This window comes from Sprattus sprattus (assembly GCF_963457725.1).
Source record: "Sprattus sprattus genome assembly, chromosome: 17".
In the NCBI taxonomy this organism is placed as follows: Eukaryota; Metazoa; Chordata; class Actinopteri; order Clupeiformes; family Clupeidae; genus Sprattus; species Sprattus sprattus.
The window spans coordinates 21,431,830-21,503,918 of record NC_137915.1 but is presented as its reverse complement, the minus strand read 5'-3'; the positions used below and the strand labels follow the sequence as shown (position 1 = coordinate 21,503,918).

The 72,089-nt window shown below is 39.8% G+C and overlaps 5 protein-coding genes across 6 annotated transcripts; 3 read left to right on the top strand and 2 right to left on the bottom strand.

Moving 5' to 3' along the window:
* Positions 1-6,852: 6,852 nt before the first annotated feature.
* On the bottom strand, positions 6,853-15,716 carry pou2af2 (POU class 2 homeobox associating factor 2; the record flags this gene model as incomplete). The annotated part of the gene is made up of 5 exons (XM_080855496.1): positions 6,853-7,254; positions 7,773-8,071; positions 8,588-8,624; positions 12,453-12,553; positions 15,707-15,716. The coding sequence occupies 5 exons, from the start codon at positions 15,714-15,716 to the stop codon at positions 6,853-6,855; spliced, it is 849 nt and encodes a 282-aa protein (XP_080711622.1).
* A 2,071-nt stretch (positions 15,717-17,787) lies between these two features.
* On the bottom strand, positions 17,788-27,671 carry snx19b (sorting nexin 19b; the record flags this gene model as incomplete). Of its 2 annotated transcripts, none has more annotated exons than XM_080855390.1 (11): positions 17,788-19,154; positions 19,854-19,941; positions 20,571-20,755; positions 22,309-22,444; positions 23,205-23,367; positions 23,854-23,947; positions 24,143-24,264; positions 24,459-24,578; positions 25,323-25,423; positions 25,542-25,680; positions 25,992-27,671. In XM_080855390.1, the coding sequence occupies 11 exons, from the start codon at positions 27,669-27,671 to the stop codon at positions 19,031-19,033; spliced, it is 2,952 nt and encodes a 983-aa protein (XP_080711516.1). In that variant the 3' UTR covers positions 17,788-19,030. The 2 variants fall into 2 exon arrangements, with proteins under 2 accessions (XP_080711516.1, XP_080711517.1); XM_080855391.1 differs by having other exon boundaries at positions 22,309-22,441; positions 25,992-27,602.
* Positions 27,672-30,302: 2,631 nt separating this feature from the next.
* On the top strand, positions 30,303-33,376 carry il4i1 (interleukin 4 induced 1; the record flags this gene model as incomplete). The annotated part of the gene is made up of 7 exons (XM_080855495.1): positions 30,303-30,396; positions 30,965-31,179; positions 31,289-31,401; positions 31,683-31,884; positions 31,997-32,065; positions 32,391-32,527; positions 32,614-33,376. The coding sequence occupies 7 exons, from the start codon at positions 30,303-30,305 to the stop codon at positions 33,374-33,376; spliced, it is 1,593 nt and encodes a 530-aa protein (XP_080711621.1).
* Positions 33,377-35,761: 2,385 nt separating this feature from the next.
* On the top strand, positions 35,762-41,339 carry sdhdb (succinate dehydrogenase complex, subunit D, integral membrane protein b). Its single transcript, XM_080855398.1, has 4 exons — positions 35,762-35,862; positions 37,858-37,962; positions 38,609-38,759; positions 40,019-41,339. The coding sequence occupies exons 1-4, from the start codon at positions 35,814-35,816 to the stop codon at positions 40,182-40,184; spliced, it is 471 nt and encodes a 156-aa protein (XP_080711524.1). The 5' UTR covers positions 35,762-35,813; the 3' UTR covers positions 40,185-41,339.
* A 1,162-nt stretch (positions 41,340-42,501) lies between these two features.
* Positions 42,502-55,568, top strand: gkup (glucuronokinase with putative uridyl pyrophosphorylase). The gene is made up of 23 exons (XM_080855395.1): positions 42,502-42,653; positions 43,517-43,623; positions 48,094-48,138; positions 48,250-48,403; positions 48,579-48,650; positions 48,731-48,819; positions 48,917-49,073; positions 49,285-49,362; positions 49,457-49,548; positions 49,759-49,864; positions 49,978-50,057; positions 50,378-50,446; positions 50,722-50,782; positions 50,912-50,928; positions 52,434-52,491; positions 52,748-52,840; positions 53,136-53,196; positions 53,298-53,411; positions 53,611-53,668; positions 54,008-54,076; positions 54,233-54,296; positions 54,666-54,737; positions 54,834-55,568. The coding sequence occupies exons 1-23, from the start codon at positions 42,597-42,599 to the stop codon at positions 54,945-54,947; spliced, it is 1,887 nt and encodes a 628-aa protein (XP_080711521.1). The 5' UTR covers positions 42,502-42,596; the 3' UTR covers positions 54,948-55,568.
* Positions 55,569-72,089: the final 16,521 nt, after the last annotated feature.

The window sequence follows — 72,089 nt, the reverse complement described above, 5'->3', positions numbered from 1 at the left end:
CTCTGAGCACAGAACAAAACCATTCAGGGTGTGTGACTTGATTAATATTTAGCTCTAGTTCTCTGTCAGCTCCAGGGAAAGCACATGGCATACATGTGTCCAAATAGTTACTAATGTATTTACTTTTAGGGGCAAGGTTGCAGCTGACTGATTTAGATGTCCCTGTCTTTGGTGAATTTTTCCATTTCTGCAAGCAACAGATCTGTGAGGTGACCTTTTCATGCTCATTTGAGTTCTGATAAGGACTTGTAAACATGACTGGCAGTCTCAAGTTCATTGTTACTGCTATATACAGTGCAATTACATCATGTAGTGTCTCTATGTCAAACCGTGCAGGAAGATCATTTTTTACTATACTATTCTTTTTTCATGATGGTAAAGAAGGTGCAGTGTTCCTAATTCTTTTCATGGCAGGTGCCCCACCAAACTATCTAGCTAAACATAACTAACTAAGTACACTAAATTATACATAACAATAAACATTATTTTGTCTTGCATTATTTTCTCAGCATTGTTTGCTGAGGTGATAACACATATTCCACTGTGTAAAATTCTTGTTCTACTTTATCTGGCAGCAAGAGATCAAGAAAGAACTCCACGGGAATCCAAATACACCACATCTTTAGAAAAATAATTTTATTGTAAAAACACACAGGAAGGTACACATAATGCCACCTGTAAACTTGCCTCACGTAAACTTACAAAATCAGTCACTCGTCAGTCATTCACTTGTTGAGGGGAAGGGGTTAATTAAGACATAAAATACAACGTCAATTTCAGATGAATACATTTAACAGATTGTTCTGTGATTCTGAAAGGATTATAAGTAACAAGCGTCTAGAGAATCCCTCTTGAAATAGCAATTGTCTAACGCCGACGTGTACCAGCAATCTGCGTTGCCGTAAGTATTGAAATCTGCCTGCGATATGGCATCCTGAGATCCTGACAAAGGGGATGTACAGTAACACTGCTGGAGTGAGCAGTATGGGTGGTGATGATCAGGGATGACACTGCAGCCCAAGTCCATCCGTGTCGGGGAGTTGTAACATGAGGAGGATGAGGAGTATGAGTAGGCTGATGAATAACTATTGCAATCGACAGGACTGGGCAGATTGAAGGAATCTGATGGGGAGCTCGGAACCTGAGAGGCACAGAAATCACATAGATAAAAAGTGTCAGCTTCATATGGCAGTTAACCTGCAGGAATGTAACTGATTAAATGCAGGCTAACGCTTAAAGCGATATGACAGCCTTCCTGAATAAAACCTCTCCACACTACGATGTTGTAAAATCAAATACAAAACAGTTTGCATACCACGCAGTTGCCGTAGTAGTCCAAGTTTGAAGGGGAATATCCTTGAGACCAGCTCTGAGGAAAAAAGCCACTGTTGTTGACATGCTCGGCTGCCATCATGTTTATCATTTGATGATTGTCATATCCATTCTCCAGCGGCATGCTGTATATGTTTTCTGTGAAAGATCGCGACGGTAGGTTGCATTCTGGAAGCGGCTTCCCAGAAGAAAAGTCTATGAAAGAGAGGAGAAGAGAGAAATATAGACATGGAAAAGCCTAAGGAGACATTTAAATTAGCAGATACTTCAGATGTGATGTCACGGGTCCATCAGCCAACAGCTAAATCACATTTAAATGCAAGTTTATAAAAGGGAGCTGAACCGCTGTACTTATAGGATACCTGAAAACTATATTAGTTGAGCAATTAGCATTTCCCCCCCCCCCATTTTTTCTATCTTGCAATGCCCTTTAAGCCCTGTAAGCGAGAAGGATGCTGACTTCGCATGTAAGTTTCGTATGCAATAAATTAGTTTATTGAAATAGAATCAGCTATTGTAGGTCGGGCAGTTGTAACGTGATGTGAGACAGAGGAATGATCTTTTATGGACACAGGTAACAATGATAGATCCCATGTATTAGGATAACATAGGCTAATTAATTTGTAGGCTTTTGATGTCCTAGGCCTTTTTTAACAAATAGCTTCCCAATGGTTTTATTACTGTGTTTTATAGCCTATGTAACGTACTCATTTACTTTTAACTATATTATAGACTACTGTTTTGTAGGCCTATATGTTAATTATAGGATTTTCTTCATATATAGCCTAACCAAAAAGGTAGCCTACATTTAAGTGGCTATACGGAACCTCGAACATCTATGGACATCTGTCAAACCCACCGGGCATAGATGTATGTGAAGAGACTTCGTGACTTGACAGGTTTTGGGATTTCTATGAAGAGAGAGAGAGACAAGAGACAGAGAGAGACAGAAAGATGAGACAACCTCTGTCAATTAAAGTGGCCGTAAAAAATCCGAAAATTGTTGGAGATGTTTTTACATATTTGTTCATAACAAGTTGCCAGTGGTGTTGCATACATCAGACTGAAATAATTAAACCTAGTATTTTTATGTAAGAGAGAGACAGGAAGATGATCATTTACTCTTACCGCAACTGTTTTAATAGCTTCTTGGCGAGCTCTCTGCCTTTGTAACAGCTCCTTGACGGTGATCTTAACTCTCACCCCTTGATAGATTTTTGTATCTGGAGGTAAAAGCCAAAAAGTTATTCACAACATATTACGCTGCAGAAATTGTGCATGTTAACCAGTGATAAACAGTCAATATCATCGCACATGACCCTACCAAATCAAACTCACAGGAATTCCCCAAAATATTGTAGCCTATACAAACTTTCCCTAAGAATATTTAATTGTATTTAATTTGACTGGATTTCATTTCATTAAGGCTACATTTCAATGTTGACGGAATTGTTCGTCTTGGAGAAACATAGGCTACGGGTAAATGTTACTGGGTAGACCACTACTTTCTCAAACATCGGCGCGCACTTTAACGGCAATTTGAAATTAAAATGAACTCATTCACATGTAGTAGTTTGGATAAAGGCTGGGTGTAGCGGCTACCCCGAGACCACTTGGCAACGAACGGGTTAGTAGAATGCCTCCTACTCGATTTTGTGGAAGAATAACTGCAAAGCAAAGGTAAAACATTTGAATATTGTAGGGGCCCTGATCTTATGGTGCAAACATATAGTTTTTGAGTCAATCGGTGTGGGTCTAAAATGTTCTAGATGTGGTTAACGCATAACTTACTAAAATTTAAGAAAATAGCCATAATGTTCTTGCTTGGGCGAGGCAATAAGCCCACGAGTGTAGTCGCTTCACTTCCTGGTCCTACTAGGAGTTGACTGGAAAAAAAGAAATCGGGAAATAGTCGGGATAAAATGGACCTTTTGGGATGTTGAAAACAACAGTTAATCGCGATTTAGACATGTATCGTACAGGAGTGAGTATTTTTCATTATGTTGTTTTATGGATGGACCCAATGTTTAAGGTTATATAGCCTATAACTTGAAAGTATGCGCTACTACGTCTGTGAGAAGATTATATGCTGAAAATAGGGTACAAGCATGGTCGGGTGGTTTTCCCAATCCAAAAAAATCTACTTTAAACAAATCTTTAATTTGACCTAGTTCCAATCTGAATAATAGCCTATATCACGTGCCGGGTTGAATTTGATCAGTAATTGATCAATCTTGAATGCATTCTTGTTAACCCGTGTCACTAGAGTAATAAACCCAGGAGTTCACTAACAGTAAATTGCGTAAACGTTTGGCTAAAGCTACTTTGACTGGTTATTTTTTTAACAATTGATAAGTAGGCAATCAAAATAATCATTCAGTGTATTTAAAAATGAGAGTGGGCTCCGTTTTATCGAAGGAATCCATTATTTGAAAACTCGAAACAACGCCACTCAATGGTTAAGGATGTGAAGGCAAACGGAAATCATCTCGGGGGTGGCAAACTGACGCCGGTGTTGATGTGATGCGATTCGCACAAGGTGCCTTGGGAGTAGGCTATTGGGATCGGAAGGCTGTTAGACCCATTCTGATAAATATTCATGTATTAAGATCTTGGATCAGCAAGAGTCTTCATTGTGGAATTTATGAGGTTCATAGTTCAATGCACAAACATGTTGCCAACATTCTTCCAAGTTTTTCATTTTCGCCCATAACGCAACATTAAACGGAATAACATATAAACATTGCATCTTAAATTAACCGCATATGCGTAGTCCCTGAATATTGTTTGACAGTGGGTTGTAGGAAAAGTGATATAATGAACACATGTAGTCATCTCGTGAAAACGAAGAAGGCTATAGTTTTAGAATACTCCACACGGTCTAAACTCAGTCACCTCATCTTTCATAGGTTATTAAACATTTGGACAATAGCCTACTTAAACGTGTAGAAACATAATTCCACATGAGGTAACTGGCCATGAAACTTGTAGTTATTTAGCCATTTATGTCAAGTAAGATTTGCACAAGTACATAATTACTATTATTATTCTCGTTTAATTAAACTCTAATGTTTCATTTCTATTCCCTCTCTTTGTATGTCCACAGGTTGTTCGAGTGAGGAAAAATATAAAGATGAAAATGATGTCCAACTCACCAGACATGATGGCTTACAGAAGTTAAAAACCCTGGTGAAGCTGTACTGGGACTCCACAACGTCTTGTTCTTGGCTGAGTTGTATGGCCAAGATCGAATTATCCATAAAATTCTTACAAAATCTACTCAAAGATCACTTAAAGTACTCTCAGAGCATGCAACAATATAGTATTATAGCTGGGGATATATTAGTTTGAGTTTTTCTCGCCCCATGCCTACTATTTAAAACCCCTAGAACTCCATGATTTGACAATGATTTGATTGCGCGATACTTTCAATTTGAATATTCAAAGGGTTCGCTAAAAGACTAATATTTTCAATATATTTGCACTACAGATGTATAAAACAACATCTTCTGCAATACAATATAGTGTTTTTTAGGTCTTTGACCTAAAATATCAAACTAATTTTAAACTTTTTATCATCCTTTTGAATGAGGTAGTATAACTCCCCCAGTTGGGCTTTTTTTCGGTATTCCATCAATATGCGTCAACCAAACATTAGTACATTATTTATATGGCGTTGCTAACACATTTACCTACTGGAAACCAAATAAATAATGGACATAATGTGCAATTATAATGCAATTTTAAGGACAAGTTCATAAAATAATAGATTGTGGGCGTGGCATAAGGGAGCAGCCATGTTTCTCATCTCAGCATCTGTAGTGGCACTCCTTTGCACTCCACTCTGCACATCTCTGTGCACCATCATTTTTTACATGTGTCATATTAATAATATATATATATATTTCACTTTTACAAGTTTTTTCCTTATTCCAAGCCTGGCAATGTCAATATCCTAAACGGACAAAACTTCATAAGGCCCCAAGGAATTCCTCTTCTTTAGGGAACACATCTTTGGGAGTACTGTAATTTTAAAGCATCTTAATGAAATGGCATTCCCTAATTATAACACGCGTAATATAGGCCACAGAACCCAACAGACTTGGAATGTGAAATTAAATATAGGTGGTTACGAGTCAATAATTCCAAATGCTCCCCTGAACCAGTAACCTCGAGATAAGTGATAACTAGGAGAAGTTTAGACAACTTGGGCCTTGATATGATATAGTGACTCCGCCTGAAGACATGAAATATCTTGCACATTGTTTCCAAAAAAACAAAACAGATATCCACTGTACTCTAACGTTTTACAATATCGACAAGAGGATAAGATATTATGAAATGTTGGTGATCTGTGAAGACAAATCTGTAAACTATGAATCAAACTTAAAATATAATTCATATTATTTTCATTGAACAGCGTTGTCCTCAATCTGAACAGGTGATGTAAGGGGTCACTGAAGCCTTCTTGGACACGTAGGTTGAATATACAAAAGCAGATGTCACCCGATGTGCTAAGTATTAATAGCCACACGCGTACACGCGTGCCGGCATGCCTTGGAAGATACGTGGTCTTTAATCCAATGATAGGCAAAGGGTGCGGTAGATAACATGGTATAGTAAGCAGAAGGACAGCAAGAAAATATAAAACTACACATTCAAAAATGTATGAAATCGTAGTTTACTTGAAAACTGCATGCAATATTCTAGAGCTGTACTGCTAAAGAAACTGCAGGAGTTTAAAACAAAGTAAGGCAAACGTCGATTTCGAAAGAGGTATTGAAGTTGATGGCCTGTCGGTGTAATACAACAGCGTCACCTAGTGTCTACTCATACACAACATCTGTTCCAACAAATGCACTCGTGTCCATCACTGGAGATGTTTATTAAACGCGGTTACCGCACACAAATTCATCAGGCATCACATAATTAAACACCATAAACAACATTACAACACACAATACAAAAGAGGAAGCTACATTATTATTATTGCTGTTTGTTATTATTATTATTTACTGAGTATCAAACTCTTGTTCCACTGAGAATATCTCCATATTTCTTTCCAAAAATGTCTCTTACAGTAGAGATAGTCAGTAAGGGCTCCCAGCAGAGCATGTATTTACATTGTACTGAAGTTATCAGTAGTTCATTCTGTCTTACATTACAACTATATTAAAATGTTTTTCCACAATATTTCAAATAATCCTGTTCATTTGTAGATAGTAAATACTACTTATTCAAGGTAAATGTAAGATGACCTGAAATAGACCTGATGCTAAAGAAACATTTTTACAAAGTATCTAGCCAGGTGAATCATTCTAAGGCCAGCAAAGTTGAATTTGGAAAGTACTCATCCACTTCCTGTCTAAATGATTCTAGAATGTATCCAGTGACTTATTAGTGTTATGTCATGTAATGACTGATGCATTCAAAAACAATATGGAAAGAGTGATCAGTTGATGCCAGATTATTGGTGGTCTCGCTTGTCTAGGTGGCCTCCAGGTCCTGTACCTGAGTGTCTCAGAAGGTTCTGCGGAGCTCATAGGGAGACCAAGTGCTATTTACATCGCTCTTCGCCCACGGGGAGTTGTCACTGAGTGTTGGCGGAGCGTTCTCGGACTCCTCGACCGACAGTGGGGGCATTTTGGTGGCATAGTCACTGGATGCAGTCATATAGGGAGCACAGGGAAAGCTGGAGGGAGGCTGGTAGAGGCCTGGGTAGTGGGCCTCGTCCAAAGGGTATAGGGGATATGGCTGGGGGGGTGGCATGCTGGTACCGCGTGGCGGAGATGGACACTGTGAGGAGTTTCCTGACTCTGTGCCGGTTAGGGTGGTGGGCATGGTGTCTGGTGGCAAACCCTCACCAGACAAAGTGTCCACCTGAGCCACTGCTTCAGATCCAGCCGGCTCCCATGACTCCCTCTGGTGGCAGAATAATGGAAGACAATGTCTGGTAGTTACATTCTATACTATCATAAAGAAAGCATGGTGTCTATGCACTGAGTAAATATGTGGAAAATGAATCTCTTATTGTGAAGACACCTAAAAAGGGATTTCTAATGTTTTGAACATTTTTTTTACTCTTTTTTCCACTGGGCGAGAAAATAATGTCGAGCGAAAGAAGGGACCTTCAAGAGTAAGGAGAAGTAGGAGAGATTTTAAGATAAAATTTTAACACAAGGTTTTTATAGTGGCCTTTATATACTGTGGCTGGTTTATAAAGACAGGATTGAAAATCTTATAATGTAGGTAAAATTAAGAAAGCATTACAGTTTAAAATACTTAATTAGTGTGTTACTGCACACACTAATTGTATTCATTCAGTGCTATTTGACTGAGGATGTAGTCACACCTGCCAAAGCAGAGCAATGACTAGATTCTACCAATTGAGCCCCAGAAACACTTAAGCATGAGAGTAATCAAAGAGAACAGAGGCTCACCATTAGTAGCTGGGAGGGTTCTGTGCCAAATGGTGGCAGTAGAGAGGACAATGCAGAAGGAGTGAACATAGTGCTCCCCCCAGTGGTCAGGGCAGTATTGCGGTAATCTCCAAATGACTCCGGATAGTAACCATCAATGAAAGGGTAGCCGGACATGGCCGTGGTGTCACAGGAGAGAGGTTTGCCCCCTAGTGATGAGGTATAGATGTCTGTGGAGAACTGTTTGCCCGAGGAGGGAAACTCGCTGTCAGAAATGAAAGACCTCCTCATGCTGTAGTAACTGGGGAGCATATGGGAGCCTGCATGCAAAAACAATAACACAGAAAGTTGCATTTTATTATACTCATGCGCATAACCCTACCTAGAACGTTGCTCTTTGTCAACCTTAGGTAACTCTGTATAGATAGGCACATATAGTCCACAAAGCAGGATCACTGATTCAGATAACTCGAAGACTGACTTGGAAATGGCAATTTTCATCTATATCTATCTATTTAATAGTTTGCAGGTTTTGCTTCACACAGAAACACAGGAAAGTCTTGCTTTGTGGAATTCCTAGAATGTTGTACTTGAGTCCATAGCTTTATGAAAATGTTTAACACATCCAAATTGAAGCATGCAAATCTGATCATCATAATAAAATAGAATTATTTAAGCATTGGTTGGTTTGAATGCTTTTGTTCATGTTGAAGCCTTTGTTTTCTCGTCCAGATTTATCACGCTATCTTTCAAATTTAAGATTTAGCAAAATAAACACTGAATGCTCTGATTTGTCACCTGTCATGAAATGCATATATGAAGAGAGTGTTATTTACCTTGCATTGGAACAAATGACTGCTGAGGACCTGCTCCCTAAAACACATAATGGACAGATAAAGAAATTGCGAAGTTAGCCATGACTCGATTTCTTTGTGGTATACAGATGGTAGCCTAGCAAACAAATTACTACCCTCTACACATATCATTAACTAAAAACTATAAATATCATAAATGACAAAAAATTATTTGAGTCTCATTTCAGAAGAGCAGACAGGCACAGACTAATAATGAAAAATTCTAAGCCACCCTTGCAAACAGAGAGAAGCAGGCTTAATAGACAGCTGCAGTTAATGGGCGCTAAGTAGAGCAACAACATGGAAAGCACAGAGGAGACTTAACAAAGCTAGATTTACAGAATTTCAAACTGGGGTCAACAAATGTCACAAAAGGTCTTTAAATGTGAGACTGCATGGCAACAAGTTGACATATTCAGTCCAAAATGGCAGTTGTGTTGGTGTGATGAAAAGAGCCATGAGAGTCTATATCAGATGTCAAACACTACAGCCCTTATCATCACTTGCGTTTCACAGGAACCTTCTATAGATGGAGACAGTTCACGCATGTGTACATAAAGAGATGATTATTAGTCTGGGCCGAGGCGGACTTCATGATGACGGGGAGCGACAAAAAAAGACAACAAGCTCGCCACTGTTTGCATATTACAAACATAAAAGAGCTGATAGCCCGGCTGGATTGGCTCGCAGGCACGCAAATCCTGAGGGCTGGAATTTGAATGTGATTTGCCCAGCGCAGGACTTCCCCATGTGTGTCGTGCATGCCTCACTGCTCCTCTGAAGGCAGCCTAGGGAAATCAGCTCGTTAAAGCTAATGCGCTCACATCACACAACCTCAGTCCCTTAGGGAGGGCTGGACTGCCTGACATGGCATTGCATGGCATGGCATGGCATGGCATGGCATGGCACGAGAGCAAGCTGCCAAGCTGGCCTGCTGACCGATCAGCATGATGAGTAGTATGTGTGCCACAGATGTTTAAACAGGATGGCTGTCATATACTATCGCACATGAAAGGCTTACTTCACCTACATTTATAATGCACTGGGTTTATGTCACAAAACCTGTAAACAGAGGCATCTACGGTTCTATAGTATCTAGCTTACACAGAAGTTTTGAAATGTTCACAGTAGTTGTGGGTTTTTTTTTAATTCAAAGGAAATAATGCAGCTGCAGTGACACATAAAGACCACATGGCTGATGGAAAAGAAATAATAATAACAATAATAATGATTATAGTAGTATTAATAACATGTTTGATTCACAAAGCAGCTTTCACAAACAACATTCTGTCAAGAACTCAACTTAACAAAATAGCCTCTCCACAATGTTGACACAATGGAATTGCAGAGTACTGTTTGTGAATGGCTCACCATTTCAATTCTGCAATTCACCTAAACTATACCTTGTGAAGGAACATCTGTATTTACTTACACCATTATTTGAACTGTATCTCAGAGGTACATTTACATATTTAACGTTGATTCTGTTTTAGATTAGATCCAAAACTATCAACATTTAGCGTAGCTGTATACATTGCCCCTAATCCCTTCTAACTAAGCCAACACTCAGTTATTAGGACAAACAATAATACAAGTGTTTTTCTTTGGCCAATAACAGGAGAAGTATGAATTTGATTTACTCATATTTACTATTGGTGGAACAACCCAAAGTCTATTTTAAAGTCATAAGTAGTAGCCGGCTTACAGAGATTCATTGTATATATGCAGTAATAAACGTGAAATCAAATTATTTGCACTCATGAATCCTACAGTATCCTTAATTACGTTTTATGAATCCTACAATATCATAAATAACGTTTTCTAGGACCACAGATAAGCAGATGACTGCACATCTGACATGCTCTTATGATTTTCATATTTTTGACTGGTATCTCAGCAGGAGGTGATTAATATTCAAACATTTCCTAAGTTAAACTTACACAAATCATTTGCAATGGTGGTTCCCAGTATAGGCCACATATGCAATTACATACAGATAATTCACAAAGGAGATCCCACTGAAGCAAAATGTCAACTTGGAGGCACATAGAAACGTTTGTGGTGTTTGACACATCATTGCATTTAACTCAATTCAGCAAGGTCATTTTGTATCAGATCAAACTTACAACAATATCATAGCCTTTATATCAAAATTGAGTTATCTGTGTGTGTAGTAAAGACCACAAATTATCTAGAAAGAAATTGTATTATGCCTGTGAGGACAAAAGGACCAGCTCTATTTCAGATGACCATGTTAAAATATCACTGGCTGTACCCCACTTGTACACACCCATGTTTGGACTTGACCCAAATTAACGAGACAAGGCCAAAGTTTGCAAAGTTTGTCTGCCTGTGCAGATGGCTTGCTCTTCCTCAGAGCCCCCCAATACCCCCCCCCCCCACCCCTGCTCTTAGAGTGAGGTGAAAGGGCTCTAGTATTGTGTGCTCTGTTCACAGCCTACCTTTTCTCAATAGCCCCCTAGCCCCCCCCCCCAAAAAAAACACATACACAAACACAGTTTTTCAGTCATGTATACACATCTACCAAGTCTTTACAAAGTCTCTGTTTGCATAGGCTGACAACTGCACGTAAAATGTATCTTTTTGTCCCTTTCATCATATATACAATGGCTTATGTAATGCAGCTCACAAATGCTTCTCAAATAAATGTCTCTACAAACAGCATTCACTCCTAATGTGTGTCCATGTGTGATTTATTGCCTGCCTCCCATTCCTTTGCCTGTCTGTGGCTCATCCAGTCACTGAAAGAAATTAAAGGCAAAATCCAACTGCCTTTGGATTCATGACAGTCACTAAGAAAGGTATTATTGTCGGTGACCAAACCACAACTAGCCATTTTCCCTTGCCTGAAAAAAGACTGTAGTCTGATTTATATGTTTGAAATGTTGCAATATTGCTTCATACTTAGTTAGTTTTTCTTAGAAAATTAGCTAAAATGTAAGAAATAACAATTGGGTAAGTATTGGGTAAAATATATTTCAGAGCTACTACATTAGTGTCTGTGACGCAAGTTATGCTAACTGCCAAACTTGCACAATAACTTACAGAGGAACATCACCTCTAGAAGTGACCTTCCAACAATGGTCCAACAACTGACTCTAACCCTTAAATGATAGCAATTACTTTGGGGTAAAGTGCAGGCATCATTAACAGTCATTACTGGGGTTTATGATCAACCATCCTCATAAGCCCCTGGCTAACACTGAATACATGGTCTTGAGAGGGACATTGTCTGGTCCTTGGCTAGGCAAAGCCTTGGTCCTTTGTACAGGCAGATGTCTGTGAGTTTGGCGTGCCCAGGGTTGAACAATGAACAGATCAGTGGTCTGCGAGGCCGCACAATGCGGTGGCACAGGTGTGTGTCAGACATTAACTTTGCATAGCCACACAGCCAGAAGAGAAAAGGTCGGTTTGCCCGGGCGAACTCCGCAGGGTTCACGACCATCAGCCATGGCGGCATTGTCGCCAGCTGCATTGTGAACGTTGGGGAGACTGATGGCTCTCTTTCACCCCCTACTATCTGTGCATGTGTCAGTATTTACAGATGGGATTTAGACCAATTTATGGTTAAGGGCCAGAGAAAATGACTTGCAGGGATTGTTTAAAAAAAAAAAAAAAAGAGTGCATTGGATTGTAATTTGGTCTTCGGGTCATGTTTTTTTGTTGTTGTTGTATTAAAAAGATAAGCCCCAGTGTAAATAAAGAGTGAAGCATGCTCTAATGGACGAATGGACAGGTTGTCTGCCGTTGTACAAGACAAAGGCACGGTGAGAGGGAGAAAGAGAAAGACAGAGAACAAAAAAATAAAGAGTAAATGAAAGCTTACATTGTAGCGTGGTCCACTCGTCTGTCGTGATCGTTTCTCAGCCAGTAGGTCTTTGACTGTGTGCTTCACCCTTACCCCCTGGTAAACTCGCCTGGAGTACTCTGGGAAAGAGTAAAGTCATGTTTTTACAATGGACACATTTAGTTTGCCTCTTATGAAATAAAGTGCCCACTAGCGTAACAATTGAGGGGGCCCAGAGGCTGTCAGGGGTTAGGGGCCCATGTTTTGCTAGTGTTTGCTGGTTAACTACTGCAGGTGGGCCCTCTCACACACTGACCGCTTCAGGTAGTCCTCAAAGTAAACATTTGTCAGTATCACTTACTTATACTCGAGTTACTTGTGATTGAGATAGATATTCTACCTTTTCATATTGAGCTTTGAGTCATAGCCTATTTTCTAAGTGAAATGTTCCAAAACTGCATGTTCTATTAAAACAAAATCTAGCCACCACTTATTTAATTTGGCTGCTTCTCAAAAGGTTTGAAGGAAGAAGGTTTGCTGGGAAATGCTCATTTGTTTGCCCAATGCCCTTGTTCCCTGTCCACTGTGATAGCATTTGTGACGTGAACTTTTCCTCAACAGTTCAACTTTTTAGCTAAAAGCAAGTGCTTTTCAATAAATTGACGATAAGTTAGCAGCATAAATAATGTTTTGCAAGAAAACAAAAAACAGCGTTCAAAAGGGGAAGGAAAAGAGATAACAGGATGAGTTTACTGCTAAACGGCAGTTGATATAGTCTTATTTAAGGAGCAGTATGGGGCAAGAAAGAGGATTGGCTACACTCTCAACACAGGGCAGCAGAGCCAGGGATTTGGACTTGTCGTGTTGCTAATGATTTTGTTGAGGGCAAGGCCTACAGGATAAACTTCAAATGGGTGAGAACAGGTTTATCTTTGTTATGGAGTGGGACTAGGAATCAGGGATGAATCTATAGTAATGTATTAGTTAGTTACCTCTCATATGTTGGAAAATATGCACCTACTGTACTCTCTGTCTGTGATAATCTTTGGCTGTGGTGCCATTGATGATGAATGATGGTGAATTCTATTAATGCAAGTGATTGTCTGCCCAGGTGCCGTCATGCATCCATACATACTGTGAGGGCCTATAATTAGTGCTTTTCTTTTCCTGGTTATTTCTTATTATTATTCTTCTATGGCTATTCTTCTTCTTCTATCGAAAACTTGTAAAGCTACTTTGTGTTGATTTCAGATGTTTGATAGTTGGAGACATAAGGCTGTGGTAGGTGGATCCAGGGTAGGCTGTTAGCTTAGCACTGATCATGGCAGCAGCCATTAGTTTTCATGGTGAGCCATGGTGACATAGCAATTAACTGCTTTGCAATTGCCTGGAGTGGTTGTGTGTGTGTGTGTGTGTGTGTGTGTGTGTGTGTGTGTGTGTGTGTGTGTGTGTGTGTGTGTGTGTGTGTGTGTGTGTGTGTCCATGCATGTGTGCGTTTGGGGTGGGGGGGTTGTAAGAAAAAAACACCAGGACTGATCACAATATTTTTACGCTATCGACTGTACCATTAAAAAGAAACTTTTTAAGAGTCCACATTTTAACTAGGGTCAATTACGACTGAAATCGGTCCAGTATTGAGTTAGAACACTGGTAACCACAAAATGGCTGTACAACTTAATCTCATGGAGCATGCATCTGCGTCAAAGTAAACAGTTTTTTTCCACACTGACAGGCTGAGAATGAAATTATAAGTATCTGACTACGAGGAAAGGATCGCTACAGAGATAGGCCTGTGTCCGTCTGTGTCATGTCATTTTGTAAAGCGGTTTACTTTGACGCAGATGCTTGTGCCATGGGATTACATTGTATAATCGTTTTGCAGTTGCCAGTTATAATGTTCTAACTCAATCCGGAAGTTCATTTGTTAATTGTCCTGAGTAAAAGTGTGGACCAAAAAGGTCTAAAGGTCAAGGTCAAAAAGGGCCCAGATGGGAAAAAATCCTGAAGTTTAACCTTTAAACATGTCCCTTTAACCTTCAGAGGTTTATCTCCTATGTAAATTACATTGTGAAACTCCCAAAGAATTTAGGGCCATATCATAGGACTAATCTAGGGAGATTGAACTCTATGTTTAGGTTTTAAGGGTGTAATGTTGAATAAGCAGCTCATAATTGAGTTGTTTAATATATTGATCTGGTCCTTCATTTCTATGTGTAGCCTTACAGAGGCCTCCGTGACGTATTTTTACACAGGATTTAAATACTTTTTCCGTATGGCAATGTCCCAGGAATGGACTCTCACAGAAAAAATAACAATGGAGCAAATCAAACAAACAACAATCCCACTGACTCCCAGAAGTTGAAATAGAGAGAAATATTTAGTTTTGAAAACTTTTTCCAAATGCCTGTGTAATGGTGCAATAAAAAAGTGCCCTTATCCCCAAATAAAGTGGTAGTATACACCATTGGCCTATTTAGTATGATGAGAGTATATCATACTGGCCCATATAGTATGAATTAAATACTTTGTCAAAAAGTTTCAAAATGGCAAGATGTAGGGCAACCAACCTAAATAATGCAAGGTCCTTCTATTCCTGACAAGATTGTGTTTTTAAATGATTTAATTGACTAGTTTGTTCTCTTCAATTGTTCATCAGAAATGACTAATTTTTCCAATAGTGATAAGCCACAGAACACAGTAGGAAATACAAATGGCATCAGTCATGATAATGTGTAAAATGTCTGTCTATGATATATCCAATCATAATGCCCTATTGCTATGCGATAAATCCATTATGTTTATTTAAGCTGTACATAGATGAAGCACAATGGTTCCATATGTGAGGAAATAATTTGCAACAGTATGTACAGTATTTGCTTTATAAACAGCATTAAGAATAGTGCATGAATGAAAAACATTTGTCGACAATAGCTTTTGCTCGACACTCCGATCAAATACTCCAGATTTGGACTTTCAGAAAACATGAAAACATTCAATCTCAAAGCCCAGCTTCAATCAACTCAATCTTAAAGTCCAAATACAATCAAGTCACACCCAAACATAGCAGTTGCAATGTTGCAATGTATATACATATAACTACAACTATAGTAACATGAACTATACATTACCATGAATATAACTAGAACTATAATAACATGAACGATACATTACCATGAACATATAGCTAGGGCTATAATAACATGAACTATACATTACCATGAACATAATAAGTCATACTAAATAATGTTACTATGTACTGAGCAGTGATGCCAGAATAACATTTTATCTCTCACCGGTTTCCATGGTGCCAAAAGTTTCAGGGTGCCTTGTGAAAATGCTGTCTGTACCCGTAAGTATGGATGAGTAAGACGGAGAATGCACATCATAACATTGTCAGGAAGCATTCCTCTCCACAGGACTTTTACACCTGTGGATGGCACAGCAGTTTTTGAAGTGACCTTTATCATTTGTTTAAATGCAAATGAATGGCAAGACGTTTCTGAAACATTTGCATTATAGTTCTAGATAAGTGGAAGGAGAGCGTGGAGCCCAGCATCACCAGTGGCTATTAGAGGGCAAGGCACCATGGAAAAATAAAGTCGGTTCTAATACTTTTGCAGGAATTATGTGATAGTGAAGAATAAACCTAATACAGGTTTGAGACATACAGGTATGAGACATATCGCCAGATATACACTGTACACATTGGTGCAACAGCGTAGGGAAAAATAGAACACAGAAGTAAAAACTAAATGAATTCAAGTTAAATAAAATAAAACAGGAATTAGTAGACTTTTTTAAATAAATATATATTTTAAAATAAATACAAATACACTGTGCAATTACATTTGGGGGTGCTACATATTGCACATACATAGTCCAAATCAGGTGCGGTGTGTGAGTGTGTGTGTGTGTGTGTGTGTGTGTTCGGGGGCTAGGTTGTTTAGAATGGGAATAGCCCTATGGGGAAAAAAAACTTTTAAATTGAATATGAGGTGCTGTCATTTTAAAGGCATAATTAGCTGCAAGCTTATAGTCATTGCTGAATAAATAGATAAATACTTAAAGATAATTAAATAGATAAAGACTCAATAGGCCACTCAGTACAGTAGTCTGCTGTTTATTTAGTTTAAGGCCACCTCAGTTATCTTCAATTCAGGTCAATATTAGTTCAGATGTCACAGTATTAAAATGAGTTAAGATATCTAAACACAGGCCTGAATGTATGAATAGCAATTCAGCTACAACTCTAACTGTATTTGTGTTTCTGTGACTCGACCCTGTCGAGTCCCCAGGCGATTACAAAATTGTTAACACGAGACATGTAAAGCATTTACTGTCATCCCCTGCGCCACTGCTAATCTAAATAGCAACACAGAGCAGGACACCATGTCATTGTGCATTAGCAACGATGACACAAACAGGAACAACACTTCCAGGAAACGGCATAAGGTTTGACCTTTATGATAAATATTGGTGAATGGCTGACTGCTACCTGGTCAATTCAAAAGATGCAAAGCTGATCATTCACGGCAGTTATTCAACACTGTGTATTAGTCACAATAAGAAGAATGGGGGGGGGGGGGGGGGGGGGATGAATGAATGAAGAAGTGTAAGTAGAGGACTTATTTGAGCGCTGACTATGTCTGATTGTACATTTCTGCTACAGGAAGGAGGGGAAAAGTACATGTATTCAAGGTAAAGTGTGATTATATGTTTCCCTAAAAATGTGTTGAACATTAAGTAGCATTCTTAACTCGTGATGATTCTTCTAAGAACCTGGATAGCGGAGTACTTACAGAAGAGCTTGAGTGGGAGTGTGTCAATTCACATGTCAAGATCTGTGACACAAAAACAAACACATATCACAACTCCAAATCAACTCACTGGATGCAGTCAATGGTTCCCTTACTCCTACCAGTCTGGATCAGAAGTAGAAGACAGCAAAACTGTCAAGGGGCCAGTCATCCTTTTTTGTCATGTTTTTAAAACAACATTGTGTTTTAATTCACTATTTCAACTCAAAACAAACACAAATAAATGGCGGAATCTTCACTGAAGTTCAAAAATCCTCAAAGTATAATAGCTCATCAGAATCTCGCCTTTCAAGCCTATAAACACCAAACTATGCACATCCACACCTTGATAATCACTGCATAATGGCATGACATAAAGGCATAATGGCAGACATCACAACTGGTTTGTAATTAAGCAGCTCTTGCAATTTTATTTGTGAGTAAAAAGACAAATTAACCGGCAACAAAGTCACTGACACACACATACAACTCATACAATTTAAGCACGAACAATTTAAACTTCATTTAAACTGCCATTTTACTACACCATGAAAATGACAAACTAAACTGTGTTAGAGCTGAGAAATTTCTGGAATGCCTAATTAAAGAGAAAAAAAAGTGCAATTGTGGTGACAAGTTTGCCAATAAAATCAAAAGCCAAAAAATAACATTGATATTATTAATATCAACTGTGGACAGACAGAATAGGCTACAGTGATAGTGATTGATATAAGGCATGAACAACACAATACACATAGTACATTGACATCAATGCACTTTCACAGTAGGGAATCCATTCATCACTTCTGCTTTCAAAGACAACCTCTGTAACTTTTGGTCATGTGTACTTTGTACCCAACGGACTGGCATGGCCGCTTCATCAATACATTAAGGCATCTCCTGCGCTGGAGTAACAATTATTTATTTTCATTATTAACATTTACAGTGGCACAAATAAATACACAACAGTTCATAAATACAAAAAAATACGACACAGCAAGAGGGATTATCAGGAAATGTTAAGACATATTTCTTTCCTGTTTTACACTAGTTTGGGCCCATCTCTTTTAAGTTCTGTGTTAATGGCAATCAGTGCTGAGATAGCTAATCAAAAAATAACAGCTTGCTGTGTATTTAAAAGGAAAGTTATAAAAGGCTGTAAAACTGAAGTTTCATTGAAAGGTGCAACATGACACACTGTCTCAATGAAATTAAGCATTAAAGATGTATGTTAAGATGCTTGAGATGTATGTTAAGGTTTATACTCTTAGTGATGTGTAATTGTCAAAGCGCTGTGACCCTTGTTCCGTAAATGTTACAAATAAGGCTCTTGTAAATAAATCCACTGATACAAGAGATAAATAAGTGAAAAGAAGTAGAATAGCCCACCAAAAAACTTTGATTCTAAAATTCTCATCATATAACGTTTGGTCTTAAGTGTCTTAATTCTCAAATGACATTGGCGTGTTTTTGTGTATTTAAGTGTATTCGCTTATAGTTGAGGGATCAGGCAGTCAGAGACATGGATGGGAGAGTCTGAGCGTGCTAGCACAGATGCTAACTTCAGAAATACTCTGAAACGTACAGGCATGGTCGTCACCATGGTACCGCCCTCAATCCATAGCCTCAGGGTTCCAATTATAAGAACATCTAGGGAAAAAGCACATCTGCATTCGACAGACATCAGCACAAAAATGAGACAGAAAGAGACCCCTTGTGAGTGAAATTACACCGAAGGAAGGTGTGTTGTGAGTATGTGTGCACGTGCATGTGCGTGTGCGTGTGTGCGTGTGTGTGTGTGTGAGAAATCCTGAGTGCTCATCATGGCAGAATCTTGTCTGCGTTTTTGGAGAGGCTGTGCAATAGAGATTTCTGGAAAGCCTCGTCGGACGCCTCAGGAATGAGGATCTCCAGCAGCAGGTCCCATATGGAGTAAACCAGGTGCCTAAAAAGGAACAGGTGAGACACAATGCAAATGCACAGGTGAGATAAAGGTAATGAAGACAACCCAGACAAGACAGACACGCCTGCCTATGGAGGAGAGGAAGACGTGGCGTTCCTGAATTTTCCATTCCAGCTCATAACGGAACTAGTGGTTCAAACTGATCCCAAAGATCCCAGCTACATTTGTCTCTTACCGCACAAAGTGGAAAAACACTTCACAACTAGGACATACAATTCCAATGGAACATATGACTAGTTTGTGTGGGTGATTAATGGAAAAGGCAAAGCTACCATAGTTCATGGAAAGAAAGGTCACATTCAACCAAATGTTAGGCCATAATCATGGGTAAATTATGTTAATTTTTGTTAAGCATGTTATAAAATCATTTCAGATACATTGTGGCAACAAAGCAAAGTGATTCAAACATCACTATCCGTGCTATGTTTGCGATTCATCACCGTCTCTTGTGAATTATTTCTAACACCTAGCCCACAAAGTTCATTAGTAGAGCTTTGTAATGGTAGTATACAAAAACATCACATAGGATATGACATTACATAACTAGACATAAAAAGGATGATACATTGTCTCTTGGTTTCTCCTTCAGACCTAGTCTGCCAGTGCACCAGCTCATGATTATCATAAATATACAATAACATACACCTCAGCGGTGACCACTAGGCATACAGACATACACACCTGTTTATATGTGGATCCTGCAGAGAGTCCAGCAACGTCTGCCACGAGAGCCTGTACTTCTCAGAGCCCAGTAGGTCAGACACCAAGTCTGCGAAACCAAAAACACAAGGGTCACTATAACAGAACCGCCACTGACATTTTAATGTTTTGTGATTTTGCTATGGAACATTCATTTTCTCTCTATTCTATTGCAAAACCCTGTGTGGGACGAATGTGTGTGTTGTGTGTGTTGTGCGTGTTGTGCCGTGACCCTTAATCAAGATTACAGATCTGTGTTTAAACACATCTCTACTTTAAACACTACATCAGATTCAGAATCAGGTTTCATTGGTCAAGTAAGTTTGCACAAATAAGGAATTTGTCTTGGTACAGTGGCTCTCAGTGTGCTTACACATATTACACTAGATATACATCACAACACAAAATCAATACAACAGTGCAAAACAATACAACAGCACGCTCTCATCAGGCAATACAACCATTGTGTTTTACCAAAGGCAGACTGGTCACATGGGACAGGTCATCACATGGTTCTACAGGGTGAAGCATGCGTGTAGAAGTCGATGTGTTGTGTGTGTGTGTGTGTGTGTGTGTGTGTGTGCCTGTGTGTGTGTGTGCCTGTGTGTGTGTGTGTGTGTGTGTGTGTGTTTGTGTCTGTGTGTGTGTTTGTGTCTGTGTGTGTGTGTGCGTGGATGTCGATGTGTTGTGTGTGTTCACCTGGGAGCAGCTTCATGAGGCAGTGCAGGGAACGCCGCCGGGTGTCCTCCTTCTCCTGGGGGCTGCGCTGGGGCCGGGGCAGGAGAGGGAGGCGGCCCCCGGGCCACACCGCCTCCTGCAGCACCCTCAGGTACGTCACCCAGTACTGGGTGCAGGTCAGATTACACACCTTCACCTCCAGCCACCTACACACACACACACGCAAAAAACACACACACACACACACACACACACACACACACACGCAAAAAACACACACACACACACACGCACACGCCCATACACACGCACATGCACACGCACACACACGTATAATGGAGTTTCACTCAGAACTAGTGTTTACACTCTGAGCAGGGATCATCGGTTCTACCATGTCTTTGCTGCCACCACGTGCTGCTGATGTCTGTCCTTAGTCCTATTGTCTGGTTCAGAGACTGTGACAATAGCTACTACAATTCAAACAACTGACCCTGAAAGTTCCTCCTCCTTGGGAGGACTTGAGACCTTGTTTTGCTTGCAGTCATGCCTGTGCTTATCCAAGGGTTTCAATGATACACCAGGTGTCAGATAGCTTTCCTCGGAGGGCAGGAAGTAGGGTCCGGTGCCAAGTTTGTGCCAAAATGAACAAATACAGACGGGCACTGTGCACTTTAAGGAAAGGAAAACCCCTCCATAATAAAACTGGGACAACATGACCCCTCTTGCCACTTCCTCCTCTTCTGTCAATGTGCACCTCACTAATCTCAGTCACTAATCTCACTCTCTCCCTCACCCACTCTGAGGGCTTTTTTATTTTGACCTGCTCACATAAAAAGCTACAAAAAATGAACGCTCCATGCTCGGCCAGGTGCAACTAGATCTACACTGCAAAGTGGACTGCAGTAGCATGCTTAGCATGGTACCCCTAAACAGAACTGCACAGGCACATTTATATCTAATTTATCTTAAACTTTTGAAGGTTAACTGCAATCATAATTCAATCATGTTCAGAGGCAATTTATAGATATGATGTGATTTAGATAATATGCCGTCTATCATGCACCCCTTAATCTCAGTTAAAAAACAAACAAACTAAAAAAACATATCCAGGTCTGACAAAAATTGATGGCCTGACTTTGCACTGGAAGTGGTAAGCAAATCATCTCTATCATCTATCTTCATGCTGAATACACCCCCTGCTGACACGGCAACTTACGGGGAGGGAAACAATGAGTGATTAAAAAAGCTGAGACACAAAATAATCAAAGTACTAACACAGGATGAACAAAGTATGAACTTTGTCCCCCAGCAGGAGATATAAAGCTGAATTTTCATGCTAACACATTTGAGCCCCACCTCAGAGGGACTCTTTCACTTTTGTAATGTTTTGTTTGTAATGACGGAGTAGATTTTCGCCCCCCCCCCCCCAATATATCAGCAGGAGGTTGTATGTCTGGCTGTATGTTTGTAATGTATGAATATGTAAATGTGACAGGTAATTGACAGAAACTGACAGGTAATTACAAGCAACTTTGCTTCAAGGCCTATTTGTCATCCCTTACGCAATATGTTTTTTAAAATCCACATTACTTATCTTTATATCTTCACATACATAAAGATACTTGAATAATAATATAATAATCAATGAAATCCTAACAGGTTTCTGGAAATTACTGTTTCGACAATCGCTGGACTTGAAATGTCTGTACATGACTGCTGATGTGTACAGGGATGTGACACACATCGGGTGTGACCGTACCTGTCGATGAGGGTGCCAAAGAGAAGCCTGATGGCTTTCTGGACGTTCTCTGTACACAGCCAGGTCCACTGCTCCCTCAGCAGCATACACAATAGGTTAAGGGCCACGTCAGCTACTGTCGACTCCAACACTGCTGCTGGGACAGTCATACATAAACACAGACACAGACACAGACACACACACACACACACACACACACACACACACAAAACACACATAAAACACACATAAAACACAGACAAACACACACACACACACACAAAACATCCATTCATATATTCACATAGTCCCTGTACTGCATGAAAATTGTACATGTATATATTAGACATACCACCCTTATGGATTAAAAGATGACTGTGTTTGCGTACCTTCACTTCATTTAAGAAATTGAAACACAGAGCATGTGTCACAAAAAGATTCAAAACTTGTTTGAAGAGAGATGATAGAATGCCAAAACAGGGACACATTTGAGGGTGTGACCTCTCAGCAAGATCTGAAATCACAAGTGTTTGACTACACCGCCCTCTAGTGTGAGTACAAAGACATTGCTGCAGTTCATGAAGATCTCCTCATGAAGATCTTTAGTCTTTGTTTCTTCATTACACCAAGTTGTCCGAATAGTTATATCTCTGTTATCACATAACATAATCTGAGAAAATACAAATAGAATGCTGTATTGACACAGTAATACTGGGACTAGAAAAACTAGCTATATTAAGGCAAAGTGGGGCACAGCACTTGCAGTGCTTCATAAAATTTCATAGACAGTTTTGACAGGGGCCAACAGATGGGAAAGGCTAAGCATGGGAGGCTTCACAAGGCCTAAGCTAGCTAGGTACAGTAATAAACAAACAAACAAGACAGAGACAGACAGACAAAACCCCACTTGAACTTACTTGAACTGGGAGTTGTGGGACGTTCACTGTCCTGTCCCTCTATCTTCATTCCAAGGCTTCCCTCCCCCTTAGTAGCGGGCTCCTGTAAACAAGTCTTCCCCACAAGAACCTCCCGTTCCTCAATGAAGGTCTCCAGTCCATCCATAGAAAGGCTGTTGAACACCTGTCAAATGTATGGACAAAAGAGAACAACATCTACCTTTAAGAACCTCCCTTCTTAACTTGCACTTCTACTAGTACTTAACTTGCACTTACAGCAGTAACATTCCTGCACCTTTTTTCTATTTCTTATGTAAAATAGTATTTATTGTAACACCAGGTCTCTATTGCTCGTAGCTTGACTCTTCTCTCCCTTGTATGTCGCTTTGGACAAAAGCGTCTGCTAAATGACTAAATGTAGAAATGTAATGTAACATCATCTCATCTCCCGAATAATGAGCTGTATTCAAAACAGACACAGACACAGACACAGACACAGACACAGACACAGACACAGACACACACCTCTTGGCTTCTTTAAAATAGCTGCAGTAAAAATAAGGCAGTAGGCTACACTTTTCAGATTACATGCAGGGAAAAAATAAATATTTATCACAAAGCAGTTCAAACATTTTGAATAATCTGAATAACCGTGGTGGGGTCTACATACCGTGCTCTCCTCATCGAAGCAGTACAGCACTTTGGGCATGATATCTGTGACTATCAGAGCAGGAGCCGTTTTACTGGAGAACCTCAGTCGAGACCTGGACACAAAGACAGATGAATGCGCCTTTCTCTGTCCTCTTTCCCTTTCTGTCTTTCTTTCTCTTTCCCTTTCTTTATTCCTTTATTCATCCGAACCAGGTTTGTCTTAAGAGCGGTTGGGTATACCATGCGCATATCTGGACAATTTATTAGAAATATACCAATGGTAAGAGCCTCTATAGTGCCATACATACTTAGATTTCTTGTCGGATGGCAGTTTGCCGTCTGTCTCCGCCTCAATGTCGTCCGTGGGACTCTGCGGCTCTGACCGAGGGAACGCCGTCTTCAGAGTCTCCACTATGGCATTCATCACTATCTGTCTCATCACAGCACCACATCACACAGAGAGATACCTTTCTTAACTCGAAAACAAGAGGAAGTCTTTCAAACGTAATGTGCAGATGCATTCTCTTGTGTGTAACCCTGTTTGACAATACAGTTTTCTATTTCTTTAAATCCCAAATCCAAACCGATGTTACCTAGTATACATACTTGTGACAAACCATGTACCTTGTCTATACGTGACACAATGAAGGGCTTCTTCACAAAGGCAATCCTTGCATCCGTGTTAAGTGCGAGAAACTCTTGCATTTCATCACTATTGGCAGTTTCTGGGATGGCACAGAGTTGCTATGAAAGACAAAAACCAGTTAATGTACGCAAGACACAAGTCAAATCAATCACTAGTGAAAATAAGGTCTGCAACACATAGGACATCTTTGGAAGACAGCACGAAGTCAAAAGGAATTTTCTGATCATCCCAGAACAATAACATAGTATTGAGAACTATATACACATACAAGTTCTAGGGACTTACTCATTAAATACTGGTAACAGCAAATTGGAGAAATCAAAAACATTTTTTGTGCAACCTCCCTTGAAAACACTTAAATAGTTAGATATAGTTAAATGTACTGGGCAGGGTGGTTGTTTCATACACCTTGGAGAACTTGCCACAGTTCCTCAGTGGATTTAAACTGAACTTGCCAAAGTTCCTCAGTGGATTTAAACTGAACTTGCCAAAGTTCCTCAGTGGATTTAAACTGAACTTGCCAAAGTTCCTCAGTGGATTTAAACTGAACTTGACACTTCTGAGCTGAAACTGATGGCCTTAAGTTTTTCAATATGCAATGGGGTCTGTTTCTTTTTTACTCTCTTTCTTTTAAGGCGTATAAATGTCTCACTGGAATACTTAACTTTTTTCAAAAAGACTATCATATTTCCTATTGACACCTTATGGAAAAAAGGATAGAAACTAAACGTCTAACTCTTACACAAATATTTAGTAAAACAACTAACGTAAAATAAATATTTTTAAATTATGGAGAATTCAATGATAACAATGGTTAAAAACAGAGAAAAAAGGCACCAAACCTTAATAAAATTTTCAAGCAAACTTTTCCTGGCTTCAACTCGATCATTGTCCATGTTTCCAAACGGTAAATCTGGAAAGATCTTCTTTGGCCCTTTAACATCTATGAAAACAATGAAAAGCTACGTAAGACAGCTGGTCCAATGTATTATTATCACACGGTGTGACCCACATGGCAGCCTCATACAACTCATGAATGCTTCGAACTATGGCAGACTCACTTTTAATGATCTTGCGGAACTCTGGTTTCTCTTCCAAACGGGTTTGCAGGTTTAGAAATTCGCTGTACCTGCGGTTCACCATGTGATAAGCCACAGGCTGCACAATGCATGGGTTGTCTGAGTCCAGCGCAGTTTCATACTGCAACAGTTACAAAAGCAAAAGCAGACATGCATGATTATTACAACCAAATAAGAAAAAAAAATCCCTCAAATGATATTTCTGATCAAATGAGTGATCAGTTTTTTTGGTTAATTAGATCTTTTACTAAAACATCTATTACTATAACATCTATGACAGCTATTACTGTGCAGTCATTAGAAAATGATCTGCTTGGCTAACTCAAGAAATCCACACCAATTGGTTCTCAATGACATGTCGACCAATGTCCATTATCTCTGTTCAATATGAACAAATAAACTAAGATACACATGCTGTGGAGGGATACTCACTTTCACAGTGTAGAGCGTGTAAGGATGGGAGCCAGTGCCTCTGTGCTCCTTGGCTGTTATGGTCCCGGTGATGCGGAGGTTCTGGATGATGATTGGGCCTTCGGGGCTGCTGAGGGGGTCAAAGCTGAAAGAACCCAGCGGCATCATCCCTGTAGTAGGTGAGGAGGCCAGCAGAGGCATGGTCACGGACAGCTCGTTGGGGCACGGCGCCACCACCACCCCTCTTGCCTGCTGCTGATCCAAGCCCTGCGTGCTCTTTTCCGCAGCAGAGTATTCTTCCCCCAGCTCGTGGAGGCTGCAGAAGCTGGACGTTTCTTCAGTCCTCCCCAGATCCGACATGGAGGCCCTGGGCTCCTCTGAGACTAGAACCTTAGGGCAGGACCGATCAGCCATGCCTGAAAACTCAGGTAGGTCGTCCTCCAGGTCTGTGATGCTGTCCACCATAATGGCGTCGTCTTTCGTCTTGTCTGTGAGGTCGTACATTGGACTGATGAGGAGGAGGGACTCCGTGGAGTGATTCTTGAGCCCAGTGAGAGGGGAGTCGAGGTCAGAGTCATTCTCCTGATAGAAGGGGTTGGACTTGCCGGGTCTCAGAAAATCCATTGGCCGCCGTACAACGGGAGAGGGTCCTGCAGTGAACCCATTCACTTGCTTTGAAGGGTCCTCGTCTGTGTCCAGGTGAGAGCCGTTCTCTTCCAAGTCCAGGATTTCTGCAGCAGGCTTCTTAGCGGTGGGGGTTTCCGCTTTACTGGAGCCATCCAGATTGTCGGGGAATTTCAGGAGAGGAGGCACCTCGGTCTCCTGCAAAGGTGTTTTTGTGGGCATTTCAACTGGGAGGATTTTCAGGGGATTGGGGGGCTTTGGGACCGGATCGACAGACTTAGCGAGGATTTCCACAATCATCATGTTGAGCCAGTCCGGGTCTGAGAGTTTTGTAATGAGGGGCAAGAGGACGTTGCAGGTGATGAGCTCCCCCACCACAAATCTTCCTGTCCGCGTCTCAAGATGGGGCGATGGAACAAGTACATGCAAAAGCAAGTCCACAATTGCCCTGGCGTAATTGACTTCAGCGGCAGAACTCTTAAGAGCTGGGTGAGGTGGGTTCTCATTAGAGTAGAGTTTCCAGATATTGTCTTGGGAGTTGCCATCTTGCTGATTTTGTGTATCCACCATATTTTTTTTAGCCCTCATGTAGCTTTGAAGATGACATGCGATCAGGTCCAAGACCCTCTGTGTTAAGGCTTTTGTGTCCACCTTCTTGCTTCGAAGCTTCAGCTCCATTGCCATGGAGATCATTGCTCTCTGCACCTCGTTCTCAAACTCATGCTCTGGGGACACAGTGCAGTACCAAGATGACACAAAGTCTCGGATGATCTTGCAAACAGTGTTTTCGATCTCATGGTCAAGCAGCCGCTCGCTTTCCTCTGAGGAGGAAATCCTCTCGATGGTGACGAACCGCTCCAGATGAACAACTCTGTTTGAACTAAGGATCACCTGAGATCCAAGCCAGGCACCCAGTACAACTAGGAAACTTGTGAATATACACAGAAGCCACACATTCACCAGCAAATGGAACAAGACCATCCAGGCCAAGAAAGCTCCAATGCCCAACAGCCTTCTCTGGCCCAGCATGTCAACAAAGCTCCATAGCTGAGCAGTGGGATCAGCTAGAGAAGACATGTTGAAGACCCTGAAAAAAAAAGTTTTAAAATCACGAATTAAAGTCAGTGTTGGGAATTAGGCATGTAGCTGGTTGTGTAGTATAATTTAGCTTGACAGTTCAAGGGGACAGGTCTTGAGCACCATCTGTGGCATTTTACACAAGCAATTCTACGAGAACAAAGGGAATGCTGGTCAAAACTGGGTACAAATCACCATATATGGTCGACATACTATTTTTACTCATGGTGGTCAGAAGTGGTAGGTAAAGATAATCAACCCAAACACAACGGGTCTCTCAGCTAGGTGTCGGGACGGTCAGCTCAATAGGGTCGAATTAAATAACAAACACTATCTAATAGAGAAAATTCCTTGTTAACCCCAGAGCATGATCTAACTTGCCATTTCAATTAGCAACACGCAAGTGGACTAGCCTAAAGAATATCGTTAAGATGATTATTCGTAACTTCACCTCCAGAGTAGATCAGTTACAAATTAAAGTGTGTAACCACATGTCTAGTTGGTAATATCGCTCAATAGTTAGATTGCTTACCACCTACTGTTAACTAGCGAGCTAGCCACCGCTACATCGTACAGGTCAATACGGCAAGCTACCCCTACTCTTATTCTAAAATGGAAATAGGAAATAAACCGAACTACAGGAAAAACAACATCACGACCCATTTTACTACTGGGTTTGTGTGGACACACTCACAGCTCACCACACTTACCTTATTCGCTGGCTGTCATGAACAATATTAAGAACAAATATCCTGTCTTTAACGTCATTCCGAGCAGCAGCATCTTTAACAGTCGTTTTTGTTTACATATTTTGCCAAACATTTTTGTCTTCTTCTATGGTTTCACATAGATTGGACACAACGTATTACTGCCACCTGCTGTACTGTTGGAGTTTTGAGGATTGGGAAATGTTACAGTGAAAGTTCTTTGCCTGAATTTCAATGGTCCTTTCTATGTAACGTGTACTATATAACAGATAGAGAATTACATGAGGATTGTAGTGAAGTACACACAGCACACACTAGATGCATTGCTGAAGTTTAAAAAATACTCACATTGATGTGATGTACTCTTCATTTTGATGCAGGAATCCAAGGCATTTTGCGTGCTTTGTAACTGTTGTTATGGGGATACATTTTTTTTTCTACTTTGACAGACATCCTTTTTCTTAACAACTTGCGGCCTTCACAGTATTTTCTAAAAAAAAAAAAAAAAAAAAAGGACTGTGAAACCTACTCCATTGTACTTCATTTTGGATTTCAGTGACCTAGAGAGTGTTTGGCCAGCAATAGTGTGATGAGAGATTAAATATTTTTTCATCTGGCTTTTATCTGGCACGGTAATCTTTTTGGCTTAATTGGACATTCTATCCCCATTCCACTACTGGACGTTTTGCGTTAGTTGATGTGTTTAGTACTATGGTGACAATGTTGTCTCATCCTTGAGAGCATCTATCACGACTGAAACTACGATCCTCAATAGGTCACATCTGAATCTTAATGTGATTCCTGAGTTGATCATGTACTACCTGCTTGTCTGATGAGCATCTATTGTCTTTGTCTTTTCTCTGCAGGGAACATCTCGTTCGTGGTACCTCCGTGCTGGAATGATCTACCTAGTGCTGTCCCTTCCAGTGACGTGACAACCATGGTACATTTAAAAAGTGTTTCAAAACTCACCTTTTAAAAACATTATCTGTCTAATTAGTTTTAAATTTAAATTTGTTATATTAAAGGCATACTTTATATTAATATAGTTGAATATAATAATAGCTTTGAAATAAGTATTTTTTTTTATCATTATTATTCATAATGATTAGATTTACATTTAAATTTGTATTTTGAACTGTTACTTTAATGTGTGTAAGGTTTATTTTATAATAGTTTGTATGTCACTTTGGACAAAGCGTCTGCTAAACACCTTAACCATAACCATAATATTTATAATCCAATAGTGTATCTCTTATCCTCTGTGTTCTTCCGTACGTTAAACTGCCTTATCTACCAAGTGTCTAGAAATGGAATCACATTATTAGCCAAACCAATGTTTATTTTGCTTATTATTGTCCTTTGAGTCTCCTTAACCAACCACAAAATTCCTCAGTTGATAATTCCAATGATATCCCTGCTGATCTATTGTTGTGAACCCTGAAATGATCATTTGATTAACAAAGCATTTCAGGTGATTGATTGATAAGAAAATGAGGTATGTTAATGAACAGAGAGAAATGCTCTAATCTAATTTGTTCAGAGTGGTTGAACCTGGAGCCGGCGTGGGAACAGATTTATCACTGGACAGAAGAGCCCACACACACATGGCTGTGTCATTACTCTGTGTGCAATTTCACAGGTCCTGCTTCATCCGTGAAGCCTTTTTGAGCTGCACTCCCTATATAAAGCTAATCGCCTCTCTCAGTGGTTTCAGATGTTTTTACATGGTTGACAAAAGTGCCTGGAAGAGTTGCCTTTGATGCAGGTGAGATACCCTTTCTTTCATCTCACAGAATAATGCACACTTGTGGGAAAATAAATGAAAGCTGGGCGACTTGAAGATTCATAGGATGACGCTATAGTGAGACATACAGACTGTCATTTTGATAGTTAATTTGATTTTAGGCTTTTCTCTTCACCAATGCTCCAGGCTTTCACACACCCTCGGAGTCGCACACCTAAGAGGAAGCGGACACGGAGCAAGATGTCACAGAGCTGGATGTTTTGTCGTTACGGTAAGGAAGGCGCAATACTGAGATCTTATATATATTCTTTAAAACAGAGCTGCAACCTGAGGAATCATCATCAGCTGTTTTAGAGATAACACACCATAATGACTGCAATAAAGAGAACATTCACAGTATACTGTATATTACTTGACCTGATTAAAAATGTCAGCTTTCACAGTTTATTAGTAAAAGTCCTTGTGCATTCTTATTTGCTAAAGTCTTTACAGCAATATATGTTGTATAATAAAGCACAAACCAGTGAAATGAGAAAAAAAAGCTATTCATTAATTTCATAAAACTAAATAAAACACTGCACTCTAATGATCAAGGATTATGACATGATAAATATATTTAGGAATGAGATAAGGATTGAGCCACCAAGCATAGGATGGTTGTAGAAGGAGGTGCTTACTATTTGATGTCAACCATTATGTTTGGAACAAGAAAGTTATTATGTCTCACTTTCCTCAGTAGCTCCTCCCTCTCTAACACCACACAGGGAGACCCATGGCAGTTGTACTATAAATGAAAGAGAGCCATCAAAGAGCTGTGTTCAAATTGTTTCTTCCTATAGCGCCAGTTGCAGTTGTACTCATCATCATCTTCAGCGTGAAGGGTTACATCGAAGACCCGCTCCTGTCCTGCCTGCAGGATCCTGACTACAATGAACTTCTTGAAATTATAAACCAAGGTCTCCCTTTAACCAAAACTCCTTACCATGTGGCTATTGTCGGTGGGGGGATTGCGGGACTTACTGCAGCTAAGCTCTTAGAAGATGCTGGACACAAGGTTTGTTCGTTAGCCCATGTACAACACGCTGCTGTTTATATAGTTCCCTCTGTGTTGTCAGCATTATCTTTGATGAAGATGTCCACTGACTTGTCTTGTGTATAATCAGGTGACCATCATTGAAGCAAATCATCGCTTAGGTGGCAGAGTGGAGACCCATCGGAATGAGAGGGAGGGCTGGTATGCTGAGTTAGGAGCCATGAGGATCCCCAGCTTCCACAAGTGAGCAGACAGTCATGTCATTCCACATAACATGAGCAGGGGGTTGTGGGTGTCTCCCCCCACAAAACAAATTCAATACAACTAGCTTAGTTATACATACACTTATTTACTTCTTAAGTAATTATCCAACGTACTTATATTATGTTATTATAAAACACAATCTTAAGAGTATATCCATAATGTTGATGTATTTAAAAAGTAAAAGTAGTCTTAAATCGTTGATAAGGCCCTTTTCAAACAAAGCATTGAATGCACTGAAGGCATGTTTGTTTTTATTTCAGGATTCTGTTATCTCTGGTTGCTAAATTAGGATTGCAGCTTAATACCTTTATTCAGGATGATGAAAACACGTTTTACTATGTCAATGGGCTACTCCAAAGAACTTCCACTGTGAAGGAAAACCCAGATGTTCTAAGATACCCTCTCAATGACACTGAAAAGGGAAAGTCAGCCGGTCAACTTTTTGATATGGCACTATGGAAGGTAAATGGTACTATCCTCCTATGTAAATACTGCCATCCCGCAACATAAAGTGACCTGAAGGATGCCATACCTTTGAGCAGAGAATTAATGAATATTCCAATTCTGAACACAGATAAGAGACGACTTAAACACCATTGGCTGCAATTCTGTGATGGAAAAATATGATTCCTACTCAGTAAAGGTAAACTCTATCTATTTACCCACTGAGAACAGATATATTACTTCACAGAATAACTTCACATAACTTCTAACATTGCATTCATTTAATGATTTAATTATTTTATTCTATTCCCTACGTTTGTGTTGTCTGATTAGGGTTAGATGTTAAAAAGTATGGAAACAAATCTAACATCTCTGTACCTGTAATGCAGGACTTCTGCCACTGAATGCAATTCATTCGGTGGCCTGTCTCTTATGATATCTGGTCCTTCTTATACAATATGCATAATATTTCTGCATAAACAGATGTAGTTAATGATCCTTTAACGGTCCGTTTCCATTTTCAGGAATATTTGGTGAAAGAGGCTAACCTGAGCCGAGGAGCCCTAAGAATGATAGGAGACATCCTGAATGAGAACAGTATTTTCTATACAGCACTTACAGAGATGCTGTACATTCAGTCGGATATAAATGACAATATTGTGTAAGTTTCAATTTTAATAAGGATGAATGACTTCTGTGAATAACATGATTATGTGGCAATACCTTAACTTATTTGTCTGTTTTCAGGTATTACGAAATCACCGGTGGCTCTGATCTCCTCACAAAAGCAATGACTGATATGCTCAATAGCACAATCCTTTTCAATTCAAAGGTCAAACGTGTAACCCAGTCTGACAACAATGTGACTGTAACATACCAAGATTGGCGCAACCCCTCCTCTCTTACAAATATCACAGTTGACTATGTTTTGCTGACTGCATCAGCAAAAGCCACATTGTTTGTCGAATTTCAGCCTGCCTTGTCGAACCTCAAGATGGAGGCCCTACGCTCTGTACACTACACCAGCTCCACAAAAGTAGTGCTCAGTTTTAGCGAGAGGTTCTGGGAAAAGGATGGCATTAGAGGTGGGAAGTCCATCACTGATCTGCCCTCTCGCTTCATCTACTACCCCAGCCATGGGTTCTCTGGGAAGGGAGGGGCCATCTTGGCGTCCTACACGTGCTCCGACGATTCCGCACTGTTCCAGGCAGTAAGGGATGACGACCTTATGGAAACAGTGCTGAATGACTTGGTGAAGATCCATGGTGAGGGTGTACGCAGTCTGTGCACAGGAGGCGTGGTCAAAAAGTGGGGTCTGGACCCCTTCAGCCTGGGAGCCTTTGCGATTTACACTCCTTACCAGCAGACGGACTATGCCTCAGTTTTGTTCAACAGCGAGAAAAGGATTCATTTTGCAGGGGAGCATACAGCCACTCCACATGCCTGGATTGAAACTGCAATGAAATCTGCCATCAGAGCTGCCAGAAACATTAACAAACCGGCAGTTTAAGATAACGACAAAGAGTATTTAATGTTTGACTCAGCTCTTTTAAGAAAACCCCACCATTAATGCCATGCCAACGCTTTGTCACTAACTATACACTGCATCTGTTCAAAATGTCTGTTTTATTGGGACAATCTGGTTTGTTTGGAACTATGACTATATATATACTGTATATATATATATAATGTATTCAGATGAATGAAAAATGTGTGAAACTAAATATCAAACAAGCAGCTGAAATAAACTGCTTAAGTCTTTCTGAAACTTCAAAGTCTCAAACTGCAAAGTGATTACCTAATTGAAGCTTTATATTATGCTACAGTAGAGAAAGGTGGAAGTAAGATAAGTAAGTGAGTAAGTTGACCCAACACCTGTATCTGGGCAACCATACACATTTTTGTCATGTGACTCTAAATTTAGTTTGCATTCTCCATTTTCTTCTTGCTGAACAATGTGGATGAAGTGGTAAGCATTTATTTCACATTTTTTTGGGCAATTCAGGTATAATCAGACTCACATCAAAAGAAATGTATCACTGTTAAAAACAGTTATATCAGATATGTTGATGAACTGGCAGTGTGTAAAAACCTTTGAGTGAATTAGTCAAAAATGCAGCTCTCGTTGCTAGTCTAAACACTGTGGGTGGCTGTGGGGCAAAATGAGCCAGAGCTTTGGGGCTAAGATGAACCACCAGTTTACATTAAGTTAAGTCAAATATTTGGTGTTTATTTAAAGTTGCATCCTAACAATGAATAACTGACATTATATTTCATATTTTAGATAGCATAACAGCAGTCATGCAACGCAATCGCAAATGAAAAGCAGAGAGGGGCTCCAGAGTCATGTGCTTGTAGCCCTAGTTTTTGTTCACCTCCTTTGTGATGACATATACACGCATCACTCCTGTTTTGCCACAGTATTTCCATACGTGGCACGTTAATGTTATTGACATACGTTTGAGATTATACAGATATTCAAAACATGATGTGACATGTTGGTGTTTATATTGTGTTTATAGCCTAGAAAGTTTACAATGATGCCAAACATACAGTTGAGAGTCAACACTGAAAATGAAAAACTATGAATGTTTATCAAAAGAATACGTTTCTTTCAATTTAAGACTTTCATGCCACTTATCAAATTAGCAGAATGGGGAATTTGATTATTTAAAATTATATTTAGAATTATAATTCACAATAATAATTATTACCTCCGCCAAGGAGGTTATGTTTTCGCCCCTGTATGTTTGTTTGTTTGTTAGCAGGATTACGCAGAAACGCATGGACCGATTTCCCTCAAACTTTGTGGGGAGATTGGGTAATATAATGGCAATAATTTATTAGATTTTCAGATGTCAAGGTCAAAGGTCAAGGTCACAAGGCGGAGGTTTGCATTCTCTGAATGCTCCCATTCTTGTTGTATATAGAATCTGGTTAATACAATAGTCTTTTCCAAGATGGCTGAACTTGCCCTTAACATGGGGCAAATTGAGCCAGAAGACCAAGATGGGGCTCAAGATAGGGTTAAGACCCCATATTTGGTTGCCAATTTGAGATAGGCACACTGCTTATGTTTCAGCTGATGGCACATATCCTGAACTTGTGTTGTTAATTTTATTTCTGTCTCATATTCCCTTAGCTATAGATCGACTAAAGTAAAAAAAAAAAAAAACAGCTCATCTTACCCCACTATTCTCTGTAGCTATAGCCTACATGGTCCTACAGTACATCAGCACTTTGGTCAAAGTGAGTTGTTTTTAAATGTGCTTTATAAATACATTTGACTTTGACTTGACAGTTCATTAAACTCATTAAAATAACCAGATAACCTTGCAACAATATGCTACTTTTCTTTTTTGCTTATATAGGCTGCTCTAGTTGCCAAGTTGCCTATATCTGTCTATTGCAAGGTAACCCTAGCATTGAACTTTCTCTTGCTAGTTCTAAACAGTCACTCTCCTCAAATGCCCTTTCCTTTAACAGATCTTAAAACACTAAGGAGCAACACTACACACTTCTTTTATGTCTTAAGCTATTTACTGAGAGTGTGTGTAGGTTTCTCTGGCTTTGGCTTTCCTAAAAACAATATTAATATCTTCAATTTGTGGTTTCAGTAATAGGTGATATCAAAGCCATATTAAAATCATATACATTTGTGTAAGGCAGCTCAAGAAAGGAAGAACGCATATGCCTTGCTGCTTGGGGTTATCTGGAGAATGTGCTGATGACAAATACATAATGGCTATGAATTTACAGTTAACATATGTGCATGAACTTTGGGGGCATGACAGTAACCTCTACAGTAGGCCACGAACCACGAAGACCTGAGTACAACAAAACGGTCTGTGTAGTGTAGTGTCTCTTACAAATTATACTATCTTCGTGGTGGGTGTGGAAATATTACTTCCGGGTGAGCCTGCTGACCTTGGTTAGTGGGTATCATCATGGCGGCCCTAGTCAGATTTGGATCTGTCTGCCATAGAGGTGTCAATCGTAAGTATCGATTATCTTTTAAATGCCTTATGGGATGTCAAATAAGTATTTATATTGTTGTTTCTATGTTACACAGAAAGTGTTATTCGTATGCTGCACATGCTTTGTGTTTCAAGCGTATAGCACTAGCTAACGTTAGTAACTGAAGTCCTGTTCATACCCGAAGTTGACGTTAGCTAGCTAGCGATAGGATATCAAGGTGTTTTAAGCTGCCACCTAACCACATTATTTAGCCATAAGCTATGTTTCTCTCTGCTTGGTTTGCTCCCAAACATCCCCGGGTTAATGAAGAGGTGGGAGAGGCGTGATATTTGTCTATCTAGCGTTAGCCTGCTGGCTATAACTACAGCTCTGCTAGCAACGTTGTCATCACTTGATTTCACCATTTTCGAAAGCTGTTAGGTGAATAACACGGCGTCAAGTAAAGATAACGTCGCCATTAAAGCCGAACCCGTTCCAAAACCTGTCTGTTTAAACCTGTCGGACTAGCTGCGTTGGTACTACTTGTATGGTAGCTGCTTGTCTAGCTAGCGATAGTGATGCTAGCTAACATTAACCTTGAAGTATCATGTGTTAGCGTGACCAGACCCCCCTAATAGTTCATCTGAAGAAGTGAATGACTGGCTCGGTGGACATCCGTGTAATGTCAACTGACCTACAACCTGACACCTATTTCTGAAGATATTTTTGTGCCCGAAACAAGTCCGACTTAACCGGAGGTGTGCAGCGAATCAGCCAGCCTTCACTTTCCGCATCACAGTTAACTTAACCTGCTAATATAGCCAGATAGCCACTAGTCACTGGTTGGAGCTGTATACTAAACTATTGGCGAATGGCATACTGTTTGCCAGTTCATATCAGATCAGTCTTTTGAAATCTCTTTTTATTAGCTACGTAACATCAGCCGTATTATTACAGTGCATGAAATGCCCTGTATTGTTATTCCTAGGCTTCTTCTTCTTCTTCTTCTTCTTCTTCTTCTTCTTCTTCTTCTTCTTCTTCCCTTTTTCTGCGATTAATTCAGCCCGAACCGTTTAACGTAGAAACTTCATTCAAACTTTGTCGCGTAGGTCTTGTAAAGGACACTTATGCTATGTATTTTTCACTTTTCTAAACTTTATACTTTTTAAGATATTAAATAAAAACGAATCTAAATGTTCCCATTGACTTACATTGGGCCATTATGACATCATAATATGGTCTTTAAACTGGCTTGCACCTGTGCTCCACTGACACCTGCGCCAAATCCAAGGAACCTTTTCTCTGTCCCTCTCAATTTAACTGTAACTAGGAACATTAAGACACCTTCCATTCTCTACTTTTTTCTCTCTCCATCTCTCCATCTTTCTCTCTATCCCTCTCAGTCTACTTTCTCTCACACTCAATCTCTCTTCTTCACTCCATTTTTATCTCCTTTTTTCAATATTTTCACTCTCTTTTTCTCTTTCACTCTTGTTCACTCTTCTTTCCTTCTTCCACTCTTCTTTCATTTTTCTTTCCTTTCTTCACTCCTTTCTTCTTTCCTTCTTTCACTCTTCTTTCCTTTCTTCTTTCCTTCTTCAACTACGATTTCCTTCTTTCACTCTTCTTTCTTTTCTTCTTCCACTCTTCTTTCCTTTCCTCACTCTTCTTTCTTTTCTTCTTTCCTTCTTTCACTCTTCTTTCCTTCTTCCTCTCTTCTCTCCTTTCTTCACTCTTCTTTCCTTCTTCCACTCTTCTTTCCTTACTTCTTTCCTTCTTTCACTCTTCTTTCTTTTCTTCTTCCTTTCCTAACTTTTGCATTTCATGCACTGGTATTTCCTTCAGGAAATGCATTTTCTAGTTATTTCTTTTTTATTTAGGTGCACAGGTTCGATAGATAGCGGAACACCTTTGAATTCTATCTTCATCTTGATAATAACATAAATACTTGAGTCATATCTTTGGTCAGCAAATAGTCCTTTATGGCCAAACCATACGCCCCTGGAAATGTCGTTTACATTTTTTTTTCTACAGCTCTTCGTAGTGTTCTTCACGCAAGACTCCTGGTCGGACAACAGAGGGACGCAGAGCGACCTTATCTTTTGACAGCCAAGATACATACATCAACTCCAAGTTACTGTTAGTATAAAGCAAGTCCTACAGTTGTTTTTTCCTGTGTGGGTAGGGGGCTTTCAGTTAAGGGGATTTTTTTAAGAATAAAAAAAAATATCTAGAGGGTTTGTCTCACTACAGTTTTGATAATGTTATGATTTTATTTAAGGGTAGTCCTTGGTGCTTGGTCAAATTGTTTTTACACAGTAAAGATAAGTCATGATTAATGCCATACCTGCCCTTGAAATGCAATTATCAAGCAAGTCTTCTATCTAGGCTCTGCCTGGGTGTACACACACAGAGAATGGACAGCTTGAGGAATAATTCGAATTTGACAATACATGCAGGGGATTAGAATCGCGGACTGTGCCCTTTTTAAGGAACTGTAGTGGGATCTTTTGTGTACTATACATACAACATAGCTTTAGTATTGTTGGAAACCTACACATCCCATCAGATGCAGTTTGAATGTATGTGTGTATGAGAGAGTGTTCCTTTGGCATTGCCTCTAAACACAGCATGGTTCTTCTCATCATAACCTCAAAAGTATTTTGTGACCAATAAACAATGTGCCGACAAACACTTACATGTGCAGAAAATAACTGATAGACTGTGGCAGAATGTAACTGTAGTTTTTTTTTTTTTTTTTTTACTTTTGTGTTAACCAATCCAGCTGGCTCTGGGTCCAAAGCTGCCTCTCTGCACTGGACAGGAGAACGGCTTGTGAGTATCATACTTCTGGGTCTGGGCCCACTCGCCTACTTCTGCCCTGGCCCCCTGGTCGACTACCCTTTGGCTGCAACACTAGCTCTCCATGGACACTGGTAAAACTTGAATTTACAAGAGACCTGTTTACCCTGTTATTCCTAGGCATTTTCTTCTTCTTCTTACCTTTTTCTGCGATTAATTCAACCCGAACCGTTTAACGTAGAAACTTCATTCAAACTTTGTCGTGTAGGTCTTGTAAAGGACACTTATGCTATGTATTTTTCACTTTTCTAAACTTTATACTTTTTAAGATATTAAATAAAAACGAATCAAAATTTTCCCATTGACTTACATTGGGCCATTATGACACTCCATTTTTATCTCCTTTTTTCAATATTTTCACTCTCTTTTTCTCTTTCACTCTTGTTCACTCTTCTTTCCTTCTTCCACTCTTCTTTCCTTCTTTCACTTTTCTTTCCTTTCTTCGCTCTCCTTTCTTCTTTCCTTCTTTCACTCTTCTTTCCTTTCTTCTTTCCTTCTTCAACTATGATTTCCTTCTTTCACTCTTCTTTCTTTTCTTCTTCCACTCTTCTTTCCTTTCCTCACTCTTCTTTCTTTTCTTCTTTCCTTCTTTCACTCTTCTTTCCTTCTTCCTCTCTTCTCTCCTTTCTTCACTCTTCTTTCCTTCTTCCACTCTTCTTTCCTTTCTTCTTTCCTTCTTTCACTCTTCTTTCTTTTCTTCTTCCTTTCCTAACTTTTGCATTTCATGCACTGGTATTTCCTTCAGGAAATGCATTTTCTAGTTTTGTAATATCTAATTAAAATGTGCTGATAAAATATGAGCAACTGTTCGAGCAATTTCTCATGAATCCTGCCACGTAGCTAATGAGATATACTGAAAATGTAGTCACAAAGTGAACTTGTAAATTGTTCAGCTGAGAATAAAAAAAAATGTTTTTATTATTCTTTCCGTTAATGGAATTCACATTATGTGTCCTGTTACATTAACACATCGCTAAGCTCTATATAGTCTGTCATTAAACCCATAGGAACCTGCTTAATTGAAATTTCCACACTAAGCAGTAGTGACTGTTCTGGTCCCCAAATCCCTGTCATGGGGCCAGCTAATGCCCTCTTAGCAGAGCCTGCGTTAATAAAGACTTATCAAAGCTCTTCTGGGCCATCAGCCTGTTCTTAAGAAACAGCCACATCGAATCCATATGCTGTTTAATGTTTGCTGACTTTAGGTTTTAAAATTAAATAGTTTGCTAAAGTTGTGATTGTGAATTACCTGCAGTGCAAATACATTTACATGGCCACTCCTGTGAGGGATGGTTCAGATACATAGCTTAATGACCTTTTGTTCTCTCCCCAGGGGGCTTGGCCAAGTATTAACGGACTACGTTCACGGAGACGCCAAGATCAAGGTGGCAAACACAAGTTTATTTATACTGTCCACAGTCACATTCGCTGGTCTCTGCTACTTCAACTACAACGATGTGGGCATCTGCAAAGCTGTGGCCCTCTTATGGAATAAATAAATGGACTTGAGACTGCTTAAGGGAACCTTTGGGCACGTGGACTTTTGTCATCTTGATGTTCCATCTGAATGTGTGCTTTTATGGGATATGTAAATTCTATAAATATATATAATTTTTGACAGTGATTTTATTGATTCGCAAGTATTTTTAATTGTACGTCATGGGGATACCTGCTTTTGGCTTCACCCCACTCAAGTTCCACAGGTTCAACTGAAGTGTTCTGTTTGAAAATTCGGTCCAATCTTTTATTGCTAATGCGGCAAAAGAGGTTTGATTTTTTTTTTTTTCACCCAATCCAAGGTGCATTTTCTGTGTATTGCTTTATTTGCCAAGGAAAGGAAGAATTATATTTTTATGAATCCTTTAAATAAGTAAGATGTACAATTCAGCTTGATGTCCACAAGAATCTAAAACATATATATTTCCCCACTGTATTTCTTTTAAGAAATGTTTACCAGACAAACAGCATGTGGACCTAATGGAAATTGTACCACCACTGGTCCATGATCACTTTCTGATACGTATATATTCTGTCAGTCTAGGTCTTGTATGTTTGAGTTATTTATTATAGTAAAGATTATTATCTATGTTCTTATCCAGTCTCAAAACAAGACAGATACTAATGTCAGCATTCTGTTGGCAGGTATAGCAATATTGTCACCACAAGACTACAACTCGTGTCATGGTTTAATTGTTAATAAGGGAATAATTTAGTAAAGTTTGGCCCTCCTGTATGCATTTGAATATTGTCCTAACAAATGTCCTTTTTTTTTGTCTGCTGGTCTCTGAATATGAACAACTAAACTGTTTGTATGATAATAGGATGTCATAAGAGAAAAAGCCCCCACACCTACAACTCAGGTTTGTGAGTTAGTGGCAGTGTTTGCAGAAATCAGTTCAAAATATGTTGTAATATTTGTAATGGGTACTAGGTCTTCATATTGCTAACCCATATGTAACTGTTAAATTCAAGGAGATTTGAGTCCATTTGTGTTGATTGTACCCAAGCAGTTGAATTCAGTAATCACATACACCGTAACTGTACGCACAAACTAGCTTTCTGATAAAGTTAAGGCACACTGAGCAGCTTAATAATTGTATTGGTCTTACATATTGTTTGCCTTCTCAATAAATAGCCATGACTTTCATGCCAAATTCTCCAATGGTCCATATGTATTGCTAAATCTCAATGCCTATAAGAAGCCTATCGAGCAATGCTTCATTGTTTTAGGTATTGTAATACGATGTCTGTGTACCAACTTACATGACAATAAATGCAGTTGATCTGGGAAAACGTATTCAAAGAATAATAACATTTATAAAACTGGAATCGGCATCGGGCAAGTTTCTGACCTTACAGAGATCACGTATTTATTGTGTGTCTAACCCCAGGAATCAGACTTTTAACATTGTACACAACCAGCACATTTTCTTCCCTTTATTTTAATGTGCTGATTTCTAAAGTTCCCAAAACTAAGATCAAAGAGGGTCCCAACCCAGATGACGCCACTACCATGGTACTACCACCTGACACAATACAATTGAATTCAAAAAGGGAAGAAAACTAAATGTGTGAAATAACTTTGTATCCTGGTTTGGTCTGATTTGTGTGTGCTTGTGTCATATAACATGAGTTGTATGTATCCTTTAAATATACTGTTACTTTGGCATCCAAAGGCATTTTATGTGCTTCTTGCATGTCAAGTCCATCATGCTCACACCTTTCCATGCAGAGTTATGTAACATTTAGACACTTTGACTAATGTAACAACTTTCTCCATCCTTGTCTATGCTCAATTTCCTGTTAGGTAACTCCCATGGGATACTCAGTGACTGCATCGTATCCTCTGCCTTGTAATGCTGTCTTGCTTGTAGCAGCTTAAGTTTGAATGCTTATCTTGGCAGTCTCTAACCTTTTCACTTCTTTAACCCCTTTCTGATAAGTAAGGCCTTACCTGCATTTTGCAAGTACAACTATGATTGTATCCCTGGGCCTTACAGACTTACTGGCAATAAGGTAGTTAGCATTCAGTAATGGAAGTGGTACACTGTTGAAACCAGAGGCTTGTGTTTATAGGAGATTTTAAGACTACAACACGCCTTCAGTTTCCCCACAGAGGTTAGTGACACAATAGGTTATGACAATATTCTTTATTCCTCCATCCCCATTGAGAGTGACTATGGAACTACAGATTGTATTGCAGTTTTCCCACTCACCTTTATCAAGGCTACACAACAATGGTCTTTTGTTTTGATACAGAGCCGGAAGGACTTTTATTATGGCACATTTAAATATGAAATTACCCCGAAGTGGAACAAACGATAGATGGTGACGTGGTTAGAGGTTATGTTGGATGCTGCTACAATGTAACCTAATCAAGTGCTTATTGAGAGTTCTACTAATACGCCAAGATGATCTGCGTTTTAATAGTTGCTGGGCATGACACCGTTTTGCAGGCACAGTTGAAGGTATGTTTAAGTCAGTATGCTAACTACTTTAAGGAAATGCTTTAAACTCAGTTAACTACAGAAACACATTGTGGGGGACAAGTGAATACTGTATATAGTTAAAAAAAATTAAAAGTTTCAGTCAACATGTCAAGATATTTCTATTAAATCTAATATTGCTAAAGTTAGCAACTAACGTTAGTACAGGAAATGTTTTACCACGTCGTGAAGGCTTCTCAATTGAGTTGATTCCTGTAATGTGCTTGTGTGTGTGTGTGTGTGTGTGTGTGTGTGTGTGTGTGTGTGTGTGTGTGTGTGTGTGTGTGTGTGTGTGTGTGTGTGTGTGTGTGTGTGTGTGTGTGTGTGTGTGTGTGTGTGTGTGTGTGTGTGTGTGTGTGTGTGTGTGTGTGTGTGTGTGTGTGTGTGTGTGTGTGTGTGTGTGTGTGTGTGTGTGTGTGTGTGTGTGTGTGTGCATGCATGCACTTACCCACACACAAGCACGCCAGCTAGTCTTGCAATGACTGTGAATTGCATAATTACAAATGACCAGATCCAGGAAGTTTAGGCTTAATTCCAGAGCTCGGTCGGTCACGAGGGGAAATTGCAATAGTTGTTGAAGTGGGATTAAGATAGCCTTATCCTGTGTGATGGAACTGAGGTTGTGAGAAATTAGCCTGGGCAACAGTGAAACACAGTGCTGGCCTTCACCGTGGTACCCACACAAGAGCAGGGCAGGCTAGCTTCACATTCAGTCTTTGCTGATATAATTGTGACATTTATTCCTGACCACCAACCCTTTTAAATCAATTAAATGCAGATTAAAACACTGATTGATTGATGATTGTTGTATATGTTCCAGTCATAGAGTGTCACTGTTTTGTCAGAATGATGATACAGGTTTGTATGGTCACCTAACTGGAGTTCCCAAGGCTTTGCTCCCTGGAGTAGGAGGAAAGAAAATCCTGGACTTTTGGTGGGAAACTGTAAACACGTGAGTTATATTGGAATTTTCTAAGTAAATATGGTTACAATTCTTGTTGTGCTGACTTTTGTTGCACATTTTGGAGCACAGGGGGTGGAAACAACATGACACACAGGACATATGACAATTCTTACAGTGATAGTCCTGTATTTGTTTCATACAGAGACATAATAAGTCTCTCATAAGTGCCATTAGTAAACCCCAGATAGTGTGTTTAGTAGATCAGTACACAAACATGATGTAAGCCCGTCATTGTGTTCCTGTCCATGTTGTTTTGTAATGAAGGACAAGGCTATAGACTTGAGGGAGACTGGTAGTAGACTGTGATCTTGTGAATCATTTTCTACAATTCGTTTTGCCAGCAAGTCTTGCCTCTCTGAGGCAGACTTTGCCCTTCATTGGTTGCCCTACATCACCCTTTGACCCATCTAAAGCTGATAGTATTATGACCGCCTGGAGGAAAGGTATTGGAATGTTTATACAGAGGCCACACATAGGTAAAGACATTCATTTGAAATTGTGAAAAATATTTCTTTAAAACTTTATCAAGTAAACATCATCACAACAATAAGTATGGTGAAGTTTGCATGTGAAGGTGCAAGGCGTGCACACGCACGCACGCACGCACGCACGCACGCACGCGAGAGAGAGAGAGAGAGAGAGAGAGAGAGAGAGAGAGAGAGAGAGAGAGAGAGAGAGAGAGAGAGAGAGAGAGAGAGAGAGATGAGAGATGAGAGATGAGAGATGAGAGACGAGAGACGAGAGACGAGAGATGAGAGATGAGAGACGAGAGATGAGAGAAGAAGAGAGAGAATGAGAATTGAGTGGCAAACAGGAGGTGGAGTCATCAAACTCTTAACTTTCCGGTGCTAATCTTTTACAGTACAGGTTTTCAAATACAGAAAACACAGAGCACGTTTAATAATAACCCCTGTTCATAGCACCTAGGTGCCATGCCATGCTTTGCAAAGTCCTCCAAAGTGTTTTCATGAGGTTAGAATAAAAGGATATGACTGTGCAGATTTGTGTTAGTTGAGAGATAAGACACAAAAGGTTAGTTTTTGTGTGGCAAAACTAAGATGAATTAGGTTCTCATGTCAAAGGCTATAGAATTTGAAGGAATTTGAAGGCCCAGAATTTGAAAAGTTGTCTTCTATAGGGCATTCTGGTCATTTGTGAACGTGTGCTGAATATGATCAAACGTTGAAGGAAGAGGACCGTTCTAATGTCTACGTAATGCAGCTGATAGGTCTTTTTTTGTCATGTGCCTTTATTATTATGACCGCCGCGCGACACCGGGGTGCACGAAATTTGGTGGGCATGTAGCCTTACTAGATTAGCGTGAAACCACTGATTTTCGTTTTGATCCGTTGCATCCCCGTCGGACTGGACCCCTTTTAGGGTGGGGCGATTCAGTTTTCTGTGAATAAGTCGAAAACCGTAGGGCTTAGGAGGACCACATTTTTTTTGTATGTTGGTCTTAAGAGGCCACGTCAACCATTCCACTACCATTTATTTCATGTATAGTGCCACCTAGTTACAAATGAAAAAGCAAAAATGGAGTGTTGTAAAACATTTTAATTGTAAGTTGACAAGGTCAGAACTGCACGAAATCGGAGGTGTGGGATCATTATGACACCTTCTGACTGCACGTTAAGTTTCGTGGAATTCCGTTCACGGGGGGGCATGCAATAAATTGATTTATATGATTATACACCAACTGGCCTGTAGGTGGCACGACACAGTTTTCTTCGAATATCCCGAGAACCGTAGGGCCTTGAGGGGGCAAATTGTTCTTGTATGTTTGTGTCAAGGGGCCATGTCAACCCATACCATAACCAGTCATTACATGTATAGCGCCACCTAGTTTAAAATTAAAAAGCAAAAATTAGGTGTTTTAATCAAATATATGTCAAAGTGCTCGAAAAATTACCAAATTTGCCAGGGACATCAAGCCTGTAACCGTCCATCTTCGGTAGATTTTTTGTCCATGGATGGAGCAAAATGGCTCTGTAGCGCCCCCTAGAACATTGCAAAAAACCCTGCGCATTGGGGTTATTTTGGCGTAGGTTGACGGAATTCGGTACACGTCTTCATCATGCTTGGACACACCAAAAAGTCTCTCGACGCCATGGTGGCAGGTCCACAGGAAGTCGGCCATTTTGAGTGGAAGATGCGTTTTGACGGCGTTTGCACACCTCGCGAACTCCTCCGACAGCTTTATTGGTAACGCCTTGAAATGTGGTCCGGCTACTCTTCAGCCATGGGCGACTAAAAGTTATATTGGATTTTCTCATTAGTCGGAAGGTGTGGGCGTGGCAGACCCTCAAACTTTGCCAACTTGTTAGTGCTTGCCACAAAACACAAAGTCTCTTATAACTGTTGCGTACATTGTTTGATCCAGAGACAATGTCTTAGGGTGGACGCTGGATCCGGTCCGAACGCGTACATATGCCTGACTGATATCACCTATAGCGCCACCTGTTGGTGGTTGGAAACTTCACTTTGTTTCCACACCTCGCATGTGATTGAACTCCTACATATTTAATGGTAATGCCTTCAAACGTGGTCAGGTAACTCTTCAGCAATGGGGAATTAAAAGTTATGAGAGTCTTTTACAAAGTTTGAAGGGTGTGGGCGTGGCAGACCCTCAAACTATGCACTCTTCACAACTCCAGTCACTTATAACTTATGCATATATTGTCGAAAGTGCACGAAATTGAAAGTGGTGGATCATTATGAGAACCTCTGAATGCATGCCAAGTGTCGTGCAATTTTGTCCATGGGGGGCCATACAATCATTTTTTTTTTATGTGACTGTACACCAACTGGCCTGTAGGTGGGCTGACACAGTTTTCTACGAATATCCCCAGAACTGTAGGGCTTATGAGGGCCACATGTTTTTTGTATGTTTGTCTAAAGGGGCCATGTCAACCCATCCCATAACCACTCATATTATGTATAGCCACACCTACTTAAAAATGAAAAAGCAAACATGAGGTGATGTAATTGCAGGTATCTCTGGCTGACATGGTCAAAACTGCACCATAATGCATGGTCAAAACTGCAACAGATACACACACATACACAGTAGGCATTCGTATGCACACATACACACACAGTAGACATATGTACGCATTAGGGATGCAAATTATCGATTAATTCATTAATCATTAGTTGATAATCTTATCGATCGACTTTCGATTAATTGATAAGCGGCGTTTTTCACCTGAGTTTCAGTGCTTCAATAGGGCCTTTAAAAATAGGCCCTATTATTATTATATTACATTACATTATGATCATTCTATTATATTCTATTATACATTCCTCAAGTAATTATGCATTAGGAAAAGAAAGCAGAAAAGTTTTTTTATGGTATAACAAAATCCATTCATTAATTTAGAAAAAAAGAAATAAATTATGGACTGGCTCAGTTCTTGCATTTGAAACAGACATAAAACAAAAAAGAATAGAAGAAATTAAATAGAGCCAAACAGAATATTTTTGAGCCTATAGATTATGAAGAAACTGCATCTAGGCTATTACAAGCTAAATAGCCAACACAACTCTCTGAAGTTTAACTCGCGCTCACGGTAGTGAGGGATAGAGTAACATTCTTAATGACAAGCCATCAGGCAAAGGTAAGCTAGCCCGCTAACGAGCTAGGTATCTAATCATTAAGCCTGAGTGAGCTAGTCCGCTATCAAGCTAAATAGCCAACTCAACTCTTACTTACTTACTTACTCTCATGAGCCAAACTCGCGGGCACACGTTAGCGCGGGAGTAGACAGAGATATTCACATTCATAGCAAGGTGAGCTAGCCCGCTAACGAGCTAGGTAGCTAACTCTATGAAGTCTCAGTGAGCTAGCCCGCTAACGAGCTATTAGCTAACCTGAGTTTTAAGACTATAAGCCATAACTCGCGGCAGTAAGCGAGAGAAGGTATAATACAGTGTAGCTGTGATTTTTAGGTTGACCAGGTGAACTGGTGGTGCCATGCAGGACAGAAGCATGCACGGTGTTCAAATGGTAAATGAGTGAGCTAGTGGAACTATTGTATTTCAATACCGCATTACACAGAGAACATTTGTTTTCAACCGGTCTCTCGCGCTAGCACCCTCTAGCGATTAATCGTGATTAATACATTTTGATCGAGCAACCTCTTAATCGACAATTAATCTAAAGTCGATTAATCATTTGCATCCCTAGTACGCATGCACAAATAATTCCTTAAATACATAAAAATGAAACACAAACCAATTTACACACACAAAACACATAAAAACACACAAACACACTGACAACCATGACTCATTCTGTGCCAAAACCTACTGAACAGTTCGGCGGTCATATTTTGTAACGCTTTGCGTTACGTCTAGTTACATTACATTTTTTGTCATTTAGCGGACACTCTTATCCAGAGCAACTTACAGTTAACTAACTACAGGGACAGTTTTAATATTATCGTTTCTCTACAGGAGACAGCTGTTCACTGAAGTCTATCTGGTCACAAATGCAGACAAGTGAGTTTTGATATTTTTTTATATATATATATGTATTGTTCTGATATTTTTTTTTTTGGAGACAGGAAGTAACTCTACACTCATAGTAAAAAACGCATTTTCATGATTTAGGTATAAACATTATGAGCGCTGGGCAACAGCTAATGATTTTCCAGTTGAGAACTTGGTAAATGACGGAAGCACCACATTAGAAGACCGTCTCGGTGCTGTGGCAGACCTTGAGTTAGCCATTCGAAGCCGTGGACTGAAAGATGACATAATGGTGGTAAGTTGCTGTTAAAATAGTACTGTAAACAATGAAAAGGTTAAAGATGCAAAGCATACTGCTTATTAAACATTTTAGGTTGCGCTGGATTTTGGCACTTTGTAAATGATTGTAAATGCTGATGTAAATGCATGTATTCATTTATTCATTCATGTATTCATTTTTTTCTTAAAAGATTGCAGGAGACATGCTTTGTGATGACCAGAACTTTGAAATAGCACAAGTGGTTCGTTTCTATAGATCAAAGGTGAGGAGGCATCTTTTTCTACTGAACCAACATGGATAATCAAAGAGGGTTTTATAACATGGCTGTACCCTTCTTGGTAGCCGGGAGACCTTGTCATATACTATGAAATGGAGGAAAGTGAGAAGAGTGACTCTCGGGGAATTGTGGAGGTCTGCTCAGACACACACAGGTAGGTAGGGACAAAATATCTGTAAACAATTGCGTGTAGTTGCGTGTGAAAACATGAATGACAGAGTTCACCATGTTGCTCTTTCTCTACCCGTCAGGATCACTTGTTTCCTGGAGAAGCCAGCAGAGGGCCTGACGTCATCTCGGTTGGCCAGTGTAGTGTTCTACTGCCTGCAAAAGGACACACTCCCTTACCTCTCAGAGTTCCTCTCCTGTAACCTGGACATCAGCAACCGCACCATGGGAAAGTTTTGGGTCGGTATAAATGAGCCATTACAGCCCTGTGTATTTTAGTTAGATTCTGATTTCCAAAAAACGCTCACTGTCTTGTAAATGTTGTTGCTTTATTCAGCAGATAGACCTGCATTTTATAACTTTTGCGACTAGTTGTTTTTTGGTAACCACAGTTAAATTACCAAACCAGTGTAATGCTAAATTACTGTATCTAATGTGCTTTTCATCAAAGGAGTGGTTCATCAACACACAGAAGATGCCTGTGTTTGGAATGAAGCTGCCCACAGGGTTTCAGCTCATTGGCCAAGTGGTGCGTAGATCAGAGGGTCACATATCAGATAACTACATTACTACATCATTACACTTATCACAAATCATGGTACTCATATTTCAATGTGTCACAGGGGCTGTCAGAATATGCCAAATGGTTGGCCCACTATTCTGCCAAGCAACGTGAGTCTCTTGTCAAACCCATTACATGCCGTTCTTATGCCAGGTAATCATTACCACTCTTACTTTTACTTTTTGAAATAAGTGTTGGGATAACTACAGAGGTAAAATAAAAAAATCAGTATGCTGCTAAGATAAGTAACTGAAGATACTTGTAGTTTTTACGTCAGCACAAGGGGTAGATTATAACAGTAGATTTAAAATGCAAATGATTTACTCTATAGCCATACTGATGGGACGTATTGCCTAATCACAGAGTTGGACTGATGGGGAACCCTTCAGATGGCTTTAATGGCAAAACCATTGCCATGTCCATCTCTAACTTCTGGGCTGAGGTCACGCTCCTGGAAAGCCAGACTCTGGTAATGAAAATGTCTAATATCCTCAGTTTCTGATTGATATCACTTATACCATCTTCCCTTTACGATAATGCCTATTGCCTGCAATATACTGGTGTTTTCTACATGAACTATAGGTCCTTCTCCCTCATCCCCTCAATGACCCCACAGAGTTTGGGAGCTTGCAGGACCTCTACCACATCAGTAGGAAAGAAGGGTAAGCACACTCCACATTTGCCTACAGCTCTGCAGTGTATGTAGATGTCATTGTCTGTGTTCTGTCAGTCATTTTGTCGCTGTTGATAGATGCTGATATGTCTGACTGCAAATAACACATAAATACATTTTTCATTAAATATTTTAATGATTTTTGCCAAATTGTCAAGGCAAAATGTCATCCTGCCTTTACTGCCATAAGGGTAGTTGTACTGCACTGAGGCTGATGCAGAGCATCCTTGTTTGCATGCAGTAAAATGCAGTGGTTTGCATCAAGCACAGGGTGGTGCTTAACATATTTCCCTACTGATTGCTCTCTAGGTACTTAGGAGGTCTAAGACTGTTACAGGCTACCTGTAAGAAATTCTATCAATTCTGCTCCAAACAAGGGTAAGAAATGTCATGATTTTGACACTTTATTCACCGGAAGCAATTCCGTGTATGTCTATTGTACCAGCACACCTCCTTGGTCTGCCAGAAGGACTCCACCCTGGTTCAAGCCTTGGGATATATGAAGCACCCTGAGACCATGTCTATTGTTAATGGCGAAATATAGATCAATACAATTGAAACTGAATTACATTTTTAAAAGCTGTAGGTCATTTAACATTCTTGTCAATGCAGGGCACACTTTGACATAGAATTTAATCACTCTCCTTTTACAGAATTGCTTTGCGAAAGCAGAACTTCACTCTCAAGTATGACACAAACATTCCACGGCAGGTGGTAAGGGTTTATTCTGTGATGTTAGGACACTGCAGAGGCAGTATGGAAATTATGCTCACCTTTAGCGGAATATTCAAGAATATTATACAATTTTAACAGTTGTCATCTGTTCTGTGTTCTGTCATGTAGGGGTTGGCTGGAAGTAGGTAAGTGGTCTGAATTGCTCAAATGTCTTTTTGTCAAGCTTCTGGAGACCTCTTTAGGTGTAATATGCAGTATCTCAAAGACCTTACCAGCTATGCTGAGGTATCTTTTTAAAGGGGATGCTCATCCTTAAAAACTACCTTAAGGCTTCAGTCATTATCATATATGGGCCATTCTACCGAATTGGTGCAAAGTCAGGTCGGAAATATTTTGAATTTTTTTATGTTTTATTCCCAAAACTTGTAATACATGTATATTGTATATTGTGGCCGCCCTTTAGTCCACACAACACATTTATTTAAAAATGATGGGATTGAACTACTTACCATTTCATTTTGTCACTACCGAAATCATCAGGTCAAACTTTAAGCATAAATAAAGAATTCTAGCAAGCACACGGCTTGCAAACAAATCTTTGAAGAGGTGTACACACATACAAACATAAGATTTTGCATGAAACCCCAAAAGGTTTACTTAATTAAAGAAAACATGGGTTTCGGTAGTGACAATTCTTAAGGTTACACGTCGATTTTTAAACTTTGGAACACATTTATATAAAAACTATGGGATTTAGCTACTTACCATTCAACCATGAGGGACAGGGATGCAGTGTCACTGCATGGTCAAAAATGCAGGGTCGTGGCTAAAACACAGGCTAAGCCAATGGACTAAAACTCGTGTTTCGGTAGTGACATGAAATTCAAGGATTCAAGGAGTTTAATTGTCATTGTAGTACACAACGAAAAACAGTTTGGCGCTCTCCAGCAGCAGTTTGTTTAGATATATAAAATTGACATCAACACACAAAGACACAATAAGAGCATGACAAATATGACAATTCAAGCACAAAGACCAAATTACAGAAATTATTAAAATATATATATATAAATACTTAAAAAAAACTGGGGACGTGATTTTTTTGAGTACAGTTTATTTATTTAAAAATTAAACCCACAATAAATCTAAATATTCCAAGTTCTGTTTTAACCCAATCATAAAGAGCTTTGAAATTAAATCATTGAAAAAAATCAAAAAAAATTGAAAAGTGTTATTTACAGGCATTGAAATTTAGATGTCAGGGTTGGGGACAGCTGCTTCCCAATAGAAAGTACCCTATAAATGATGGTTTTGTATATATTTAGCTTATCACTATCTCATTTAATGCATTGGGTTTATATAGACCATACCATTTTCTTAGTAAATATCTATGCCTAAATACCTAATTGTTTTGTAAATAGTTTGTATTGTTGAGGGACTGCATATTACACGAATTCGGTAGAATAGCCCATATATATTATCAGTGACGACTCCATTTATAAATGCTTATGAGAGATTTGGCTCATGTGTTAATAGACATACATATACAATTATAACTTGATATACATGCCTGTTTGTGGAATTGGCAATTGCAACGGGATAAATGCTGTATTTCAAATAGAAATAAAAACGCATAAGATGTCACCTCTCTGTTTTCCTCTTGTTTTTCAACAACCTTGTTTCATTTCAGTGCCATTGTATCTGCGACCCTGAAATGCCTGATGAAATTCTACAACATCACAGACAATGTTAGTAAGCATGGTGGTGGGTGGTTTGGTTTGCTGCTGTTGCATTATACTTGCAGCCACAGGGTGGCACTTTAAACTTCAGTTTTCTTCGTCAAAGCGTCTCATTTGAGCCACTGTGCTTTTATATTCACATTCATTACAAGGACTACACTCTAAGGCATTTTGATAATGTCTGTGCTAAGTGAATTCACATAATAACAATGCTGCCATGTAAATGAATGACTTAATAAGCTGGTTCTCTTCTTCCTTCTGTTAGGACCTTCCCAAACCAGTGAGGGCCAACTTCATCTTAAATGTTGAGAGCGATGAACTCTTTATCACAGCTGGACTTCAAGACAGGGTGGTTCAGGTGACATCTGTAGTTTATGTTTTACATCAATGTAACAGAAACTAACATTTCATTAATAAACTATTTCCTGCAGATTGAGAGAGAATATAGCTAAGGTTCTTGACATGTTCTATACTTGATTTGGACACTGCAGGAGCACAGATAGTGTTACACATATAGTTTCATTTAAGAATTATCGCATATTACATAACACGGCTGAAACTGTATTAGAACCCCTTGTTGTACCGGAGTACCATTATAAATAATTGAATTGCTCTGTCTTCAAGTTTACTGACCTTACCTGTTTTTGTCACAGGTCTATGAGGGACTGGTATACATGGATTTCAGTCAACAGTTGATGGAAGCAAAGGGATATGGTAAGACTTTTTGAATCCTGTTTAACTAACACCCACACTGCATCTAAATGACAAAATGAGTCTCTATGGTGTGAGTCTTACTCTGTGCTTCTGATGTCTAGGGCAGTACATCTGTATGGACATGGATAGTCTTCCACCTTTATGGTTGGCCTATTTGGGAGATCCCAGCGATTCAGGACGAATACACAGCAATGTTAGACAGCGATGGCTTAATGGTAAGTTTCAGGCAGAGTTAGGTATTTCAAACCAGAGGTTTAGATTTTAATGTTTCAGAGCACTGTTGCAAGAGTTGCATGTAGGTGTTCAAGAATTATTTGACCAGTATATCTGAACAGACGGCTCTTAGCTGTGTGACTGTCAAATATAACCTAGGCCCATGTTATTCAGTTTTATTCTTAAATATTCATTGAATAGGAGAGCCTGAAGTTGTTGAAGCCATGAAGTCTTTTGCTGAGCTCACTGACCAAGCAAGGTTTGTATTGACTTTTCAACTACCCAGACTATTCACTCTGTATTTCTGTGTTGTTTCTGATGTCATCAGATGTTTCTCCAATATCCATCAGTAAGCAAGCTAGCTAGGATTTATAAGTGCAAACTCTGCTGTTGTCTGTTTTTGTAAGGCATGACTAGGCATTGGCTGGCAGCTCACTTGTTTTAGAAAAAAAAGCAACATCTCCCTCAGCAACCCATACCCCAGCCCAAAGTCTTGATACAATCTCAAAGCCATATACTATATACTGTATGACATTACCATATCATTCATCAGCAATAACTGAATGAAAGCACTTCAAATCACTAATTGCTCTTCCAGGTCTGCCATACAAAGCAAGGACTGGGTGATGCTTGCTCAGTTGATGGACAAGAATCTTGAGTTACGAAGGTAGGTGTTGTAGGTGTGTGCACAGCAGAGGTAACTTCCTATACCATAGGATTTAACTAGGTTTGTTTTCTTCATATTGAGTGAAAGCGAATTCCTAAGTACTTCCATAACTTCACCTGAATGAGTTTATACAGTTCAATTTGTCTTTTTCAACAGGTCCATATACACTGATGATTGTTTGGGACCTGGGAATCTTAAAATGATTCAAATAGCAAGACAGGTATATTAACATACAGTAAAACAAAAAAATTGTATAAACTACCTATACGATCATCGTCAACTTCTTACATATATTGTAAATGGAAATAGTGGATCATGAGACACTCCCATAAGACACTCCTCCAGGTTGCTAGATAGAGTGACATCGACCTAGATGTGTGATATACCGATATTGAAATGGAGTTATCAACATACAGTATGACCAAAAGTCCTCAGATTGTAAAAGCGTAGTGCAACAATCTATAAGACATCTCGTCTTCTAGGGCCAACGTAGGGATCTTCCCCTATTCATGAGCACATGTGTATTTTTCTCCTATTCCTTCATTCTGATTATAATTATCCATCTTCTCCATCCTTATCTTCTACACAGTTTGGCTCTTCTGTTAAGCTGCCTGGCAGTGGGGGAGCTGTGGTTGGCTTGTGTTTGGATCCTGATCAAATGGTAAGAAATTCTAGAAAATTCTTCATTCTAGAAGGTCCTACTTTGTTCACTCCAATTTTGCTTTTTGGTGCTTAACATGGTGTGTTTCTGTTTCAGGTTGAGATGAAGAAGGCCTTTCAGGAAGCTGGCTGCGTATTCTGTGTTTTAATACCTTATGATCCCTCTTTTCCTTCAAGTCGGAATCAAGACCATAAATCTATAAATAATTAACACAAAATATATGATCTGAACACATGCACCTATGTCAGATAAATGTGTTGTTGTCAAGATGCTGTCTGGTTTAGTAAGAAAAGCAAGCCTTGCTTGTGGCAGATTGGGCCACAGTCCAATACCAAGTCCTCAGATGCACAAAGTGCCAGTCATGTCTTTCCTTGCAAGACTAGATCAATTGTTCTACATTTGTTTCCTATGTATGGCCAATATGCATACATGGAATTGTACATGTAGATAAATAGCATATGTTTTCCTTTTTACATATGTAGATATGTATTAAGCCAAAAGAATGTGATCATGAAGGGGGTAAGGGAAACAAACAACGTATGCATTAAACATATTTTGCCAGTATTGTGTATGTTAACATCTGTATGTATATACACCATCATTTTACTGGATGGACTGCATCAAAAGCAGGTGGACCACACATATGCTCATGACACCATAGACAGAGTTTGCCACAGAGAGATTTCCTTTCCAGCAAGGTGCTACAAAACATATTACAAACCATCCTAAATATCGATAAAAACACATACAAACTGTGTTTAAAAGATCATATCTTGAAAACAATGTGAAATAAATTTCAGTGACCTTGACTGTTAGTTAAAGTGACCTGTGTGAATTGTCAGTGTTAAATGCAACAATCATTAAACATTTGTTTATTGTAATAATGCAATATTTGTTTAAAAAAAAGGGGATGTAAAGATTCTGCATTTCTCAAACAAATTTTGTATTATACTGATTTGGATAATAAATGTGTTTCTTAAACATTTAATCTGTAAATTTGACTTCAAATATAATTGTTATCAACAATAATATTCTTTCCCTAACCGGCCTAGACATGTAAGTTAAGGATAAGTTTTCTACATAAACAGTGTGTCCAGTCTTCGAAACAGTAAGGCAAAATGTATGAGGGATGTTCTATAAGCTATCATTATAGTAATTACAATTATTACATAATTTTTATATAGGCTGTATGGTAGCTCATTGCAAGGCGCTCTTCAGGTTTAAAGCAGCAATAAGTAGTTATTTTCCAAAACTAGCAAGCTAACTACTTAAAAGGCAAAAACATTTCAAATACCACCAACAGCCCAGTTGGTACTGATAGACGCTTGCCAAAACTGGTGTCTTTTCACAGTATAGCTGGCAATTTCATGTTGTGAAAGCTTTTCTTCCATTTTTCCAGCCCGGAACACAGAACTATAAAGTGCATATCCTGGATGGCTAGTGGGAAAGACACACTATCTAACAGAGGATGGAGGAGGTAGCTATGCTTTCACACACTGTTCTTCAAAGTAAGTCATCAAATGAAACTGTTGTTATTTAATATGTGCAGCCCAGCTCAGAGGTTTTAGTCCAGAATTGCCTTAGACTAGAAGACATCTGATGTCTGTTAGAGAACCTGCTGGTTTGAGGCACTGTTTTTTGCTTCATTTGGGATATATAACTTGGACAGCAAAGTGACAGAATTGTGGATAAAAAAACATTGCTGCCTGCTTATGTGGATGCTCTTATCCAGTACTTATTATAACTCATCACATAAACTTCATGTGTAGTGCAGATAGGCCTATTCCATATCTATCAGCAACATACTGTAATGCGCAAGGGATATTGGAGCTTCGATGTACGTAATGAAAGTGACTGTTCCAATCATGCTACACACTAGAATGGTGTGGATAACTGTATTTTGAGTTCTAATTACAGTGCATGAAATGCCCTGTATTGTTATTTTGTCTGAACTGCCCTCCTTTTGTGTCCGGTGTAACGTAACTGTTATTATTTCATTTGTGTGCATGTGGCTATGCTGCCTGTGTGTGTTAGCCTTAAGTTACCTGTGCACTGCCAGTGTCTTTGTTATGCAGAGAAAAGACCTGTCTGCCATTCCTGCCTTTCTAGATTAGTGATTTTTGCTGAATGTGCTTAAAAATAATAAGGCTCAAGGCCAACCAAACTACCCAGAAGCCAGCTCAGGTGCTACATTGGTGTCATATGTAATCAAAGACAACTACACTACGAAGAATTGAAGAGTTCACCTTCTAGCTACAACAGGGCAGGGAATGGCTGAAAGCTTATATTCTAAAGCCCGGTCATGTCTGCGCACCAGGGACAGCAGGAAGGAGCAGTCATCCGAGCTAGTGCCCCCCAACTAGGGACGGCAAGGAAACTGCAGGACACCAACTGCGTCACCCTACCCGGACCCAGGGCGGCTGCTGCTGCCTCGCTCGGACCTGTGGTCGACGCTGCAGACCACCTGGGCATGGGTGCACCAGTGTGCCTGGAGATGATGGGGATTGAAGCTGTGCTGGGAGCTTCAGGACCAGCCACCAATATCACCATGGCTCAACCTGGATCCCATGCAGCAAGCCGGCAGCAAGACAGGACTTTACTCCGGGCGCATAGGTATTATTCTGAGCGTAAAAAGAGGGTTTCGCCTAATCTCACAACCGAATGGGTCTGTCCATGTCCTGTTATAGAAAGACCGTCAGACATTGCGTAAAGGGTGCGGCTGGTCAAACGGAACAGGGTGGCGGTGGAGGTTTTGTCTAACGCCAGCAAGTTAACTAACTTACTGGCGACTGGCTTGCCTTGTGAGTACCAACAGCAGCACAGCTGGCATAAATAAAAGCTAGCTAACTTGCTAACTGATGATCTTGGTATTACGCTGTGGGGTTTCCAATCTAGAGCAATAAACTACATAGTGAATAGCCTGAACAGAACATCAGTTGTGTTTAGGGTTGCCAGCTGTGTCTGACAAAAAATCTGGACATATTGATGACACGACATACCACGGCCCACCTGCTTGAACAAAAATGTCCCTTAGACATCCAACCGACGCAACAGAATTGTCTTTTGTTCAGATTGTATGCACTGGATATTTTAAACATAAAGTAATCTCATGAGAGGAAACAGTTTACCTAATTCCTTAGATACTGGTGTGTGCATTGCTTGTGCTTGCCTTCTCTACCTCTCGGCTAAACACATGAGTAGAGGGATGACATTAGAGTTGCCTTTAACATACTTTGGCATCACATAGCCTCTTACGCTTAATGCATCTGTCAGATAGGCCTTCTGGATGTAATACTTGTTTTACCTGGTCTTCCATTTATATTTTCTGTTTCCCTTTGCTGCAGCTATCAGTGACACTTGACAGGGAGCTGTGACCATGTGGTGTGCCATGATAAGTAGGCTAGCTGTCATTTGGGCGACAGTAACTTTGTCTACTGAACTTTTTGTGATCATGAATGATGAAATTGCCTTTGAATGTCTGGTTACTTGAACACGATTGTGATGTTTTGTTTTTGTTTAACCGTGTTCATCCAAAGCAGATATCCCTTCATGCTTCACGAGAATCTTAGCTGAGCATAGGGAACATGTAGCAGAAAGTGGATCGCCTGGTGTGGGTATTAGCCATTTGGAGTAATTTTCGTTTTTCATCCAGTCATTATTTAAACAACTTTTAAGTTTCATTTACTTTTTAACTGGCCTGTCGGTCCTAGTAGTGCTATCCTCGTCCTCAGTCTTGTCAACGTTGTTTCTAATCAGAACAACCTAGTAACGTGCAGCAAGCGATTCAACCTCCTCTTTCATACGCCCTCCAAAACCAAGCAGTTGAATTGGTGCGCCAGCTATGCTATGTCACACCGCAAGTGACCGTGCAGTCTGCGCACGAGAGAGAGAGAGATAAAGCACAATGAGATACATAGCATATTTTGAGTGTATGGACCCGCAGGAAAAAATATTTTATGATCAGGAATGTTCATGTTGACAAAGCCCATGAAAAAACGGGACATTCTGTGTCCCGGGAGAATTTAGAAATTTTCAAGGACAGGCTACAAAAAAGAAGGACAATCCTGGTAAAAACCTAGCCTGACGATGTCATACTCATAATTCTAGTCAGAATATGAGTCTGAGTCTGCTCCATTGAGCTGTGATTTATAGGGCGTGTTTCAACGAAGCAGGAAAGAAAATGCCTCTTCGCTCAATTGGATACCTAGAACTAATCAGAGCAACGTAGTAGCCTATGACCATCTGATACATTAAACTTTTACCGGATCCCGTAGGAAGGACGGTAAAAACATCTTTTCGATCGACAAATGCCTTAATCGCGTTTCTTTGTTCCTCTTTCGAAATGAATGCGCCGTCAATATATGTGAGATGTGCTTGATCACGTTATACTACACGTTTAGCAGCAAGGCTAGCTAGCTACTATTTGTTTCAATGGATTTTTGGTGTAAGCGTTAGCAATAACCTAAAAATAATGGTCTAGAGAGCTTTAGTTAAGACCAACAATATTCTGCAACATTCGTGTTGCACATACACAACTAACCGAGTCAATTTAGAAATTTAAAAAGTCGTGTAGATAGCTTAATTCACATAAAATATTTCCCACTAACAGGCTCACGAGATGCCGCCATCTTTTTTGGATTTCGAATCTACCGCTTGATCATCTGTCCATCATCGTATAAAGCCCGCCCTGGCACTTTGATTGGCTGTACTGTTTTCTACCAGGAAACATTTCTCCCCAACGGTCTAAGAGCCAGACCGAACTTCCCGACCAAATTTTTTTGTGGGCGGGGATCAGGCTGGTATCCAGGCTAGTAAAAACCGGGACAGGTGGCAACACAAGTTTTGTTTACGTTTCTCTCCTCCACATGAACGTGTATCATCAAAGTGAAACTGAAAATGTTATATCCTAGCTAGCTTTCTACCTTCAAAAAACATTATTTATTTATTTTTAATTTTTTTTTTACATATTTTTTCAATCTTTCAACACTTTCCCTGGACTGTATAGGCCTACTGACTGAGCTAATGTGCAGAAGAACACAACTGATGTAGCTAATCAAAAGCTCCACAACGGCACAGACTTTGAAGGTTTTCATCGCAAGGGGACCTGGTGGCTAAAAATCCTGAGATTGACTCCGCTAACTATTACATCAAAATCCTAACTGGAAGAACTAGCACAATAGCACAAAGTTCATTAATTTGATACTAAGGGAGAACAAATTCTGATACATCAAATAAAAAAATGTTTTTGCATTTAGCAGACAGCTTTTGATTAAATGTGCTTAACGACTAAATGTAGATGTAGCTAAATCACAATCTCTTCCACTCTGATTTACTTTTAACCACTAACACTGTATTCTGTTAAGAGTCAAAATGATTTCAATACTACCTCCATGATCATATATTTGTGCCCAATGCGATGACCTAGTCCTAGAGTGACAAAGTAAAAAAAATGGTTTATGGGCTCATGGTTGGACTGTTCCTTAATAAGGTATAAGTGCATATGCATAGATGGCTTAATAAGGTATAAGTGCATATGCATAGATGGAGAATATACCCAGGTGACACCTCCTCCTGTAATTCTTGAAAAAGTAGCTAGTCTACTCACGAAAACACACACTCTCTGCCAGACTTGATGATAATCACGTGATGATAATCATGTGAAACACCTCTAAATAAAGCTCATGAAGTACGTAAAACAATTACAATTATTATGGCAATTCTTTCTTCTTCCTCCTCTCCACTAGCAGTTTTTATGTTTTTTTTTTAATTATATATTTAACATTATATAATTATAATAATTTTATGTCTTCTTCTTTTAAATTCTTCTCTTTGATTAATTATAGTATGTGTTTTGTTTTTTACAGCATACTAAGTAGCTCTGCGACTGCCTGCATATAGCTATAGCAAAATAAAGCAGAGCAGAGCGCCTGGTGGGAGTTGATTGGTTCCCTTTCGCGTAAGCCCCCGCGCTCCCCCCTAGCCATCCCCCCTGCTCTCCCGAGCCGTGTAAACACAGCTCCAGTGGAATGTTGGACTCTGTGACCTCACAGCAAACACTCTGCCACAGTTCACTCGGTTCAGCCTGGCCTCCCAGTGCTCTGAGCAGTCCCGCGCAGCGCAGAGGCGCTGCCACATTACTTCCCGCCTCTTGCCCGCCCGGCCTCCATTGTGTGTCTGTGAAACAGTAGCCCCCTGCTGCAGCTTCCTTGCTATGTTAGCACTGCCCTATTTACCAACAGCTATATTTCTGCATGCAGTGCCTGCACCTAGTTGTCCCTTTCCAATCCCATTTTCCATCCTTATTTTTGTTGTAGTGGCCATCTCTTGACAAATTTGAGTAAAAAAAAGGAAAAATGCATAATGTAACAGAATATAGCAAATATGGCCCCCCCTTCCCCCCTCTGCCCTCCTCGCTGGTATGTACATGGCAGCTGGCAGGGCTGCTCGGAGGGCTTTTAAGGAACGTAACTGAAAGCTTTAAGATGCTTTCTGGAGCAGCGCCAGCAGACAGAAATGGATTGGTTAAAGATAGATCAAAGCAGATAGCATTGGCATCATGTTGTATGCATGGTAAGTGAGAACTCAATACTATGGGCCACTAGTGTTGAACTCGTGCCACTGACCAATGGATTTCTACTGCAAATGCCACCATCTGTGAATACATATATGCGCTTTTGTTCACTAATTTAAAGGGGATAATTCATGTGCATTATTGTCATGGAAATTCACAAAGTCCCTTTATCACTGTCAAAAGTGTCTTAAGTAGACGCATAAAGATTTGTGTAAAACAGTTACAAAAGCTGAATAACGTGCTGGATGATGGTACAGTATTGATATGTAACTAGTTATATGGAATTCAAATATTTGAAACATTAAATAGATAATGTTTTCTTGACACAAACTAAAATACATTTTCTATTTATGGACAAACTATCTATATTGTGGCTTGTAGGAATATTTTTTTGTTATTTGGTCTTGCTTAAATAGGATAAAATATAAAGAGATACAAAAAAAAACGGAAATAAAATAGAATGCGCCACGTCAGGCTCTCCCGAAGACGTAAAAGGTTTTTAGAAGATGTTTATTCTCCCCATGTAAAGTTACCAATACCAGGTTAAAAATGAAAGTGGGGACAAGATAAAGAGTCTTAACTTGGCTATCTACCCCTGAGAAAAGAGAGAATAACTCTACAGGAGTCTGAATGGCTTCACACACACCAACTGGTCCCAGTCGTCAGTAGTCATGGTGATCAGGGTCAGAGAGGAGGAGGTGTGGTTGCTGAGCGCTGGTGTCTGGATTGGGTTTTGTAATGAAGTCCAGAATCCGGCACTGGAGGACAGAGGGGCCCAGCTTATGAGGCTTCGGAGTGAGTTTGTTAGAGACTACTGTAAAGAAAGCAGAGCTGTGCTGGGTGAACTACATTCGGGCTTCTGTGCTTGTGCCTCCCAGGTTAATGTAAGTGGTGTCACGCACCACACTTCATCCTGTGATTTGTGTGGAACACAAACTGTTGTTTGTCGGGAGTGGCAGAGACATGAATTTTAATACCACCCCTTGACCAATGTTGCAGAGAAGTTCATCATTGTGTTGCTACAAAGATCCAGAAGCACAGTTAGACCACGATGTCTGCGTATAACCTAGATAGAACAAACCTTTCACGAGCAATGTGACCACCTTGTTGTCCAAAAAGTAGGGCAGCCTCAATAAGAGGCTCCACATTGTTCCCATTACAAAAGCAAAGATGCCTAGTCGATGTGAGGCAGCCCTGGCAGGTGGCCCAGGAAAAAGAATCTGAAAAAGATTAATTTCAATGAGAGTGGCGCTGTCCTCTGAAGCAGAGACTAAAACTGTGAGTACTGATGTAGTGTAATGCTGGAGGAGGATGAGTTATTCATTCTTTAGCTCATCACCTCAAAGGTGTTTGTGAGGAATGTGAGTCTAGCAATTAAGAGGCTTGCTTGGTGAGAAAGGGTATTGCTGCCACCTCCTGGTAAAAGAAACATGTGGGGTAGAGATATGAACAATTGGGTGCAATGCTCTCTCCCCTTTCCTCTCTATTGCTCTCTCTCTCTCTCTCTCTTTCTCATTCTGTGTATTTATACACCCCTCCTAACGAAGGTTATGTGGAGTAATTAAAAAAAAATCATAAACATCTGCCAAAGCAAAGCAAACCAAAGGTAATTATGACCCAAGCTGTGAAGAAGAATTTTACTTGAAGACACGGCTAGACCCTCTGGGAAACGTGTGTGTTGTCAGATGAACCAATGATCTTTGTTAACCAGTAATATCATAAGCACAATCAGCTTTATTGATCAAGTATCACCTAGTGTTGACACATTCATAGAAATTCGGCCTTGGTCGTGGGTGACTCTCAAAGCAAGAAAATAAACATATTATATACAGGGGAAAAAATGCAATATAGATACAGATATATATGAAGATAAGCAATATATATAAACTTACGCTGCCAAAGTACGAGCATAGACTGAACCCAATAAGAGATGGAGGAGATCTGGTATGTATGCTAATGTCAACACCTCGATTCTCTGACATACGTAACAATGACTGATGGGACCCATCAAGACTATTACAAACTGGAGAAAGTGACTCATTATGATATCATTCATGAAGCAGAATGGATGAGTCAGGAGTTCAGAAGGGACACAGGTGTTCTAATATTATTGCCTGATGTCCCAAACTGGCATGCATTCTAAACTAAGTTTTACTTGAGGATCAGTTTATTTGAATTTTATTACATAATTTTAAAGTAGACAATGCTATTATATGTAGCGATCACTTCAAGTAAGAAAAGATGATCATATGAGAAAAATAGTTTTTATAATGGGAGGTTTTTTATGAAATATTTTGCATCTCTTTGATAACCAGGTACTCAGTATTGTTTGTATTGCATTACTCAGTATTGTTCACATTATTAACTGCTTGGTTCTATATATGAAACCTGGACTGGCAGAGTTAAATGATTTGTACTCAGACAGTGTGGAAAAGTAGATAGATGCATGAAAGACACAACAGTGAGACAGAAAACCCTGCAAGTGAGTGTTGCAGTCAGACTACCAAAAACATGACTCAGCAATCAGCTTTATAATAGCAGAAACCTCAGTCAGTGATATTTATGAAGACAAGGGTGTGGATGTCGTTCTGGAGAAAACTGGAGAGATTCTTGACCCTGTAGCAATGCGGCACCAAGCTTTGTTCTTCCTAAGTTGGAAAAATAATCAAAAGCAAAACAACTACAATCCCTTGGCAACACATTAAGCGGTGGAGGGGAGCCTCGACAGCTTTCACAACGTTTGCCACATTTGCCTCATTTGCCATCTAAGGACATGACAGCACTTGATCCGCTGACAGGTATCCATGAGAAGCAGCTCAGGAATTTACCCAAACCCACGGATGGGGATTATCGTTTCCTGGTTGCCGTCACCCTGGCAGCCGAAAAAGCAAGAGTGCAAAGTGAGAGAAATTTTCCTGTGATCACCTTCATAAATAATTACCTGGGGACTGTGATGGCACAAGGCTGCCTTAGTGGGTTTGCTGTCATTAGAAAAACCTACGTATGTGGCTGCTTGATAGACATCCTTTGATGACTTAGGATCTTGGGTGGGGAGGGCAGGGGCAGGTCTGAGAATAGTAGGATAAGGTGTGTGATGCAGTGATGGCGTCACGTGTTTCTCTTGCCCTTGCAATTTAATTTGAATTAATTTAAATTTGTGTGTAGTAGTTGTCTTGTTCTCTCATGACAGGAAGAGACTAGCAAAACATAAAGAGGATCAGTCATGCTAATATCAACCTGCAAAGTATTATTTTCTGCTTCCTCAAGTTCTGATTTTTTTTGTATTGTGTCCATTATGTCCAGATTAATGCACACAAGACACAGCAGTTTACATAGCCTTCACTGATATCTTGTACAGGGTTGTGACAAAATGGTGATTAATGTCTTAAAATGGGTCTCAGGGAGGTCATTAAGAGGTTTGGGGATTTTTTCTTTGAAAAGGTATAGAAACTCTCTTCAAATCTTCAAATCCCTTCATCTAACTAGTCACGGAAGAACTGAGGGACTTCATGAAAGAATACATGTTTTTAGTTCAACGTTAACCAACATAATTTAAGCACATTGTACTTTAATTTCACATCATGAAGAATAAATGTAACCATAATCATGTTTCAGCTTGTGCTTCAATGAAAACGTTCACATCACATTATTGCTATTAATAAAACTGAGCATGTTGTTACAGGTCATTTTGGAACCTATCTGTATTTAACTGTTGGCACAGGGACTGCTGATTAAGTTCCCTAATCTCGCTCTGTCCATCTATATATTAACTCATTGGAGCCTCTGTGTTTTCAGATTAGATAGACCTATCATCCTAACAGAAAATCTCAGACTTGTTATTCCTGTCAGGATGTCAGGCTCCATTGACATATAGGACAGCTACGTATTGAATGCTATATTTGCAACTTCTAAACAAGCCTTCTTTAAACAAAACATACTATCACAGCAACCATGCCAGGGCATCATACCAAACAATTCAAAACTGTATGTCAACATTAAAATTAATCTTGGGGAATAGGGAATATTACTAGCAGCCAGTTAGCATTTCCATGATCCGGAGGTACACAAGTAAGTGTAAGTGTACATATTTTCAAATGGAAAGATTGTATCCTTTGTTTTTAGCCATTTTGTAATTTCATTCAAGCGTCCTATGCATTGTTCTGGTCAGGTAAATCGAACAAATTGATTCATGTAACCTCTGGTAAATGTAGTCACATTTGCTCATAATTTCCTTTGTGTCTTTTTACCTGGTTCCAACATGTTAGCCCTATTTCATCATCACCAACACCACTCTCCCTGACCAATCAGTTGTCATTTGAGGGTTTCCAGATTGATGCACAGTGCTTGCAGAGTTTGTTCGACAGACTGGCAGCGCCAGTGTGGATGGGAGTTTAAGGGTATCTAATACATTTTCCACAACAGGAACATGCAGTGGGACAAGGGTCAGAAGACTGGCTGGACATCAGCCTTTCCACCAGGCAGTAAATGTTATTCATGAGAACCATGTCTGGATCAACACATAATCAGAAAGCACAAACATCTTACATCAATACAACCACATATAATCTATGATACCCCTGGCAGATTCTTTGACATTATTGTTGGAGAACTATGATCTATGCATGATTTTCAGATCATTGTGATTGTCTTCAGTCTGCTATGTTGTTCTGGTGGGCTGAGCGAGATGGTATTATTGCCTGGGTTATGGCACACTACTAGTCCCTCAAAGTGCAAATCACATCACCTTTCATAGGACCCGCAAAAGTGCTGATGCAGAGGTCATCTAATCTTCCTGCCAAGATTCAGATTGTTTGGCTGGTCTACAGTATGCAAAAGATGTTAGAATTCATCATCTCATCGTCTCGAACTGGTACCACATGTTTCACAATTGGCAGCTCAGCAAAACTGAATACATGACTGGAACCATCAGTGTTTTGAACATGTACACAGATGATAAAAATGTAAGGAATAGCACCAGACCTTTCACCCTGCAATTAATACGAGTAATGTCAGTAATGAAATGGTATTATACTGATCGCTAATTAAGGGACTACATCAACAATTACAGTATAACATTAATTATCAGTCCAAGACCTTTCATAGTTCATATTTACAAAACCCTAGACCTTAATGTGAATGTCCAGGGAGTAGGTACTCATGATAAATTAGTGATACCGCCAAACAAACCTCTGTGAGGTTGGCTTCTTTAAAAAAAAACATCATCTCAGTGTGCTAATGATCCTTTATTTTTAAGTATAGGTATTCAATAAGCCTTTTAGACCACAATGTAATTGCTCTTCAGGGTGGCTGTCTATTACCATTGTATTTCCTCAACATGAAATAATCTTTATGATCCAGTGAAATCTTGTCCGTACATGATACCACTGTGGGTCACTAAGTAACTAGTGGTTATGATTTTTGTTTACAGTGGTATGCAAAAGTCTAGGCACCCCTGGTCAAAATGAGTAAAAGATTATCTGATTTCCAAAACGCATTTACATAAAGATGACGCATTTCTTATATAATTTAAGGAAGTTTATTTTTCTTATTTTCATCTTCTTATTTCATCCAGTTTCAAACTAAAAACAGAGAAAGAGCCTAAAGCTTAAGTTTGGGCATGATCAGTACTAAGTAACACTCTCTTTGGCAAGTATCACAGCTTGTAAATGCTTTCTGTAGCCAGCTAACAGTCTTTCAATCCTTGTTTTCGCCCATTCTTCCTCACAAAAGGCTTAGTTCTGTGAGATTCTTAGGCTGTCTTGCATGCACTGATCTATTGAGGTCTATCCACAGATTGTTGATGATGTTTAGGTCGGGGGACTGCAAGGTCTATGACAAAACCTTTAGCTTGTGCCCCTCAAGGTAGTCCATTGTGGATTTTGAGATGCGTTGAGGATCATTGTCCTGCTGTAGAAGCCATCTTCCTCCTTTTCATCTTCAGCTTTTTTTTTACAGACGGTGTTATGTTCGATTCGAGAGCTTTCTAGTATTTAATTGAATCCATTCTTCAGATGTTCCATGTGCCACTGGCTGCAGCACAAGGCTAAAGCATGATCGATCCACCCCTGTGTTTAACAGGTGGAGAGGTTTTCTTTTCATGAAGATACAAGTAAGCTTTTCTTCTGATGACTCTTCCATGAAGGTCATTTTTGTGCAGGTGTTGCTGCACAGTAGACCAGTGCACCACCCCTTCAGAGTGTGCTAAATCTTCCTGAAGGTCTTAAGCAGTCAAACAGGGGTTTTGATTTGCCTTAATAACAATCCTACGAGCAGTGCTCTCGGAAAGTTTTGTTGGTCTTCCAGACCTCAAGTTTGAACTCCACCATTCCTGTTAACTGCTTTTTCTTAATTACATTGTGAACTGAGAAAATTGTTACCTGAAAACACGTTGGCACCTTCTTGTGGCCCTAATTAATTACTTTAGTTTTCAAAATGCTTGGCAGCTGCTTATAGGAGCCCATGGCTGCTGATTGTCAGGACAAGGTTTGAGGAGTCATCAGAGTATTTACAGTATAAAGTGCAGACATTTGCATCACTTGGCCTTTCCTAATGATGGATGATTGGAGATTGGAGATCAGGGGCCGTATTCACAAAGAATCTTAGGGCTAAAAGTAGCTCATAAGTGGCGAATTTAGGAGAAACTCCTAAAAATAATGGGCGTGTCAGTCTTAAATGTAGGACTCCTAATTTTTTTTACTAAGAGCAATTCACAAAATATTTTATCCCTAAAAGTAGCACCTAAGTCTAGGACAGCTTAAAACTCCTCATGAGGACTCCTAAATCACTAAGACCTATTCACAAAAAATCGTAAGATGGCTGCAGCCGACTTGGAATTGATAAAAGACATTGCTTAAACCGTGAAGGTATTAATATTGTCGTAGAATTAGCGCGGGATGCGATGACGCCTTTAAACAACGATGTGTCCCGAAGTAAAATGTTTGGAAACATAAAGATAGCCTATTTGGCTTTGCTGAAAACGCAAATGACGACACTGGAAATCATCAGTCAGCCGTTTAATTCATCAAACTATCAACGCACTGTAGACCCCACATCATCCAACAGTTTATCCAGTTGCTTTTGGACAATCGCCAAATTACACAATATCAAAGTAAATTCCATGGCGATCGCAGGAATGTCCAGTGACAGGACACACATTACAGTAATTCGTCCACCGTGGCCTGGATGTACCGATGACTCGTGCATTTCAACGGAGAGCGGTCGCAGGTTTTTGAGAATTTACCAGCTGGATGCCGCTGGGGTGACAGTGGCTATTGGTCCTGTGACCAGTAGGCTTTCGCCTAGGCTACGGTTCACGCTCGTTTCGCTTTGATCAATTAAGATTGGAGGGCTTGAAGGGCTGTATGTGCTGATATTTGAAGTGGTCAAGGGCTGGAAATATAATAGCCTAGCAGTTTGCTGGGTGCTTTAATTATTACTGCCTTGATTACATGCAATTGCCATATTATATATTGATCGCTTTCTATGTATCTTATCGTGCAAAGTGTCATTCCCGTTGGATGCACAAACTTGTCATCATGGGTGTGCATTCTGCTAACTGCACTGTCCATAACTATTTAATATGACTTAATTTGAAGCCTAGGTTATTCTCTTATTTTCAGTTGATATAGTGGGATTGTTAGAGGGACGTCACGAATGAGTTTTTAATGAGAGAGCCTGTCAACAACCAATCACCGTCCTCACCCCTTCTAAACTCGTGCATGAGAATCGTCGTCATCCATAGCAACAGAGTTTTTATCTTGAGCTTAGGAGTTGGTATTATCCTAAGTATGAGTAGGTCTCAGAGCCGTTGTGAATCAATTTTAAGAAATTACTCCTACGTAAAAGGTTTTAGCGCGAGTTAGGAGCACTCCTAGTGGTAAGATAAAAGGCTTTGTGAATACGGCCCCAGTTAATCTTCTTCTTACTAAACTGTTCACAGTAACAGAAATGTTGACAAGGAGTGCCCAAACTTCTGCATGGCACTGTAAATCATTTGTATCTTAATTTAAGATGTACTCATTTTATCTTCATCAGGGGCCGTATTCACAAAGAATCTTAGGGCTAAAAGTAGCTCATAAGTGGCGAATTTAGGAGAAACTCCTAAAAATAATGGGCGTGTCAGTCTTAAATTTAGGACTCCTATTTTTTTTTTACTAAGAGCAATTCACAAAATATTTTATCCCTAAAAGTAGCACCTAAGTCTAAGAAAGCTTAAAACTCCTCATGAGGACTCCTAAGTCACTAAGACTTATTCACAAAAAATCGTAAGATGGCTGCAGCCGACTTGGAATTGATAAAATACATTGCTTAAACCGTGAAGGTATTAATATTGTCGTAGAATTAGCGGGGGATGCAATGACGCCTTTAAACAATGATGTGTCCCGAAGTGAAATGTTTGGAAACATAAAGATAGCCTATTTGGCTTCGCAGAAAACGCAAATGACGACACTGGGAATCATCAGTCAGCCGTTTAATTCATCAAACTATCAACGCACTGTAGACCCCACATCATCCAACAGTTTATCCAGTTGCCTTTGGACAATCGCTTACACAAGATCAAAGTAAATTCCATGGCGATCGCAGGAATGTCCAGTGACGGGACACACATTACAATAATTGCTCCATCAAAAGATGAGGACGATTTCGTCTACCATGGCCTGGATGTACCGATGACTTGTGCATTTCAACGGAGAGCGGTCTGCAGCAGGTTTTTGAGAACTTACCAGCTGGATGCCGCTGGGGTGACAGTGGCTATTATTGGTCCTGGGACCAGTAGGCTTTCGCTTAGGCTACGTTTCACGTTCGTTTCGCTTTGATCAATTAAGATTGGAGGGCTTGAAGGGCCGTATGTGCTGATATTTGAAGTCATCAAGGGCTGGAAATATAATAGCCTAACAGTTTGCTGGGTGCTTTAATTATTACTGCCTTGATTACATGCAATTGCCATATTTTATATTGATCGCTTAACGTGCAAAGTGTCATTCCCGTTGGATGCACAAACTTGTCATCATGCGTGTGCATTCTAACTGCACTGTCCATAACTATTTAATATGACTTCATTTGAAGCCTAGGTTATTCTCTTATTTTCAGTTGATATAGTGGGATTGTTAGAGGGACGTCACGAATTAGTTTTTAATGAGAGAGCCTGTCAACAACCAATCACCGTCCTCACCCCTTCTAAACTCGTGCATGAGAATCGACGTCATCCATAGCAACGGTGCTTTTATCTTAAGCTTAGGAGTTTGTATTATCCTTAGTATGAGTAGGTCTCAGAGGCGTTGTGAATCACTTTTAAGAAATTACTCCTACGTAAAATGTTTTAGCGCGAGTAAGGAGCACTCCTAGTGGTAAGATAAAAGGCTTTGTGAATACGGCCCCTGATATTTATCTTTTGACATTGAAAAACTGTAGTTACACAGTATGTAATTCAAACACAGTTTAAGATCAGGACTGTCAGAAAATCCCATTTAGCCTTTCAATCTTAGACAGTTTAATTACCATCTCTGACACAATAAGGTGTGGCAGCTTCTGCCCTATGACAGTAAGTCCGTTTTAGAGAATTCACCATGGCAGGCCATTCTCCTCCGTATCTCTCCTCCTCTTAGTCTAGAAAACCCATCTAGACCAGAGGCTCATCTGGCATCTTGCCCAAGGTTTCCCCTCCTTCAGCCCCCTGTCCTCTGGGAAGTGGTTTTAGGAGAGTCTGATTTGAGACCAAACAGTTTAAAAGGATGAATCCTGTAGTTCAGTTTGACTTTGTGAATGAAAACATGTATCTGGCTTGAAACACAAAACTGACATTTCTGTTTCTCTGCAAATGGGGAATTGGAGAAGCCAGAATATTTCCTCAAAGTGAGACTTCCAGGGTGGCAGAGTTGGCTGCGATTTTATTATGCTGTACGTTTTTACTGTGATTTTGTAACATTATAACTTGTCTAGGTGCCTCCACCGCCGCCCTCATGACACATTTTCCTAATCTGCTTCCAAGGCTTCACTTCAGCTATTGCCGTCTTGGCAATGCAAATATGCTGTTTAAATCTAGCACTAATCCAAACCAGAAGAGAGGAGGGAACAGCATACAGAAAAATGTAGAAAAAACACAACACAAAACATATTTAGATTGTGCTTCAAATTTCTCTGCATTCACAGGCTGTTTTCAATCTTCATGCATTGATTGAATGATTCACCAACATCCAAAAACTGAAGTTGTTAAAGTTATACTGTTATATTTCCCCTTTCTAAAGCTCATGATTGTACATACAGTACTGGACTTCTTACAATTGAGCCCTTGTTTATACAATACAGCAGAAGGTGATTTAAATTCATATCATTCCAGTCATATTGACCTTAAAAACACAAGCCTGCCAGTGCAAAGAAAAGAACCTATACAGAAATGAGTTATTTGACGAAGCCTTTTATCTTCTGCATTGCTTTTCGGATACCAGAGTGGCTGAAATACTGATAATACTCTTGCTAAAGGGCTTGGAATAATAAACCACAGGACCAACAGAGTCCTACATGCAGAACAGTCATCTCACCCTGTAATTTCTTAGCGTTTCATTTTGTCTCAATCAGCACACAAACACGTCAAGAAACAAATCATAAGCACTATCAATTGTTTTCACACAACACATTGGGTTTTAGAGGGCACATAATGTCACGTCCTGCTGCTGCTGCCTGAGGATGAGCTGCATAGGGGAGCTTGAGTCTGCATGTTGCATGTTGCATGTTGCATGTTGCATGCTTGCAGCAGCTGCAGCGGCAGCAGCAGAGGCAGAGGC

Bases quoted from the DNA above. Each gene is read 5' to 3' on its own strand.
- gkup (XM_080855395.1), top strand. From the start codon at position 42,597: ATGATCTGCGTTTTAATAGTTGCTGGGCATGACACCGTTTTGCAGGCA. The intron at 49,074-49,284 runs GTCGGTATAAAT...TTTTCATCAAAG, and splicing joins GCACCATGGGAAAGTTTTGG to GAGTGGTTCATCAACACACA. The intron at 49,549-49,758 runs GTAATCATTACC...GCCTAATCACAG, and splicing joins ACATGCCGTTCTTATGCCAG to AGTTGGACTGATGGGGAACC.
- sdhdb (XM_080855398.1), top strand. From the start codon at position 35,814: ATGGCGGCCCTAGTCAGATTTGGATCTGTCTGCCATAGAGGTGTCAAT. The intron at 37,963-38,608 runs GTTAGTATAAAG...TAACCAATCCAG, and splicing joins TACATCAACTCCAAGTTACT to CTGGCTCTGGGTCCAAAGCT. The intron at 38,760-40,018 runs GTAAAACTTGAA...TTCTCTCCCCAG, and splicing joins CTAGCTCTCCATGGACACTG to GGGGCTTGGCCAAGTATTAA.